We start from the raw sequence: 72089 nt of genomic DNA, 5'->3' as shown, positions 1-72089 counted from the left end.
TAATGGTGGCACAGAAAGCTAATTGTGGCACAAGGAAGGCTAAGGGGGCTCTGGGGAGTGTCAGGTGGGGGTAAGGCTAATCATCACTGAGAACAATCAACCCCCACCCCCAGAATGAGGGGGGACACCCTGGTGCCCCATCATGTACAGCAGCATCACCCCATGCACTACTGACCACTGTGCATTTTGCAGCTCCGACGCTAGGGATGAGCCGAGACCACCTCCAAGCAGTACCATCGGCATCACTAGCTTCTCCTCAGGCTGCAATCCAACTCCGCTCACTTGCTATCAGGGCTCGGGTTGCGCTGCCGGAACCTCCCCCATCCTCCCTGCACGCCAATGAGCAACTGCTAGTCCTAGAGACAGTGCTTGCTGGGGGAGGGGGCGGAGTTACGAAAAAGTAAGCCTGTAGGAGAAACCCAGCGGCAACGCGCTGCAGCAGTAATGTGAGGTCCACAGTCACAGACGGAGCCCACAGACGGAGCGGGGCGGCACGCACAATAGACGGCCGCGGGCTGGGTAACACACACACACGGAACTATACAGCTTACAGTTGGGATGCGGCTGGGCTCTGGGGCCCCAGTAATGCACACAGATGGAGCCCACAGATGGGGCGGGCAGCACGCACAATAGATGGCTGTGGGCTGGGTAACACACACACACAAAGCTATACAGCTTACAAATGGGCCGCGGCTGGGCTCTGGGGCCCTTCAGATCGCCGGGGCCCGTCACACATGTCCCCCTTGACCCCCCCTGTCGCCGGCTCTGCGCATCGCACCCGATTTTTAGTACATTCAATGCCCGCGATGCCCTCGATTTTTTTACCTGCGATGACCACGATCAAAATCGTGGGCGCCGTGCTAGGTAAAGAGTACCAAAAGATTATACACTGCTCAAAAAAATAAAGGGAACACTCAAAATTAAAGTGGAAAAACACACTACAAGCTGATCCAACTTTAATGTAATGTCCTTAAAACAAGTCAAAATGAGGCTCAGTAGTGTGTGTGGCCTCCACGTGCCTGTATGACCTCCCTACAACGCCTGGGCATGCTCCTGATGAGGTGACGGATGGTCTCCTGAGGGATCTCCTCCCAGACCTGGACTAAAGCATCGGCCAACTCCTGGACATTCTGTGGTGCAACGTGGCGTTAGTGGATGGAGCGAGATGTGCTTAATTGGATTCAGGTCTGGGGAACGGGTGGGCCAGTCCATAGCATCAATGCCTTCGTCTTGCAGGAACTGCTGACACATTCCAGCCACATGAGGTCTAGCATTGTCTTGGATTAGGAGGAACCCAGGGCCAACCACACCAGTTTATGGTCTCAAAAGGGGTCTGAGGATCTCATCTTGGTACCTATTGGCAGTCAGACTGCCTGTGCGGCCCCCCAAAGAAATTCCACCACACACCATTACTGACCCACTGCCAAACTGGTCATGCTGGAGGATGTTGCAGGCAGCAGAACGTTCTCCTTGGCGTCTCTAGACTCTGTCAGGTCTGTCTCATGTGCTCAGTGTGAACCTGCTTTTATCTGTGAGGAGCACAGGGCGCCAGTGGCGAATTTGCCAATCTTGGTGTTGTCTGGCAAAGGTCAAACGTCCTGCACGGTGTTGGGCTGTAAGCACAACCACCACTTGTGGATGTTTGGCCCTTAAACAACCCTCATGGAGTCTGTTTCTGACCGTTTGAGTAGACACTTGCACATTTGTGGCCTGCTGGAGGTCATTATGCAGGGCTCTGGCAGTGCTCCTCCTGTTCCTCCTTGCACAAAGGAGGACGTAGCGGTCTCCTGGTAGCACCTCCATGCTCTGCACACTACGCTGACAGACACAGCAAACCTTCTTGCCACAGCTCGCATTGATGTGCCATCCTGGATGAGCTGCACTACCTGAGCCACTTGTGTGGGTTGTAGACTCCGTCTCATGCTACCACTAGAGTGAAAGCACCGCCAGCTTTCAAAAGTGACCAAAACATCAGCCAGAATGTTATGTTGCGCAAAGTTACACCACTAGTTTCAAGAAGATTATACTTGGTCGTGGAATTTTGCACAGTGTCCCATTGAGGGGGCGTGTCATGCTCCACCCAAAGGGCGTGTCTAGTTCCATATATGGAGAGATTGTGAAAAGAGACTGTGAATGTGGCACCTAGAAGCGTGGGTGTGTACTGCTACATCTGAGAGGAATCTTTTATTATGACTTATATCCTAATGTAGATGAGCCCCAAAGCAGTTAGTAAGAGCTACTGTACTTGGTAAACAAAAGTCACTGATACATGTCAGGGATTGTTCATCTATTGTGTTTTACACATCGTTCCATATAAATGGCCACACGACATGCATGTAGCCATAGGGATCACTGTGTTTTATGAATGCAGGAGGGTAGGCAACTATGCCACAAATCTGCGCAAATCTGCATGTCTATATTGGGTGCAAGGTGTGTGGAGCAAATGCACTAATGTGTGTGGCTGCTGGAAGAGTATCTACCTCCTAAGTCACTGCCGGCCAGCAGTGATTGGCCAGCCCAGCAGCACTCACTCTGACCAGCATCAGTGCAGATGAGCGCACCAGGAGCGCTGCAGTCGCAAAAGTGCTAATTTTCACTGCAACAAAAGTAGTTGTGAAAGGTTCCGCTGATTTTTGGATCAGCTGGCTCCGGTGCTTGCGACAAGTTAAAGTGTCAATTATTGGGGGCTGCCGAAAATGGGTGTTTTCAGGGATTTAGCCACAAATATTAAATGATACATGTGTCCATTAAGCTGTGTACACACGGGGGCGATAGGGGCTGAAATCGCTGGAAATAAGGTCGCTGGCGACCATATTGCCAGTGATGGGAGTGTGCCCCGGTGATAAATCGCCAGGTGCGCACTCACGTTTTCAGCTCCCTTCTAATCGCTGGTCGTAGGAGTTTGCTCCTGCGACCAGCTGATTACCTCTGCGGCACCGCCCGGCAGAGGTTCCCTTTCAACAGCGACCATCGCTGGTCGCTGATGAAAAGGAGAAACTGAGCAATATATCTCCCCCCTATGTACGGGGCATTAGGCTCACACCCCTTAATTGTAATCCAGACAAGGGTATACCTTCTCCCAAGTAGGGCTCCCTATTTAACCAGTGAAAGGATGGGATACCACAACCCCAAGCCAAGACTAATCACTCCCACCGAGTCCCTGCGTTACATAAACAGTAACAAATGATTACAACAACCATAGTCCTAATAATTATCCCATAGCTATATGCTCATAAATTACATGACACAGCATATTATAAAATGAAATGGCTGTGAATATGCCATGATGAACAAGGCAATGCCTACACATATGTAAATATACCATTTGTATAACGTATTACCAACTTATAAATAACATTTTAAATGACATCCAAAATTATGAAGAAAAAAAGACTAGCTGTAATCAGCCCACCACATCTGCGTCCAATTTCCCAGCATTCACCCAAGCTCGCTGCCCCCCGTTACTGGCCTGTAAACTGAAGCCCAGAGCTGTGAGTGCATTTTGCTATTAATGTCGGATAATTGCCTATAAGAGGTTCTCTGAGCAATTTTCCAGAACGTTTTCAAGAGAGTTTCGGCTTGCAGCATGTGATGACATATGGATTATATACATAGACAAGGAGACTCCGAAGGTCCGATGTTCTGCTGATAAAGTCTGTGTTAGCAGGAAACAAATGACAGCTCCGTGTGAGTGCAATGAGCCAGCGCTGGGGGTTTATAAGGTGGTTAGTTATACTGCCTGTCTCCTGTAAGACAGGCGGCGCTTCAGCTGTTGTGGAACTACAAATCCCAGCACACATCTGCTTTTACTCCAGTCCCACTTCTCCCTTCATGAAGCACAGACAGATTTGCCTTATTGGTTAGGTCCCATACTCATTTAGCCCATCTCAGTAAATTAATTAAGAAATATGTGCTTTAATAAATATGAAATAATAGCAAACATTAATAAAAGTCAACAGGAAAAGCAGAATCAGACAAATGTCGGTACTCTTTACTTAGAAGGGCGCCCACGATTTTGATCGTGGGCATCGTTAGTAAAAAATCTCGGGCATCTCGGGCATTGAATGCACTAAAAAATCGGGTGCGATCAACCGACGAGATGCCCGAGATTTCCCATAGGGAACAATGTTAAATGTCTCAATTGACCCAATTTTCCTGTTCAATGCCTCAATTGACCCGATTTTTCCATAGGAAACAATGTTAAATGGGCCACAGAGGCCAAATAGGCACCCTGAAGTGTATAATGGCCACCCGAATTGTTAACGCCACCCCACGATCAACGTCAACCCGATGCGTGGCGAGCGCAGCGAGCCCGCGAGGGGCGGTGGTACGCGTCCTACGACCTTTTCATACCCCCACTATCCACGTCGGCGTGGAGTTGAGAATAGAAAGTGTGGCGAGCGCAGCGAGCCACCGAGCCCGAAGCGTGGCGAGCGCAGCGAGCCCCGCGAGGGTACGCGGACAGCTGTGAAGCCCGCGAGGGGACGCGGATACCTGTGAAGGTATCCGCGTCCCCTCGCGGGGCTCGCTGCGCTCGCCACGCTTCGGGCTCGGTGGCTCGCTGCGCTCGCCACACTTTCTATTCTCAACTCCACGCCGACGTGGATAGTGGGGGTATGAAAAGGTCGTAGGATGCGTACCGCGGGCTCGCTGCGCTCGCCATGCTTCGGGTTGACTTTGATCGTGGGGTGGCGTTAACAATTCGGGTGGCCATTATTCACTTCAGGGTGCCTATTTGGCCTCTGTGGCCCATTTAACATTGTTTCCTATGGAAAAATTGGGTCAATTGAGGCATTGAACAGGAAAATCGGGTCAATTGAGACATTTAACATTGTTCCCTGTGGGAAATCTCGGGCATCTCGTCTGTCGCATCGCACCTGATTTTTTAGTGCATTCAATGCCTGAGATGGCCGAGATGGGCGCCCTTCTAAGTAAAGAGTACCCAAATTGTCTCTGTCCTGGCGTAGGTAGCGATGGATTCCTATCTTCTTGCTGCAACACAAGACCGTACAGGATGTAACGCTGAGCAGTGTACAGCACAGATTTGGACATTAATGTAAATGTTTGTGTGTCAGATTACTTGTATAAGATTACTATTTGCTTCAACCCTCTCATGCTTGAATTATGATAATCTAATGAAATGCCGGTACTTGTTTCCTAGCACGGCGCCACAGATTTTAATTGGGTTGCAAAAATCGGACCAATCGCATGCAACCAAATCGAACCGATTTTTTACATTGGAACCAATGTTGAATGGTCCCTGAGACCCGATTTTACATTGGCCCCAATGTTAAATGCCCCCCAAGACCCCATTTTTGACATTGTATGCCCCTCCATTTAACGATCAACGTGAACACGCAGCATGGCGAGCACAGCGATCCGGCGAGGGGCGGCGGTACACGTCCTCCGACCTTTTCATACCCCCACTATCCACGTCGGCGTGGATTGATTTTGTATAGTGTGGCGAACGCAGCGAGCCACCGAGCCTGAAGCGTGGCGAGCGCAGCGTGCCCCGCGAGGGGACGCGCATTACTTCACAGGTATTACGCTTCCCTTTGCGGGGCTTACTGCGCTCGCCATGCATCATGGGGTGGCATTAAAATGGGGGGGCATTTGACATACAAATTACCCATCAGGGTGGGTATACAATAAAAAATTGGGTATGGGGGGCAATTTAACATTGGTTCCTATGTAAAATCGGGTCCATCGCATTGGTCGCATTGTATGCCATTATAATGGCATACAATGGACCCGATTTTACATAGGAATTTAACATTACATACAATGCTTACAATGTAAAATAGGGTCGGTCGCATCGGTCGCATCGCATGCCATTATAATGGCATGTGATGGACCCGATTTTACATTTGTCGGGAAACCTAAAAAAAAAAAAAGCCCGAAATCGGGTCGGTCGGGTCGGGTATGCGATGGGACCCGATGGGCGCCGTGCTAGGAAACAAGTACTGAAATGCCTTTATATAGTCTTCAGAACTTTTAAAAACACAAAAAGTTTTAATGTTTATAAAACTAAAGAAGTTACATACGTGTCCACTTGAGTTGGACACACTGGAAATGCGATGGCTGCTTTTCGCAGTACATCACATCCAGATGTTTTCACATGAAAAAGTATACAAATGTCTATAATTCGCCCAAAAATCAGACCAGGTTCTGATGGGCGAATTAGCCTGAACCCTGCACAGATCGCAATGTTCTGTGCAGGGTTCTGCTGTAAAAATAAAAATTAAACAGTTAAAATAAAAAAAAAACAAGCGCGGGGTCCCCCGCCCGAGCATAACCAGCCCCGGGCTCATTGAGCCGGTGCTGGTGACATAAAATCAGGGTCCCCGACAAATAGGGGTCCCCTTGATTTAATGAAACCAGCACCAGGCTCAAGGTCCAGCGCTGGTTCCCAAAGGAAATCCTACTCACCTGGTCCCCGGCGACGACATCGGCATCCTCTCCGGCAGACGCGCTGCTCCCGGCTGGTACCCGCTCTCGGACTGAAGAGGCGCAGAGATTTTCATCTTCCGCGCCTCTCCTCCGGATGATTCTATTGGCCGCCTAGCGGCCAATCAGGAGCCGACTTTCTCGGCTCCTGATTGGCCGCTAGGCGGCCAATGGAATCATTCTGAGAAGAGGCGCGGAAGATGAAACATCTCTGTGCCTCTTCAGTCCGAGAGCGGGTACCAGCCGGGAGCAGCGCATCTGCCGGAGAGGATGCCGATGTCGTCGCCGGGGACTAGGTGAGTAGGATTTCCTTCCTCAGGTACCCCTGTGGACTACTTCGGATCCTGGACCCCGGATTCTTCAGCCCAGGAGCCCCGGAACCCCGGACCAGCCCCGGAACCAGGACCAAGGCCCCGGAACCGGACTCTTCTGCCCTGGAGCCCCGGAGCCCGGAGCCAGGATCCAGGGACCGACCTACAGGCTCAAGGTAGGTAAGTATCAGTATGTGTGTGTTATGTGTGTATTAAACTTTTATTTTTCAGGGTGTCAGTGTGTTTTATTTAACTATTTTTTGTACTGTAGAACTACAAGTGCCAGCGGGCCCTTTAATGCCCCTCATGCTGGGACTTGTGGTTCTCCAAGTCCCAGCATGCGGGGTAGGCTTGCTGGGACTCATAGTTCTACAGTAGAAAACAATAGTTTATATTCTTTTTTTTACACTTTCCATCAGCCCGATGCCCACCGCCCAGGGGCATCGGGGACAGCCCCGGACTTTCAGCATGGGCTGATAAGTCCTGGAGGGGGGGGGACCCCTTCTTTGGGGGGGTTCCCACTTCCCCAGGACCCCTGCCCATGCTGACCAGCCAGGGGGTTCATGCTTTGGCCGCGGGACCTTATATAATAAGTGACCCCCGGCTGTGGCATTACCCTGCTGGCTGGTTGGGTCTGGTGCTGGTTCTTAACCCCTTCCTGACAGAGCTAGTTTTTGCGTTCCTGACAGAGCCATTTTTTTCAAATCTGACATGTCTCACTTAAGTGGGGATAACTTTTTTTTGCTTTTACTTATCCCAGTGATTTTGAGATTGTTTTTTCGTGACACATTGTACTTCAAATTAGTGGTAAATTTGGGTCGATACAGTCTGTGTTTTTTTGTGAAAAATACCAAAATGTCGTAAAAAAATGGAAAATTTAGCAATTTGCAAAATGTTAAATTTTCTGCTTGTGAGACAAATAATCATACCACTCAAAATAGTTAATAACTAACATAGACCATATGTCTACTTTATGTTGACATCATTATTTCAACTTCCTTTTCATTTTTTTGGACACTAGGAGGCTTACAATATGAATAGCAAATTCTCAAATTTTCAAGAAAATTTCAAACACTGATTTTTTTAGGGACCAGTTCAGTTCTGATGTGACTTTGAGGGACTTGTATGTGAGACACCCCCATAAATGATACCATTTCAAAAACTGCACCCCTCACAGTATTCAAAACAGCATTTTGGAAGTTTGTTAACCCTTTAGGTGTTTCACAGGAATTAAAACAAAGTGTAGGTGAAATTTCAAAATTTCATTTTTTTTGCAGATTTGCAATTTTAATACATTTTTCTAAGGAACACAGTACATTTTACTAGAGAAATGTGACTAAAAATTGATTCCCCCAATTCTTTTGTTTTCATAAATATCCTATATGTGGCCCTAGTGTGCACGTTGACCAAACCACAGGCTTCATAATAGAAGGAGCACCTACTTGATTTTGGAGCCTCCTTTTTATGAGATTATTTTTTAGGCACCATGTAGGTTTCTAGGCACCATAAGATGCTAAAAGTTAGGAACCCCCCCACAAGTGACCCCATTTTGCAAACTACACCCCTCAGGGAATTCATCTAGGGCTATAGTGTACATTTCAAACCCCCCGGGGTTTCACCAATTGTGGTACAACTGGGCAGTGAAAATGAAAAATTATTTTTTTTTACACAAAAATGCTGTTCTGGCTCCAAATTTGTCATTTTCAGAAGGTATGAAGGAGACAAAGCACCCCAAAATCTGTGCCCCAATTTCTCCCGAGTACGGCAATGCCTCACATGTGACCAAAAAATACCATTTGGGTGCATGGCAGGACTCAGAAGGGAAGGAGTGATTTTTGGATTTTGCAGCTCAGATTCTGGTGGAATTTTGGTGGGTGCTATGTCGCATTAGCAAGACCCCCCAAGCACCAATACAGTAGAACCCCCCCACAAGTGACCCCATTTTGCAAACTACACCCCTCAGGGAATTAATCTAGGGGTATAGTGTACATTTCAAACCCCCAGGGGTTTCACCAATTTTGATACAAGTGGGCAGTGAAAATGAAAAATTACATTTTTTTACACAAAAATGCAGTTCTGGCTCAAAATTTTTCATTTTCAGAAGGTGTGAAGGAGAAAAAGCACCCCAAAATCTGTGCCCCAATTTCTCCCGAGTACGGCAATGCCTCACATGTGACCAAAAAATACCAGTTGGGTGCATGGCAGGACTCAGAAGGGAAGGAGTGATTTTTGGATTTTGCAGCTCAGATTCTGGTAGAATTTTGGTGGGTGCTATGTCGCATTAGCAAGACCCCCCAAGCACCAATACAGTAGAACCCCCCCACAAGTGACCCCATTTTGCAAACTACACCCCTCAGGGAATTCATCTAGGGGTATAGTGTACATTTCAAACCCCCAGGGGTTTCACCAATTTTGATACAAGTGGGCAGTGAAAATGAAAAATTACATTTTTTTACACAAAAATGCAGTTCTGGCTCAAAATTTTTCATTTTCAGAAGGTATGAAGGAGAAAAAGCACCCCAAAACATGTGCCCCAATTTCTCCCGAGTACGGCAATGCCTCACATGTGACCAAAAAATACCAGTTGGGTGCATGGCAGGACTCAGAAGGGAAGGAGTGATTTTTGGATTTTGCAGCTCAGATTCTGGTGGAATTTTGGTGGGTGCTATGTCGCATTAGCAAGACCCCCCAAGCACCAATACAGTAGAACCCCCCCACAAGTGACCCCATTTTGCAAACTACACCCCTCAGGGAATTCATCTAGGGGTATAGTGTACATTTCAAACCCCCAGGGGTTTCACCAATTTTGATACAAGTGGGCAGTGAACATGAAAAATTACATTTTTTTACACAAAAATGCAGTTCTGGCTCAAAATTTTTCATTTTCAGAAGGTATGAAGGAGACAAAGCACCCCAAAATCTGTGCCCCAATTTCTCCCGAGTACGGCAATGCCTCACATGTGACCAAAAAATACCAGTTGGGTGCATGGCAGGACTCAGAAGGGAAGGAGTGATTTTTGGATTTTGCAGCTCAGATTCTGGTGGAATTTTGGTGGGTGCTATGTCGCATTAGCAAGACCCCCCAAGCACCAATACAGTGGAAACCCCCCACAAGTGACCCCATTTTGCAAACTACACCCCTCAGGGAATTCATCTAGGGGTATAGTGTACATTTCAAACCCCCAGGGGTTTCACCAATTTTGATACAAGTGGGCAGTGAACATGAAAAATTACATTTTTTTACACAAAAATGCAGTTCTGGCTCAAAATTTTTCATTTTCAGAAGGTATGAAGGAGACAAAGCACCCCAAAATCTGTGCCCCAATTTCTCCCGAGTACGGCAATGCCTCACATGTGACCAAAAAATACCAGTTGGGTGCATGGCAGGACTCAGAAGGGAAGGAGTGATTTTTGGATTTTGCAGCTCAGATTCTGGTGGAATTTTGGTGGGTGCTATGTCGCATTAGCAAGACCCCCCAAGCACCAATACAGTGGAACCCCCCCACAAGTCACCCCATTTTGCAAAGTACACCCCTCAGGGAATTCATCTAGGGGTATAGTGTACATTTCAAACCCCCAGGGGTTTCACCAATTTTGATACAAGTGGGCAGTGAAAATGAAAAATTACATTTTTTTACACAAAAATGCAGTTCTGGCTCAAAATTTTTCATTTTCAGAAGGTATGAAGGAGAAAAAGCACCCCAAAATCTGTGCCCCAATTTCTCCCGAGTACGGCAATGCCTCACATGTGAACAAAAAATACCAGTTGGGTGCATGGCAGGACTCAGAAGGGAAGGAGTGATTTTTGGATTTTGCAGCACAGATTTTGGTGGAATGAATGGTGGGTGCTATGTTGCACCAATACAGTGGAACCCCCCCACAAGTCACCCCATTTTGCAAAGTACACCCCTCAGGGAATTCATCTAGGGGTATAGTGTACATTTCAAACCCCCTGGGGTTTCACCAATTTTGATACAAGTGGGCAGTGAAAATGAAAAATTACATTTTTTTACACAAAAATGCAGTTCTGGCTCAAAATTTTTCATTTTCAGAAGGAATGAAGGAGACAAAGCACCCCAAAATCTGTGCCCCAATTTCTCCCGAGTACGGCAATGCCTCATGTGTGACCAAAAAGTGGCAGGACTCAGAAGGGAAGGAGTGATATTTGGATTTTGCAGCACAAATTCTGGTGGAATGATGGTGGGTGCTATGTCGCATTAGCAAGACCCCCCAAGCACCAATACAGTGGAACCCCCTCACAAGTGACCCCATTTTGCAAACTACACCCCTCAGGGAATTCATCTAGGGGTATAGTGTACATTTCAAACCCCCAGGGGTTTCACCAATTTTGATACAAGTGGGCAGTGAAAATGAAAAATTACATTTTTTTACACAAAAATGCAGTTCTGGCTCAAAATTTTTCATTTTCAGAAGGTATGAAGGAGACAAAGCACCCCAAAATCTGTGCCCCAATTTCTCCCAAGTACGGCAATGCCTCACATGTGACCAAAAAATACCAGTTGGGTGCATGGCAGGACTCAGAAGGGAAGGAGTGATTTTTGGATTTTGCGGCTCAGATTCTGGTGGAATGAATGGTGGGTGCTATGTGGCATTAGCAAGACCCCCGAAGCACGGTGAAATTATGAACCTAGTATTCCATAGATGTGTGGTATATTTTAAAACACTCCTTTATACATAGGCCGGGTTTGTCGGGGCAAGTGTCACACTGGAAAATAGTTTGCTTTCTTATTCCCTTTTTATAGCAAACTTTGCACCTTTTTTGTGTCCTGCCCTTTTTTCCAGTGGAGGGGATTTCATCAGGAAAATGCTGCCCTGGTACAATACGGGGGCCAGTACTAGAAGTACTGGGGCCCTCTGCCTGCTGGTTCCCAAATATTAGGCCCTTTATGACTTCCTCTTGAAAGTGCATAAATGTCCCCCTCTGGCCGGTAGAACGGAATAGCACGTAAGCGTTATACAGTGCCATCTGGATGATATACACGGCCACCTTCTTGTACCAGATTTTTGTTTTCCGCAGGGCACTGTACGGCTTCAGTACCTGATCTGAAAGATCCACTCCGCCCATGTACCTATTGTAATCCAGGATACAATTAGGTTTTGAGGTGTGGGTACTGGTACCTCGTACAGGGACAGAGGTGGTACTGTCTCCGTGAATTGTTGTCAGTATAAGGACATCCCTCTTGTCCTTATATTTGACCAACAACATATTTTCGTTGCATATTCCCCTGCTTTCACCCCTTCTCATTACTTGGGCAATGTGCGTTTTTGGGAGGCCTCTTTGGTTCTTGCGCACAGTACCGCAAGCTGCTGTACCTCTTGAACCAAGGGCCTTAAACAGGGGGATGCTGGTGTAAAAGTTATCCACATAGAGGTGATAACCTTTATCCAGGAAGGGGTGCACTAAATCCCAGACAATTTTCCCACTAACACCTACGAGGGAGGGGGGGCATTCTGGCGGTTCAATTCTTGAATCCTTCCCTTCATAAACCCTAAACCTGTGGGTGTACCCTGAGGTGCTTTCACACAGTTTATACATTTTTATGCCATACCTTGCCCTCTTACTGGGAAGGTACTGGCGGAATTTAACCCTTCCTTTAAAATGTATAAGGGACTCGTCGATACAAATACATTTTTCAGGGATGTACACCTCTTCAAATTTGGCACTGAAATGATCAATGACCGGCCTGACTTTGAATAGCCGGTCAAAGGTGGGATCATCTCTGGGTGGGCACTGTGCATTATCGGTGTAATGTATAAATTTAAGAATCGTCTCAAATCGAGCCCGGGGCATGGCCATACGGTAAAATGGGGTGCTATACAGAACATCTGTACTCCAATATTGCCTAATTTCTGGCTTTTTTACTATGCCCATATGAAACACCAGACCCCAAAACGTCATCATCTCTACTGCATCTACAGGGGTCCACCTAGCAAATGATGACGTGGGGTTTTGAGCAATAAACTGCTGGGCATATAAATTAGTTTGGTCCACCATTAAATTTATAAAATCATCAGAGAAAAATAATTTGAAAAAGTCAATTTCTCTGAGACCGGTGGAATCAAATTGGATTCCTGGCATGGCCAAAAACTCAGGAACCTGGGGCTCAAAATTGTCTGGTGGTGGGGTCCATACGAGATCAATTATTGGGGGGGGGGTCTCAGCTGCTCTACGGGGGCGTCTTTGAGGGGGTCCCTCATCATCAGAGGAGGAAGAGGAGCTTAAGACGAATCCTTCAAATTCCCCGCTTGCCTCACTGGCTGTGTCAGAGTCAGAGGCAAGCATGGCATATGCCTCCTCCACTGAATACATTCTCCTGGATGACTGGGATGACATTTGGGATGACATTTGGGATGACATTTGGGATGCCATTTTTATTTTTGTGTTACTGGTAGTGAAATGTTTCAACACGTGTATAGTGTAGGGGGGGGGTACAAACTTTATTTCAACCCGGGGGGTATGTAGTGTGTAGTGTGTATGTAGTGCAGAAAAAAAAAATACTTTATACAAAAAAAAAAAAAAATTGAAGGGGTTAAAAAAAAAAAATTGAAGGGGTTAAAAAAAAAAAATGGAAGGGGTTAAACAAAAAAAAAAAAAAAAGGTCCTGCGCCAAAAATTGAGCACAGATGTTGGTCAGTAACGTCCGTCACTGAACAGCGCTAAAAGGCAACAGGAATTTGATAAAAAAAAAAAAAAAAAAATAGATCAACCCTGTGCCGAAAAAGATGATCAGTGATGTACGTCACTGATCAGCGCACAGCGGCCACAGGACACCCACAAAATCACAGTGTGTGTAAAAAAAAAATTAAAAAAAGACCCCACAGCACACACACAAAAAAAAAAAGGTGATCAGTGATGCGACACTGATTACCAGTGAGGGGCAGCAGGTGCACAACCTTTGGTGCAACTGACAGTGCAACTGGCAGGTATATATAAAAAAAAAAAAACCTCTGCACCCCCAAAAAGTTGCTGATCACCTCAGATATAGTGATCAGCACAAAAGGCGGGGGCAGCAGACACAAAATTTAGCACTCTCTATCACTCTCTGTCACTATCTCTCTCTATCTCTCTATCTCTCACTATCTAACACTCTATGACACTGCAGCAGCAGCAGTGACAGGTATATATATATATATAAAAAAAACCTGCGCCCCCAAAAAGTTGCTGATCAGTTAATTTATACTGATCAGCACAAAAGGGGGGGCAGCAGTCAGTTATATAAAAAAGATATAGCACAATCTGTCACTATCTCTATCTCTCTCTCTCTATCTCTCTCTATCTCTCTATCTATAACTATTACACTGCAGCAGCACAAAATATAGCACTCTCAGTCACTAGGCCTCTCTATCTCTCTCTCTCTATCTCTCTTTATCTCTCTCTATCTCTCTCTATCTCTCTCTATCTCTCTCTATCTCTCTCTCTATAACTATATCACACTGCAGCAGCACAAAATATAGCACTCTCTGACACTATCTCTCTCTATCTCTCTCTCTATCTCTCTCTATCTAACTAACGCTATTACACTGCAGCACAGGAAGTCACAAGTAACAGGATCCAGGAAGCATCCAGCACACACAAGCAGTGATGAAGCAGGCAAGATATTTGCAGTGATCAGGTAAGTATTTTGGGAGGTTCTGGTCAGTAAATGGCGACAGCTCGGCACGGTGACCGCACTGCACGCTATTCCAGACCGGAATGGCGTCTGCAGTGCAGTCACCGTTAGTTTAAACCCCCCTCCATGGCTGTGATTGGTCCGTCGGTCCGACGGACCAATCACGGCCTTTGGGGGCGGGCGGGGTGAGGTGGGGTGACACCAGTGTCACCCTTACACCCCGCGGTGATTGGTGCTGTACTTTACAGCACCAATCACCTCCGATCCCGTGTCACCGGCGAACGTTATTCGCCGGTGACACAGGAAAACGCTGTAATTGGCTGTTCACACTGAACAGCCAATTACAGCGATCGCCGACGGGGGGGCGGCATCGCAGCCCCCCCTGGGCATGCACGGACATGTCTGCTGTCAGGGACAGCAGACATGTTGAAACTGTCACCGCGTCTATAGACGCGGTGACAGTTAAATGCCATGACGTACATTTACGCCATGTGTCGGGAAGTACTTCCCGACCATGACGTAAATGTACGTCAATTGTCGGGAAGGGGTTAAAATACGGGGGACCCCTAGTCATTTTGTCCCCCGTATTTTGGGAACCAGCGCCGGACCTTGAGCCTGGTGCTGGTTTCATTAAATCAAGGGGACCCCTATTTTTCGGGGACCCTGATTTTATGTCACCAGCACCGGCTCAATGAGCCCGGGGCTGGTTATGCTCTGGCGGGGAACCCCGCGCTCGTTTTTTTTTTATTTTAATTTGCGCTTTCCTGCAAACGTGCGATTTTCAGACATGAAAATCGCACATTTTCAGGACTAAAGACACCGCACCACCTCGCACCTATTCGGCCCGTTTTTCGCATCTCATTAAATATGCGAAAAACGTCCTAATCTTGCGATTTTAAAAAGGGCGAAGTGGTGCGATAAAAAAAATGCGCATTTATCTCATCCCATAGAATGTCACCCCATGTATCTGCAATATAAAAGATTGCCCTATTATCATGGAACAGTGTTTTAATCATGTTAGATATTTGTTTTGCTTTTTTCTTGCAAAAAAATAAGGTACAATGAAAAACAAATGTCTGGTATAGTTTCAGTTTGTTCTTATCATGTTGCTTACGTATCCTTTTCTCCAAAAAAACTAAAAATCCTCTATGTGACAACAATGCATTTTTATTCCTATTTCTGGATATATTCATCCAGAAACAAAAATCTCCTCAGTATTTATAATACAAATATTTTCATTTACTTCTGAATTCTGCTTCAGACCTAGAACGTTAGCCTTTCTCACAAATTGAATTTGACTAATGTATGGGGGCATAGGTAAAAGGCTACAAGCTTGCCAGAGGGGCTGGATGCTGGCCCATCTCAGGTGTTTTTTTTAAAGCGGTAATCATTTATGAGGCAAAACAGGTTGGTTTTGCCTTTTAAATGATTGCTGTTTTAAAAACTGTCCGATTTTGCACAGTGTCAGTCAGTGGCGTAGCTTTGTTTGGGGTGCCCCCCCCCCCGCCGTTAATGGGGGGGCGGCCCACCTCCCCCCCTCCCGGCTGCCCCCCCCCCTCGGCTGCCCGTGCCCCCTCCCACCATTGCCGCAGGCTTACCTGTCCGCCGCGCGCCCCGGCTCCCCTCCTCCCCTCCTGGCTTCAATTATGCAGACGGACCACGATAAAATGGCCGCCCCCATACCGCAGACAGTTTCAGAGAACAGTCTGCTTTATGGGGCGGCCATTTTATCGTGGTTCGTCTCCATAGCATTGATTGAAGCCAGGAGGGGAGCCGGGATGCGCGGACACTGGACAGGTAAGCCTGCGGGGGATGGGGGGCGGGGGGATTACTATAGCACCGCAGCCCCCCGGCGCCCCCATATGCACAGCGCCCCCCCGCGACCGCGGGGGCTGCGGTGCTATAGCTACGCCACTGGTGTCAGTGTCAACCTGCTACTGCATGTCATCCTTGTTTGTGTGTTGACCTATTGCATGTCAACATTTTGGTGTCGGCCTATTAACTGTCTACCTACACGGCGTAGACCATTCATTCATACCCCTCTTCTCAGCCATTTCTTTTTTCACTTTTTTTTTTTTTTGGGGGGGGGGGGGGGATCAAAGGCTGCCACTAGGTGGCGAACCTTATATGATTTGTACAGGTCCCAAAGAGGATATTATGCACTAGCAATGTCCAAAGAGAGTTTATATAACTGATAATGACTTAAAAACTAGGGATGGCTATCGTTGCCATTGCCATCGATGGGCCAATCAAAACATGGGGGCGGGGCTTCGCGGTTGTCAGGGGGCGGGGCTTTGCTCCGTGTCCCGGTACTTTGGGGGGGGGGGGGGGGACACACATTGTTTTGCTATTCCCATTGATGGAGGGAAACCATCTGGTTCTCCCCCTTCGATGGCAAAAGTATTCAACATCGGCCATGCACCATCGATGATTTCGATCAATGGTCATCCCTATTAAAAACTGCTGTCCAGTGAAGTGGCCTTCATGCATGAAAGAGTTCCTGGCACGAGAAATACTAAGGCAAAATGTGCATATGTTACTGTAGCTGTTAAGTACTCTCTGCATTCTGTAAAGGTCAGTAGAATGCTTATTATATTCTATAGTCCTGGGATACATTATGTATAGGTCCCTAGAGCAGTGGTCCTCAACCTCGGTCCTCAGGACCCCCCAACAGTGCACGTTTTCCAGTTCTCCACACAGAATCACACGTGAAATAATTAGCTCCACCTGTAATCTTTTAAAATGTGTCAGTGAATAATGAGTGCACCTGCGCAACTGCCAGGAGACCTGGAAAACGTGCACTGTTGGGGGGTCGACCGAGGTTGAGAACCACTGGCCTAGAGCATACTTACGACTTGGCAGGCTGGTCAGCACATAGAGGTGTGGCTGGAGCGGAGGTAGGCTGTTTGGGAGAGGGGCATCTCTATCTTATCATTATGGCTTTGACTCTATACAGTGCAGAGAAAATGATGCATAACAAAGAAGCAGTGGATCCTACATTGACACATGAATTGTGTAATCATCCGCTCGCTTGTGCTCTGTTGTGGGGGGCCGAGGGGGGCTGGAGGGGGATAGGGGACACTTGCTCAGCTTTCTGGGGGCTGGGAGCACCACCAGGTTATTCAAGTATGCCCAAGAGTGCTCTCTGCATTTTAAAGATGAATATAAAGTAATTTTTGCATTCTGTAGCAGTCCCTAGAATACTCAGTGTTTATTTGGAGGTCCCTAGAGTACTTTATGTCACTCAAGTGCTCGCTGTTCTCTACAGAGGTCCGCAGAGGGCTTTCTGCACTCTGTAGAGGTTAGTAGAGTGCTCGCTCGCTCGCTGTACTCTACAGAGTTTCCTGGGTTGCTCTTTGCATTATATAGAGATCCCTAGAGAGCCTGGACAGCCTTCAGCTGTGAATATTCCCCTCTTGCAAGTGATATGCCCTCTTAGTAGCCAGGGCTTATGGTACTTCCAGTGGACCCAGATGTTGAGGGTTGATGGCAGCAATAGGAGACACAGCACTGGAGTATGTGGTCCCACTTTACTCCAACTCTACATAAATAGATAAAATTCATAGATAAAATTCATTTTATCTATATTTTTTCCAACATTGTATTTCATTTTACTCTTCACGCCTGCTCACATTTGCCTCACTCCTGACCTTCTCTGTTCCCTTCATCCTCTCACTTGTTGTTTCATACTAAATTGGATTACTCAATCAACCTGATTTTACCCACTTGTCTCCTCTCTGACAGTAGTTCCTTTCCTGTTACCTTCTCTCTCACTCTGTTTTCTACCACATCCTCGCAAATCTACTACAGACGCTGCCTGTCCTCCCAAATCCCTCTGTCTGCTTTCAGTAACCTACCCTCTCACCTTCGGTTCCTCATGGCTGTTAATCTCTCAACTTCACTTTCTCCAATTGCTCCTCCCCCCTCCCATCCTATACCTATCCTGACCACTCGCCCCCGCACCCCCACCCTCCCAACGACCACCCCTCGCTTCTGCAATCCCAAAAACCTTATCCACATAAATACACAACCCACCCCCCCCTCTTTCCTGTGCACTATGGAACTCCAGATCCATCTGCAACAAACTCCCTGCCATCCATGACCTATTCATCTCTAGAGCATTCCACCTCCTTGCTATCACCGAGACCTGGCTCTCCACCTCTGATTCTGTCTCTCCAGCTGCTCTCTCCCACGGTGGCCTCTCTTTCTCTCACACTCCCAGACCTGACGGTCGCCAAGGTGGCGGTGTGGGTTTTCTCCTCTCAGCCTCATGCACCCACAGTGTCATTCACCCTGAACCCTCTCTCCTTTTCTCCTCCTTTGAGTCTCACTCTATCCGTCTATACTACCCCTACCACCTCCGTGTCGCTGCAATCTACCGCCTCCCTGGCCCTATCTCCCAATTTCTTGACAACTTCGCCGCCTGGCTTCCACACTTCCTCTCCTCTGACCTGCCATCTGTCATTCTTGGTGACTTTAACATCCCCTTGGATAACCCCGCTGATCCTGGCACCTCAAAACTCCTCTCTCTCTGCTCCTCACTTGGCCTATCTCAGTGGACTACCTCTCCCACCCACATCCAAGGACACTCCCTCGATCTCGTCTTCTCTCGCTCTTGTTCCCTTACTGACTACACTATCTCGGCTTTTCCTCTTTCTGACCATCACCTCATCTCCTTCTCCCTCACTGCTTCCCCCTCTCCCACCCCCCCCTCCCAAGCGCATTGTCTCACGGCATAACGTCAACACACTTGATCTTGCTGCCTTCTCAAACACGCTGTGTCCTCTTCTCGCCCCAATCGCCCTCATGTCCTGCCCGAACCTTGCCGCCTCCCTCTATAATGACACCCTATCTTCGGCATTGGACTCTGCCTGCCCTCCCTCCTCTATCCCCCTTCGATGCTCCAACCCCCAACCGTGGCACTCGCCTATCACCCGATTCCTTAAAAAGTGCTCTCGCACTGCTGAGCGCTTCTGGAAGAAATCACGCTCCCTTGCGGATTATCTCCATTTCAAATTCATTCTTTCCTCCTTCAGCTCTGCCCTTGCTCTGGCCAAGGAATCCTACTTTAAGTCCCTCATCCTTTCGCAATCATCCAATCCCCACAGGCTCTCCCCCCCTCCTCCAGCTCTTCCGTCCTCCATCGTAGCCGCTGATTTTGCTACCTACTTTTCAACCAAAATCTCCTCTCTCAGGACTGCCATCACTGCTGCCATGACCTCACCCTCTCCCTCCTCCCCTCCTACATCTCCACTCCCCTCCTTCCAACCCCTGTCCTCATTTTACCCCACCACTGCTGCGGAAGTCCACTCTATCCTTCAATCCGCTTCTCCCTCCACCTGCCCGCTCGATCCTATCCCCTCCAATATTATCCGTCGTCTCAGTCCGTCAGTCTGCTCTCACCTGGCTCACCTCTTTAATCTTTCCCTATCCTCTGGGATCTTCCCTTCCTCCTTCAAACACGCTCTTGTCTCCCCAATTCTCAAAAAAACAAATCTGGACCCCAACTCTCCATCCAACTACAGGCCCATCTCCCTCCTCCCTTTTGCCTCCAAGCTCCTAGAACATCTGACCTATAATCGTCTCCTAAGCCACCTTACTGCTAACTCCATTCTAGACCCCCTCCATTCCGGGTTCCACCCTTTACATTCCACTGAAACTGCCCTGACCAAAGTCACTAACGATCTACTATTGGCTAAATCCAAAGGCCTCTTCTCTATCCTCATCCAGCTTGATCTGTCGGCTGCCTTTGACACTGTTGACCACCCTCTCCTGCTCAACACCCTCCGCTCCTTTGGCATCACTGGCACGGTCTTCTCCTGGTTCACCTCATACCTCTCCGATCGCTCCTTCTCCATCTTCACTCCGAGCTCCTCCTCTCCTACTACCCCACAGCCAGTCGGTGTTCCCCAAGAGTCAGTCCTTGGCCCTCTCCTCTTCTCCCTCTACACCACCTCTCTGGGCACCCTCATCAGCTCCTATGGTTTTCATTACCACCTTTATGCTGATGATACCCTAATCTATCTCTCCTCCCCCAACTTATCCCCATCACTCCTGTCCAAGGTCTCCGAATGCCTCACGGCTATCTCAGCCTGGATGACCCAACGCTTCCTGAAACTAAACATGGTTAAAACTGAACTTCTAATCTTCCATCCCCCGAACATCCCCTCTTCTCCCACTATCTCCATCAGCATTGGTGAAACCGAGATCACCTCCACCGACCAAACGCGCTGCCTCGGTGTCATCATTGACTCCTCCCTCTCTTTCACCCCCCACATTCGTGCTCTCTCACAGTCTTGCCGCTTTCACCTACGCAACATCTCACGCATCAGACCATTCCTCTCCACTGACGCGACCAAAATTCTCATTCACTCTCTTGTCATCTCCCGCCTTGACTACTGCAACATCCTTCTTTCTGGGCTACCTCTCACCCGCCTCGCACCTCTCCAATCCATTCTTAACGCTGCTGCTAGGCTCATCTTCCTCTCCCGCCGCTCTTCCTCCGCCTCCCCCCTCTGTCTATCTCTTCACTGGCTCCCCATTCCTTTCCGAGTTCTCTTTAAACTCCTCACCACCACCTACAAGGCTCTGTCCTCCTCCACAGCTCCCTACCTCTCTTCACTGATCTCTATCCACACTCCCTCCCGTCCTCTTCGCTCCATCGCTGACCGCCGACTGACCTCTCACCTAATCACCTCCTCCCACTCCCGGGTCCAAGACTTCTCTCGCGCTGCCCCCCTGCACTGGAACAACCTCCCACCACCCATCAGGCTATCTGATTCCCTTACCTCCTTCAAGCGCTCCCTCAAAACCCACTTTTTTCGACTAGCCTATCCCTCCTCCTAACCTCTTTTGATCCTCCTATCCTGCCTCCGTTCCCCTCCGTTCCTTCTTATCCTATTGTATTTCGTTCGTCCACCCACCTATTTTTAGTATGTTAACTCTTATAAGTAGGGTCCTCCTTCCTCACGTACTCACCCTACCTCATTACCTCACCTGTGCTCCTGTCCTGTTCTTCCCTTCCTCTACTTCATCTTCAGTCTCCTCGACAATTTCCACACCTACTTCTGAACTGATGCTGATTTTAGTTCTACCAGCTATACCCCTATTTATACTGTATTTTTCAACACACCCTGTACGTTACCTTGTAATTTGTTTTTTTTGTTTGCTATGTACGGCGCTGCGGACACTTTGCGGCGCCTTATAAATAAACGTACTACTACTACTACTACACCCCTCTTAGTACCTATTGTCTGGTGATCACCAGCTACGGACAGGGCAGCTTTAGGCATTTGCCTAGGGCTCTGGCCACTGGAGAGCGGAAGATGGAGCAGGTGTCGTCCCCGCCGACGCATCGCCCATCCCCCCGCCCCCTGTGGAGTGACCAGGGCCGCAGCAGTACGGCCTCCGGTAGGAGGTGACCGGACACTCTCTCTCTCTCTTGCTGGTCAGTGACTGAACTGTACAAATGAAATGGATGGTGCCTATGACACCGGATATATAATAGGCTGCTAAGGGGTCACACGTGCTTTTACTTGCACTTAATACCCTACAAACAGAATCTGCTGAAATAATGATATACTGTAATACCCAAATTATACCCATAGGTTGTAATACCTGCCAGAGGTGTCACTAGCGTTGGTGTCACCCAGTGTATTGACTCATGGTGGCACATTACAGAGGTCTGCTTTTATAGGGATAGCTGCCCTTTGCGTTACTAATCGCATTGCATGATAAAATGGAAGCGGATTGGTTGACACTTTATCTCTTTCCACTTTATTCATTCCTTCCAACATTGGTGTCAGTTAAAGTCATACTCGCCTACCCTCCCGGAATGGCCGGTAGGCTCCCTAAAATTGGGTCTGAAATAAATTCAGGAACTTCGCTGGTCCGTGGGGAGGGGGCTTAACTAAAATTGCATAATTTTGCAACATTTTAGCCCCACCCCTCCCCGCCAAGTTTTGTGACATCAGTCTTGGCCCCGCGCCCCCGACATGCAGCATTGGATCTCCTCTACGGGCTTCTCACGGTAACTTTAAAAGTCAGTAAGTATGGTTAAAGTGGGACCATGGCATATAGTGACGGTGTTGAGACATTTGGTGATGGGGCTTTGTGACAACCCCCTCCCATCAGCCTCTCCGTTGGAGCGTGCCCAGTACTCTCTGAAATACTGGCCTGCACCCAGGCTCTCCCTACACTATGAATAAATGCTGCTTGGCCCACCAGTAGTACAGCAGGACAGAGCCAGAAAAGCAAGAGTTGAGAAGTATGCTTTATCTCTCTCAATGCTTCGATAAATACCCCCCCCAATATTCTGTATAAATCTGGCAGATGAACACCATTATTTACAAACTGTACCAAAATAAGGAAATTATAACACAAACAGTTTTTAGTATCCGGGAAGCGGGAACTTTGCCCACATTCCTGTTCAGTGGGAGGGCCATCGCAAGCCTCCAGCCATTCAGGGAGAGTAGTCAAGAATGATGTGAACCTGTTATTGTAATTACTGTACAACCATGGCCATTGCTTAAATCACATAAGTCCAAACTTTTATGCACTGAACACAGGCTTATATAGCCATATCATATGTACAGTAAGGGCAGAACATGCATGAATATAACTAAACAGCAATGTCACGGAAGGCTGGTTTCTGTTTCCCGGATAGGATGCATACAGTACATTACTTCATACAGTAAATACACCATCAATGTTACGACAAGCGTTGTATGCAGTAGCGACTGTCAACATTTTCCAGACGTCTAAACATGTCAATCAGTTCAACAGGAGCCGGTGTGTTCCGCTTGTTTGTTTGTTGTCTGTTTAGATGAATTGCCGGTTCCAGCCACGTCTTCCATGTTTCCAATGTCGTCAACAGTTGTGCACAAGCCCGCCTCGGTAAACAGCTCGTTTCCACAAACACATTCAGCCACTCCGGACACGTTTGTTTATAGTATTATATCACAGGCCGCCCCCTGTCCGTGCTCTTGCTGTTAAAATGAATTGGAATTCCTTTTTTTTTTAAAAAGAAGAAAAAAAAACCTGTGTCTTGGAGAAAACATATAAAGACATTCTTTCCCAGAAATGTTCATCTTGGCAATGAAATGAAAGGCTAAATTAAAGTGAAATATACTTGCCACATACCAATTAATAAAAGTGGGGAAAACAACTAGAAATTCAACTTGAACATGTATCCAGTATTACAGTGAACTCAGAAGGAATTATGCAACACGTTTATAGTTGTGTTTAAAATTTAAGGCCAAGAATTTTTTTTTTATACTGGCTGGTCCCAGTTTGAAAGGCACCGTGGGCCTGATTCAGAACAGGTATATGCTGTCTGCCGCCAGACAGTGGAATTTGGCAGGTAGTATACCCTGTGGCTCACTTCTCTAGTACAGGTTGTCAATACACTGTTGCCCCATCTGAGTCAGGTTAACCACAGCTTAACAGGAACAGCAGCCTAAACTAAAGTCTAACCCTACCCACTTCTTAGAACTAGCCGCTACCTAATTCTAACAACAGCCTAGCACTAACCACAGCCTAACCCTACCCACTGCCTAATCCTAACCACAGCCTAGAGCTACCCACAGACTAAACATAACCATGGTCTAGCTCTAACTGAAGCCTAACCCTAACCACAGCCTAATCCTAACCAGATCTTAGTAGTAACCACAGTCTAACCCGAACCATAGCCTAGCATTAACTACTGCCTAGCCCCAACCGCAGCCTTAAGCTGGCCATACATCTACAGATTGATTGTCAGATTGGGCTGGTTGGCACAAACACCTGGTAGTATCTGAATGGCAGTTTTTGGCAGTTTTCCAGCATTTCAAAGCAAATGGTCAACTGTCATTTGCTCTTATCCATTACCAGTATTTTGTTACAACCAGCCCAATCTGACAATAGATCTGTAGATCAAAATGCAAACACACAAAATGTTGACATTTTGAACATGTTGATATCGCTGGACTTGTCAATATAGTAAATACATATCATAGATATACATTTTTTTGTAAATTATATAATAGGTAGAAACTAATAGGTTGCGAAGTGCAACTGGTTTCTTCTTAGCAGGCTGGTCGCTGACAGATCATGTATATTACTGTTCTTATACAAGATCCTGTTTTATTTGACCACATCCAGGTAATCGTGTCCTCAGGACTCTCTGTTGCTGGGAGATAGGCTCAGGCTGTGCATGTGCTGGGAATCACAATGCTGAATTAACATGCATTTAAAAAGGAAAATATGAAGCACTTTGCTATTCCTCTGTCGGTGCTGTCAGTGTGAATGGGGTCGTACATAGATTGCAGCGGTCAGATTCATTATTGCAGATTACAGGTATTATGTGCCCATGGAGCAGCACAGTACAGCATACTGAACGTTATACAGAGGAGACCCTGGTGGTCTATAATTATACGTAAGGGGATAACAGAGTAAACGCTTGGCCTTTCTCAGATGCTTTGGGCAAATATTCACACGGATATGAAAAATAGCCATATCAGCCCAGTTGTACTGGCGCAGCGGTTCTCCCTGCCGCACGGTATGTGGCGGGATCCGGTCAGTTTGCAGGAGCTGGGTTATCCGCAGATGACCCCAGCGTGATGGTAGGGCTGTAATTAGAGCCACCGTCACGCCGTAGCCCTTTATTCACTGCAGGCGGGTGATGGATGGGGCAGAGTTTGCACATGTTAGTCCCTTATAGTGCCACAGGGCAAGCTGATCCATATGGAAAACACGTTTCACCACACACGGGCGGTTTTATCAATTCAGAATGGATCTGTGCTGTCTGCTGGAGTGTTTATATCCACAGCTGTGTTAGGCAGGCAAACTGGATAATTGAAAAAGGTAGCTGGGATTGGGAAAAGTCTAATCACACAGCTGTGTGGCACTGTGGGGGCATAAGGGACTAACACCTGCAAACTGTACTGGTCTCTACCGAACGACCAGCATTTTATGGGCGTTCCCATAGTTACGTGGGAGGGCCGATGCCTGCCGGGGGCAGGCGGCTGACCTCACGAGGCCAGCCACCCGCCCCGTATTTGTCCCGGTGGCTGCAAATATAAGTCAGTCAGTCTCAACTGACTTAAAGGGATTTTTGTAAGAACTTACCGTTCGAATCCCTTTCTCTGATATGGTCCTGGTGACACAGCTCAACACTGGGATGTAGGAGGGTCCGAAGGAGCCAGGCACCTATCCTAAAGTTTTAGAGGGTAGGCTCCTCCCCTACTGCATCCCTGGACTCTTCAGTTCAATCTTTCAAAGCCACTGGAATACATTAACTCAGTACAAACGCCTGCACATATTATATGCACATTTTATAACAGAAAACTGTTAACTTTTAACCATTTTAACATGAACATCATGAAACTTCTGGCATACTTACTGAGCGTAAGGGAGGGATCGCTGTGTCACCAGGACCATATCAGAGAAAGGGATTCGAACGGTAAGTTCTTACAAAAATCCCTTTTTCTCTTTCAATGGTCCTGGTGACACAGCTCAACACTGGGACGTTCCAGAGCCGGTCCTTTGGGAGGGTACGCTCAGGTCTGCAGCTCTCAGCACTGCTCGCCCGAATGATGCGTCCTCCGACGCGAACTCATGGAATCTATAGAATTTGGCAAATGTGTGAACAGATGACCAAGTGGCAGCTCTGCAAACCTGCTCGGCTGTGGCCCCATGTCGAACCGCCCAAGAGGTGGCAACTGACCTGGTGGTATGCGCATTTATTTTGGCCGGTACTGGTCTACCCACTTTGGTGTATGCAAAGGCTATCACAGACCGCAACCACCTAGCAATAGTCTGCTTAGATGCAGGCCAACCAATTTTGTGTACGTCATACAATACCAACAATGTGTCAGTCTTCCTGACACTCTTCACTCTGTCCACATATATGCGTAAGGCACGCACAACATCCAAAGTTCTCAACTTGTCCCTTCTCTTAGAACCCTCTGGGGGTTGAAACACAGGTAGAACTATCTCCTGATTTAAATGGAAGGTAGATACCACCTTCGGTAAAAACTGAGGCACTGTTCTTAAAACAGCCCTGTCATCATGAAAAATTAAGAAGGGAGATTTACATGACAAAGCTCCCAATTCTGAAACTCCTTTAGCAGATGCTACTGCTAACAAAAACACTAGCTTCCACGTGAGAAACTTAAAGTCAGCCGACCTTAAAGGTTCAAAAGGTGCCTTTTGAAGGCATTCCAAAACCAGTGATAGATCCCAAGGTGCTACTGGTTGCTTGTATGGAGGTTTCAACCTGGATACTCCTTGTAAAAAGGTTTGAACTTCCGGCAAAATGGCTATCTTTTTCTGGAAATAGATGGACAAGGCCGAAATCTGCACCTTCAGTGACTGAAGGCTTAGGCCCGATGAAAAACCATCTTGTAAGAATTCCATCATTCTTGATAGCTTAAAATGAGATGTATGAGCCTTTCTTCTCTCACACCATCGAATGTAAGTCTTCCAGACTCTATAATAATTTGCCGAAGATACAGCTTTTCTGGCTTTTATCATCGTCTGTACTACTGCCTCAGAAAACCCTTTTCTTTTCAAAATGGTGGTTTCAATAGCCAGGCCGTCAAAATCAATCGATCTGAATCCAGGGTTGAATGGGCCTTTGTCTTAGAAGGTCTGGTCTCAGAGGTAGACGCCATGAGTCCACAGACAACCTCTGAAGCCTCGAGTACCAGGACCTCCTTGGCCAATCTGGGGCCACTAAGATCACTGGAACCTTCTGCCCCTGTATTTTCTTCAGAAGTCTCGGTAACATTGGGACTGGTGGGAATGCATAAAGGAGATCTCCCTGCCAGTGAATAGTCATGGCATCCACTGCCTCCGCTAGTGGATCCCTTGTTCTGGCATAAAACCTGGGCACTTGACGGTTGACCCTGGATGCCATCAGGTCCACATCCGGAGTTCCCCACATCGAAGTGATTTGGTGAAACACTTGAGGGTGTAAGCTCCATTCCCCTTCCTTGAGCTCCTCCCTGCTCAGGAAGTCGGCTTCTATATTCTCTATTCCTGGAATGAATATAGCCGATACAGCTGGAACATTCTGTTCCGCCCATAGGAAGATTCTGGACACCTCCCACATGGCCAATCTGCTGCGTGTACCTCCCTGGTGATTCAGATACGCCACAGCTGTGGCATTGTCGGTCTGAATCCTCAAAGGGAGGTTCTGTAACCTGTCTCCCGCCAAGGAAATCACTTTCCAGACAGCTCTCAGCTCCAAGATGTTGATTGGTAACGCTGATTCCTCTGCCGTCCACAGGCCCTGAAGCCTGAGATCCAGGACTATTGCCCCCCAGCCCCTGAGACTGGCGTCGGTAGTTACTATCAACCAGTCCCAGGTCTGTAATGACCGACCCCACTGAAGGGAATCTACTTCTGTCCACCATTTCAAGGATTCTCGGGTGTCCGAAGACAGCACTATCATCTCGGATTTCATGGTCAAAGTGTTTCCTGACCAGGCTGACAAAATGTTCCATTGGAACCTCCGAGAGTGGAACCTGGCAAATTGAAGCGTCTCGAATGACGCCACCATCTTCCCCAGGAGCTTGAGGCACCTCCATACTGAAATGCTCTGAGCCCTGAGAATCTCCTGGACTAGGGTGACCAGATCCCTGGCCTTTACCTCTGGGAGGAATACCCGATGAAGATGGGTGTCCAGTATGACTCCCAAGAATTGGAGCCTTTGTGACGGTACCAACTGAGATTTTTGCAAATTTAAAATCCAGCCGTGAGCCTGCAAAAAACTGATTGCCTCTGCCAAGTGACTCTGCAGCATGGCTGCCGACTCTGCTCTGAACAGGAGATCGTCCAAATAGGGTATTACTGTGATTCCCCTGAGCCTCAGCACCGCCGCCATTACTGACATTATCTTTGTGAATACCCTTGGCGCGGTTGCTAGCCCAAAGGGTAACGCCCGGAATTGTAAATGCAGGTCTCCTATGGCAAACCTCAACAAGGTCTGATGCTCCGGGTGTATAGGAACGTGCAAATATGCGTCCTGGACATCCATGGACGCCAAAAATTCTCCCTGGTCCAGACTCAGGAGTACTGACCGTAGGGACTCCATTTTGAAATGGTCTACCCATAAATGAGCATTTAGGGACTTCAAATTTAGTATTGGTCTGAAAGACCCGTCTGGTTTGGGCACCAGGAACAGCGTGGAGTAAAAGCCTTTCTTCCACTCTGCCCTGGGGACTGGTGTAACCACCCCTTTTTCCAGAAGGGAGTGAGCTGCTCTCACAAGAGCTGTACGAAGCCGTGCCTCCTTTGGTAAGGATGTGGGGATGAACCTCTTCGGAGGCGGCCCTCTGCAAGGGATTTTGTAACCCTGTGTTATAATATCTAACACCCAGGCATCCTGGCCTAGAGAAGCCCAAGCGTCCCTGAAGAGTGTGAGACGCCCCCCCACTTTTGTCACTGTCGGGCGAAGCCCCTGACAGTCATGCAGAGGGTTTATCCTCTCCCTTTGTGGCAGGCTTCTTGTGAAAAGAGCCAAATTTTGACTTTTGAGTCTTGCCTCTAGAGGACTGAAACCTTCCCCTGAAAGACTGTCCTCGAAAGGACGCACCACCTCTAGGGGAGGGCCGAAAGGACGGCTTAAAAGCAGAAAATCTGGACGTCTGCTTTGCTGAGGAGGCCGGCAGGAATGTACTTTTGCCGCCCGTGGCCTGTTTTATAATCTCCTCTAATTCGGTACCAAAAAGCACCTTTCCTTTGAAGGCTAATGTTTCCAGAGCCTTCTTGGACTCATTGTCTGCTTCCCAGGCTTTAAGCCAAAGCACTCTCCTGGCATTAATGGAGACTGTGGACACTCTGGTTGCCATTTTAATAGCTTCCTCCTCTGCTTCCACTGCATATTCCGCAGCTGCCTTAATCTTTTCTGCAAGCAGTAACGCACCAGGGTCAGCCTGCAGCATGGTGCATAATTCACCAGCCCACTCTATCATGGCCTTAGAGACCCAGGCTGAAGCAATAAGGGGCCGTAAGGTAAACCCCACCCCTTCAAAGATAGCCTTGAGGTTACCCTCCAGCTTTTTATCCACAGAATCTTTGAAAGCTGCACCGCCCTGTACTGGTAATACAGTAGCCTTGGACAAACGTGCCACTGAAGCGTCCACAACTGGGACCTTTTCCCAGAGCTCCGCATGAGACTCTGGCATGGGGTACAGACTAAGGAATCGCTTAGGCATCTGTAGCCTCTTATCAGGAGTTTTCCAAGCCCCTTCTAACAATTCCTGTAACCCCTCATCTGAAGGAAAAGTAACAGCCTCCTTCCGCTGTCGCTTAAAAACACCTTTAACAGGAGTCTTATCCTCCACAGACAGCTTTAAAGCCTGCTTCACAGCTACAATGAGATCCTCTATACCAGCAGCAGAGTTCTCTTCCACATCATCACCCTGATCCCAGGGGATGTCAGTATACTCTCCTTCCTCCTCATCTACCACAGTAGTTAAAGCATAAGACCTTCTAGGGGTCCCTGCCACATCATCCATTTTGTCCAGCATTTCACTGAACCTGTTGATCCCTTTAGCAGTATCCTGCATCACCTGAATCAGCGCAGGATCTGCCTGGGTAAGAGGAAAGGAGCCAGACGACTGCTGAGATGATGGCATAGGTCTCTGTGATTCTACCAGCCCATCACTCTGCCTGTCCAAAAGCTGCACCAAAGCGTTAACTGACCTGCCTAGGGCCCTGGCCCACGCAGGTTCCATCTGCTCTGCCCTATGGGGTTCACTGCCCATGGGTCTCACATCAGCGCAAGTAATACATAAGCCCCCCTTGGCCATCTGCTCAGGGACAAACTTTTGTGTGCAAACATTGCACGCGCTCAGTGCACTAAGGGCTCCCTCCCCCAAAACCACAGCCTGATGCTCAGACATGATGCAAGTGATAAATGTATATCTATCAGTATACACAGTGCAAACAATGTACAAGCGTTTATACAGAGGCAATGCACCCAATCACTTATCTGTCTGTTGGTTTCAACTGCGGGGAAGCGATGCCCAGGAAATCCAAGTCACTCTGCCAGGATCAGTAAGCCAGCTCAGCTCCGCTGCAAGCGTTCTGAAAGGCGCCAAAGTCAGAGTGAAGGAAGAGACCACAGGTCCCTGCTGCTGCGGGGTCCGTGACCTTTTGGCGCCAACCACCCCCAGTCAGCCGCTCCTCAGGTAGGATTTCCTAGTTCCAGTGTCTCCCCCTCAACTGGGGATCACTTGGAACATGCCTGTCACGACGCTGCTGTCCTCTCATCTAGGAGCTCAGCGTGTAAGCTCCGCATAAAATGGCCGCCGCCATCACGGAGCGCCTGTCCCCCATGATCCCCACCTAAATGTGGAGCCGGTTTCAGGGTACTCCGGAGCCCAGGCAGCCTTTTAGAAAAGGCTATAAGCGCTGCACAGGGAGACCAGACAGTGTCTCCCCTGTGCACAGTGAGCTGACAGGACGCGCTTCTGTCAGCTCCTGCTGCGCTAGCAGTGTGAGGAATCACTATGAGAATCCTCACACTGTGCCTACCTAGCTAGGGTAAAAGTTAATAAAACAATAAAAATCCCCTAACTACTCTAATTCTTCGGCTGCTCCTGCAGCCCTTTAGAATAGCACCCACTCCAGTGGGCACCTAACACGAACTGAAGAGTCCAGGGATGCAGTAGGGGAGGAGCCTACCCTCTAAAACTTTAGGATAGGTGCCTTTGAAAGAGAAATTTGCAAGGCCGGAGAAATCATTTGATGGTTGGTGATGGGGACGTGTCTTCGTAACATATCCCCTTGCATGGTTGTGAAGGGAAACAATAGCAGCAGGGTTTGGAGGGGGGGGGGGGGGGGGGGGTGATTCGGCAGGGCAGGCTCTCTGGTGCTCGGTAAACTGCGAACTTCACAGCTTACCAAGTCAAACAGAATCCGGGCCCTTATTACCATGAAGCCAATGTAGGAGCGATAGTGTGGTCATCATTAGCCCAGTAATACGCTCCGCTTAATGAATACTATGCATTTCATCAATTACAGGACTTCCGCAGGGGCTAGATCAGGATGTTTCATCTTTTAGACGTGGTATCCTCCACTAAACTAATGGAGCAAGAAATATATGGACCAAGGCTTCCCATATGGATATAGGCTCACTCACTATTGTCAAGGGTTCGTTATACACACAGAGTGGCCAAGTGACCACAAAGCGATGTTACACAGATTAGTTACTTTGCATATAATGCGGACATAGGATACCTGAATCTGTGTAAGTACACTTTATGTATGGGCTAAAGAAGCATAAGGCAAATCTATATGCTATCTGCTGCATAGACAGTATAGGCCAATGTCTAGGGGCATTTGTGCAAACTGGACATCTGAAATCAGCGCAACAGAGCTTAGAAGTCCCGGATGACAGCAGCTGACTCATTCAGAAGTGTGGCCACATTTTCTTATGAGAAAAAGGAAAACAGGACAATTAGCTTATGTGGCACCTTGAAGCTGCACGGCTTATTTAAAAGGGAGCACAATTTAAATAAAAAATAAAGGTGTGTGCGTGTGGGGGGGGGGGTGTTGATCAGTGCAACCGCCCCACTCACACAGCCAGAGGAGACTTGCTGCTCCACCTGCCACAGCGCAGCACATGGCTGCGTATGCTAGTTTGACGGACACAAGCACTGCCAGGTAAGGGGTGCGGGATGAGTGACTTGGGTAATTAATACGTTTTCCCCCACCCTCGACTCTGATAGCACGGAGATAAAAAATACTAGCATATCAGCTTCTATGTTATTTTACAGGCTGCGTTTGAAAAATGACAGGAACTGATTGATACTTTATCTCTCTCCAAATATCACCCTAAATAAGCCCAAAGAGTAGATTAGATATTAAAGACCAGTTCAGCTTCTAGTTTGATTATCTGAATGCAACATCAGGTCATAAAATCTAAAAGGCCCCCCACATACACTAGGCGGAGGGATCACTGCCGCTTCACATGCAATACAAGGGCAACTCCCCGGCAATACATAATGTGCGGCCATTTTGCATGCCATGTATCACATGCAATTCCATGCACTGCCCGGGGATACAATATATCCTTTGTGTACCTCCCAACTATCAAATCCCACGGATCGAGACACCTCTGAAAAGGGGCATGGGCCATCTAGGAGGAACGTGGCCTCACAGGGATATTGCGGCTGCAAACCACAACCCCATTTTCAGTCGCTAAGAGGGCATGGCCAGCTCTCAAGGCACACCAACTATTCAGGTTTAAGGATACCCATGCTTAAGCACAGGTGAAATAGTCATCTCAGACAGTTTTAGTATAACATCTGCGTACAGCAGAGAAAACGGGACTGTTGGGGTGCCTTGAGGACCGCGTTTGCTAACCGCTGGTGTAAATTATCACGATAAGGTACAGTAGCCATCATGCCAAACCCACAATCATTTGTATTGAGAGCAGACAGTGCAATGTGCTGTTTCTCTATCATTTTAACTTTGAAGCTGCACATAATGCAGTGTAGCAGTGCCACCTGGTGGTTAGCGTGGAAAATTCATAAGACAGTCACTACCAAATACAGCCACAGTCATAAGGGGCAACCTGATACACTGCAAGGGACGCAACTCCAATCTTCAAAAGTAGCGGCAAACATTGAATACCAGTATTCAGATCTATTGCTTTGTAATAATTCCACCATTTGTGTCCCTACATGCACCCCCACTCTTCCTCTGCTAACGGCACCTTATCCTTATGTAAGATTGGAGCCAAATTTATGTTGACAGTGAGCTTGGTGAAAGATGCTTACTGTATACTTGTATGAGCCTAAGGAGCAGATATTACATAATATGTGGCCATTAAGGCTGGCTGCCTGTAGGAAAACATTTGGGACAAGACAAGGGCTGTGTGCAAATCAGAGTTTGAACCCTAGATACTGTTCACTGTACAGTCAGACCTGTTAGTGTGTCAGTGGGTAACCATGGGCAACAAACAGGGCCCAAACCTCCATCAGTGATCATCATCATCAATAGTTGTAACAAGCCCCAACACCCCACAGCAGGGGATTAGTGGCTGTCCAGTGATCTTCACAACACTGCAGAAATAGTAACATTCTAAAGACAAATTTGATCTCATACCGACAGATTCAATTTGTTTCCATTTTATCTGTATACTAGTGACCAATCACAGCTTCGCACGGGATTAATTTACATACTATTTGGTTGTACTACAACCTATATTTCTTTGCATAATAGTATTACACTATCTACTTCTGTACTGCAGGCCAAAGATGTTACACAAGACCCGCACAACAGTTTGTTTCTGGTCTCCTCTACATCTTTACCATCATGTGCCCTCCTCTTACAAGGATGGTGTCCAGTTTTTTGAATCACTTAGGTTACAGCTAGCGTGTGCATATTATTTTGCTGATTACATTTGGACCAGTGCTGCATGTGCAAGTATCCACGTTGTGCAAAGCACCATAGGAAGTGCTGAGATTCTCCTCACACTGATCAGTGGTCAGACAAAGCATTGCAGGAGTCTCACCTGCTAAAGGCCATGGTTGATGCAGACGTTCATAAGGCTGCCAGCATAAACTGCAGATCAGACAGAGCAAAAGAGTGCAACACAGATTACACTGCCGCTACAATGTCCACGCCAGCCATCTAATAAAGCTTTTTTTTTTTTTTAAACAGTTTCTACTACATAACGTGCCTGACCTCTAGTGGTGAAAGATAGTAAATGCACATTCTACAATAGGGCAGTGGTGTAACAATAGCACTGCAGCCCAAACTGGCTTGAGGGAGCCAGCACTGTGGGCAATGCATGGTCTCTGCAGATTCCAATAGGTTTGACAGTCTGTATGCCCACTGCCTTGGAGGTAACAAACACCAGAGGTCCTACTGGTCAGATGGATAGAGCTACTCAGCATGTGTAGGATCTCTAGCAACTATCTAGTTTGCCCCTGTCAACAAGTAGGTAACCCCTGGTAACGAAGCAAAAAGGTTTCCATGACCATGGTAAACACACTTATGGCCAATACAAGTTTGAGTTCCTCATTTTCTTAATCATCCTTTCCCCAATCGTAGTCTACTTGGATGGTAAAGCAACTGTCCTGGGGGCAGCAGAGCAAGCGTGTCTGTAAGGCAAGGGCGTCAACGACTTACCTGTGGACATCAACCTATCCATCCACACCTGAAAGGGGAAAGGATGAAGCCCAATGCACAGATTTCAAGCAGCAGTGGTATATTAACAGCAATAAACGGTGATAGATTGACAGACGGAAGCAGTCACCCCGTCAGATTAGGCTAGTGGAATATAAGGAGACTAGTCTATGGATTCTAGACAAAACTAAGATACAAGCGGGAATTCAAATTAACCCTTTGAGTGCCAACATCTGAGATCTGCAACATATCCACTAAAAATGACAGCATTGCTCAAAATATAAATAGAAAAAATATTTCCTATGTAAAGTAAACATTACAGGTGATTTTGATGAAAAAAAAACAAACAAAAAAAGACGGTAGGCTTGGCAGTTTTCACACCTCTTGACAAAATCACTTGGCACTCAAAGGGTTAAACCCCCAAATATTTTAAATCCCTCCAGCTTTCTGCGTTTTGCTACTTAATTGAAAGACCAAGAAAGTGACCGGTATTGTCATGCATCCGGAGCAGGTCTGAGGTGACCTAAAACCGTTACAGGGAAAACCACCAGGAGTTTCTGACAGACCACCAGAGCAATGATAACACAGTAATCTGTAACTGGGTTAAACCTTGCACCCAATTGACTTCTTTCATGACAGGTAGGGCTCTAAGATTGTTGAATATTCACTTATATTTCAGTGTATTGCCACGTATTTTAGAATTCCCTACCACTTGTACATTAGTAGTACAGCAGTACAATGGGGTACAGATCAGAAACAATATTCTTATGCTGCCCATATACGGAGCAATAAACTCTGGGTGTTTGGAACTAGATTGCATTGCATCTAGTTCAAAATGCATGCTAAAGCTCCCTGCGTTTTGAACTAGATGCGATGCTATCTAGTTCAAAACGTGCGGGCAGCACTGTCTGGTAGGGCAGTGATTGGAACTAACTCCAAACTATGGCCCTCCAGCTTTGGTGAAAATACAAGTTCTATCATGCTTTGCCACAGTATTGCTAAAACTATGACAAGGCATGCTGGGATGTGTAGTTTCACAACAGTGCCACTGTTTGGACACACATTTGCAGTCCAAATTTGGTTTCAATTAATTATAAAAAAAAATAATTTGTTTTTCAAAAATGGTCTACATTGAATGTTGAATGATATTAATGGATCTTATTTTAAAGTGGCTCACCATTGGATTTGCTCCTAGCGCTAGGGCTGTAGAGCCTGACTAGACGTTGGACCTGAAAGGGTTAATAGTTACATAATGGCCACAGGTACTAAGAACAACATTAGCAATAAATTAAAATGTTCTATTTATTAGTTGTTAACATATAAAAGACACACACAAGACTCAACATAACGGGGGAGACCACATGTATAAAGTGCTGTACACAGGAGGAGGCTCAATATTTCTCCATCTTTAAGATCAAGTCATCGCAGATTTTTGTCAGTTCGTCATTTTCTTTTCCCTGAAATGAGAAATAGGAGGTTTATATTGTGGTGTTCAGGCCGGCTGCACTCATTACACCCCATAACCTGAGCCGCCCAGCATGAAGGCCGCTGTAGAGGTGACTGCCATATTTAGAGGCCAAGTGTGCACCAATCCCATACATATGGTAGCATAGAGTACATTGCGCTACATGAATGACAATGCAGGGGAGATTTACCATTACAGGTGTTCAAATGCTGACAGCTTATAAACACATTACCCCCATAGCCCTGTGACTAACATGCTAGTCACAGAGTATGGGATATGGAACAGGCACAACTGGGAGCACCAATGATCACTTATCCCCTGAGCATAGAACAAGTGCACTGCGTGGTAACCCCACAGAGCAGTAACTATTATAATAGGGAACACTCACTTTTTGCTCCAGGGAGCGTTCCAGTGACTGCGTCTTCATTTGCTCCTTACGGAGAGAGGCCTGTAGGGCCCCCACCTCACCCTTGGCCTTACTTCTTACTTGGGCAATTTCTTCGTTTGCTCTGAGGAAAAAAATAAATAAAAAAATAAGGCATCACTGCAGGGAACAGTCAGTCGAATTTCATTTGTAGCGACTATCCACATTGCCCCCAAACCACACACTACATTCCCGGGACATTTGGGTCAGAATCTTTTTATCCCATGTGTTACCGATTGAGCTTCTCTTCCGCGTGAGCCTTCAGTGCTTGGTAGCGCTGTTCCTCCTTTTTAATCCGTGCAAGATAATCTTCCACGCACATCTTCAGGGCTTCCTCATTCTGGGAAGATCACAATGACATTTAGCCTTCAAGTTTACTCCATATTCTCTAATAAGCAAATTTATATCACTTAAAGTACATGGTGATCGCTTTACAAAAAAATAAAAAAATAATGGAATGCGCTTTTCTTTGAAGATGAACAGGTTTGCATGGAAATATGCCTGAAGGAACGACTTGCGTGCGCCGAAACTGTACCAACAGACACGAGCAGGTGCACCATACAGCCATTAGTATTTCATAATGATAGGAACCCATCGGATGGCTAATTTAGGCCAAAAACCTCATATATGATCTTTAATTACATTTATTAAAATGGATTTATGGTGCACCTACTTCATTTCTATGTTGTAGTACCAAGTCTCTGCTAGGTAGCACATCCCTTTATAAGTAGCTAGGCTGTGGCAGTACAGAGCCCCTCCCCTTATTATATAATTACCATAGAACCCTAGCATAGAGCATTGACAATAAGGGTGTATACACACTGGCCGATGTAAGCACCGAGAACTTCCCCAGTGTTCTGGATGAAATACGTGGTGCATACACATTGAGCAATTTGAAGAAAAACAAAAAGAGATCTAGCAAACAAAAAGGGCCAAAATGAACGATATTGGTCAATAAAAATCATTGCCCAAGAGCCAGCAATCCACATACTACACAAGTGCTATGTTCAGGTATAGCCACCCCCATGTACTTTTATTTATAACTTCCAATATCATACACCATATAGGGAGATGTATTAAGTGACACTTACCTTGCGGTACCCATCTAGAACATCTCTCTGCTTCTCGAACCTTTTGAAGAGCTCAGAGAAGGAGTTCTCCATGGAGTTTAGGTCTATCTGCACCTGCTGCTTCTCCTGTAGGACCTTCTGAACCTCTTGTTTGGCAGTTTCTTTGTGTTTTTGTGAATCCTCTGAAGAACAAAAAAAATGTAGCTGCATAAAATAAATTGCAGGACTCCTTACCACCGCTATGCAAACTGGATCATGTAAAGCATAAAAAAGAGACCGGAAGAGGGGACCAAGCTCCTGGTTAAGGACCAGCAAGTACAGTTAGTGTTGCAGTATAAGTACCATACTTCCCACTGTGGCTCCGTAGTATGAAGGTCCTAGTATTTATTTTATTGTACAAGAGATCTGCTTCTGGCAGCTTTTTCCCCAGCAACACCCCAGAGAATAATCACTTCCACCAGCTATTGGAGTTCCACGTGCAGACATCACATCAGCCTAACAATCTTTCACCACTATCTCCATCTAAGCGTTTCCATTCATAGCAACTAGCTCCCCCAACAAGGAGTATAATGTAAAGCACACAAGCCAGGTACACACTAATCAGTGCTCAGGGCGGCCAGACAGTAACTGGCTCAAGTAGATCATGTACAAGCAGGAGCACTTGAACTCAGATGAACTCCAACAATGGTCAGATGGTTTAGGTCAGTGGTTCTCAACCTCGGGCCTAAGGACCCCACACAGTGCATGTTTTGCAGGTCTCCTCACAGAGTCACAAGCGACATAAGCTCCACCTGTGGATCTTTTAAAATGTGTAATGGTGCATACACACTGTACAATTTTGTTGAAAGACATTTCCATTGAACCCAGGGTCCTGGACGAAAGATAGTGACCAATGAGGATGCGCATACCCACCAGTTCAACAAGATTGTTAGTCAACTGTGCATGCAGCTCAATTTGGATATCTTTCAAAAACATCTTTCGTCCAAGTCAAAGGAAATGTCTTTAAACAAAATTGGTCAAAAACATTGTACAGTGTGTATGCACCGTAAGTCAATAAGGAGTACATCCTGTGCACATGCTGGGTGACCTAGAAAAGGCACTACAGGGGGACATGATATGCAACAGGCACTACAGGGGGACATGATATGTAACAGGCACTACAGGGGGACATGATATGTAACAGGAACTACAGGGGGACGTGATATGTAACAGGAACTACAGGGGGACATGATATGTAACAGGCACTACAGGGGGACATGATATGTAACAGGCACTACAGGGGGACAGGATATGCAACAGGCACTACAGGGGGACAGGATATGCAACAGGCACTACAGGGGGACATGATATGCAACAGGCACTACAGGGGGACATGATATGCAACAGGCACTACAGGGGGACATGATATGCAACAGGCACTACAGGGGGACATGATATGCAACAGAATGCCAAGCAATCATTTTCTTGCACGTATTAGTGCCAAATTTAGTACCCGAGAGTACACAAACTTTGTTTCATGTTTTGAAACCTTGTTTTATGCACCAATAAAATATATTTGTGTTTGTACAACATAAAAATGTAAGATACATCATTGAAATATTAAAATATTCTGAAAGTCGGAATAATCAGTTATCCAAAATTCTTCTGGTCCCCAGCATTTTGGATAAGGGATACTCAACCCGTACCAGGAATTGCTCAGTGTGTACACGAGACTGAATTATTAATTTAAAATCAGCGTTTATTTGGTATGGTGTTCCAAGTTTAAGGTTATTGTAGATTTAAGAAGAAAAATCAGAATTTGTTTGCATGCATTTAAAAAAAAAAAAAAAAATCATAACACTAAAAAAGGTATTGGGTGAATTAGCTGCAAAGGGTGCACGTTGCCATTGCATTAAAATGCAGAAAAAGGCAGCGCATTTCACACCCTATTTGGTATCGAGCAGTTTTGAAGGAGTCCAGGCTTCTGTAAAAATGCAGCTGGTGCCGTGCTAACTGAACATTGGGGCCAATTGGAGGGGGGGGGGGGAGGAGAGAGACAACACAAGTTTTTGGTTCTTCTAATACGACAATATTGTAAAAGAAACTTTGTTTTACAGCCAACTCCCAACATGCAAATTTGGGTACTTGTTTCCTAGCACGGCGTCCATCGTATACCACTACTTAAAAAGGTATGCGATGGGAACCAATTTTAGGGTTTTAAGAGCTGCAATGTACAATTTTAATATTGCATGCTATTACAATGGCATGCGATGCGACCCAATTTTTAATTGTACAGCCACCCTGATGGGTGATTACTATGTTAAATGCACCCCCATTGTTAACGCCACCCCCACTATCAACGCCACCCTGTAGCGTGGCGAGGGGCAGCGGTACGCGTCCTCCGACCTTTTCGTACCCCCACTATCCACGTCGGCGTGGAGGTGATTTTATATAGTGTGGCGAGCCACCGAGCCCGAAGCGTGGAGAGCGCAGCGAGCCCCGCAGAATACATGTGAAGTAATCCGCGTCCCCTCGCCACGCTTTGGTTTGACGTTGATAGTGGGGGTGGCGTTAACAATGGGGGTGCATTTAAAATAGTAATCACCCATCAGGGTGGCTGTACAATTAAAAATCGGATCTGATCGCATGTGATGCGATCAGATCGATACGATGGCATGAGATAAAAATCGTGGGGCCGTGCTAGGAAACAAATACCCAAATTTGTATGTACATAGATCTGGGGAACTTATTTTGGAATTTGTGCATATACAGATAAAAAAAAAAATTCAACTCTTTTGATCCATTACTTAACCCCTTCACGACATTGCCTTTTAAGGTAATTTTTTTTTTTTTTTTCCTCCTTGTGTTCAAATAAGCGTAACTTTTTTAATTTTCCGGCTATATAGACACATGAGGGCTTTTTTTTTGCGGGACAAGTTGTACTTTCTAATGGTACCATTTACTATACCGTATAATATTCTGGGGAATCAGGAAATAATTCAATGTGGGGTAAAAAAAAAAAAAAACGCAATTTCACAATTTTGCGCTGGTTACGGTTTTTTTGGAGTTCATAGTTCGTTTAAAATGATGGGTTATCTTTATTCTATGGGTCGTTACGATTCCGGTAATACCAAACTTATATAGTTTTCGTTACATTTTACCACTAAAAAAAAAAATAGAAAATGTTACGGTTTTTCGAATTTGCGTCGCGTCGCCATGTTCTGCGGCTTATAACTTTTTTATTTTTCCACCTACGGACCTGGGTGAGGGCTCATTTTTTGCGGGCTGAAGTGTACTTTTTAATTAATACCATTATGGGATATGGGCGACTTTCTGATCTCTTTTAGCTATTTTTTTTTGGGTAGGCGATGCGACCAAAAAGCGTAGTTTTGGCGTTGGGGATTATTTTCCGTTTACGCCTTTAACCGTGCGGGATAACTAATGTTATATTTTAATAGATCGGACTTTTAGGAACGCGGCGATACCAAATATGTTTATTTTTTTTATTATTTATTTATTTTTATTTGGGAAATGGGGAAAGGGGGGTGATTTGAACTTTTAATATTTTATTATTTTTTTTTTATTTTTAAACTTTATTTTTTTTTTTTTTTTACTTTTACTACAAGGCCCCCTAGTGTACTTGACCACTAGGGGGCGCGATCGCCTGTACTAGGTTCAGCCATAGAGCTCTATGGCTGAACGTAGTGATTTTTTTCACTTCCTATTACATCCTGCCTGAGGCAGGATGTAATAGGTATGAATACACGGACAGCACAGGGGTCTACATTAGACCCCTGGCTACCATGGCAACCGATCGGCACCCTCCGATTGCGCTGCGGGGGGCCCCGATCGGCGCCGGAGGGGGGCGCCCCCCCTCCGATCAGCTATTTAAGCACTGCGGGCGCTTTGCCCGCGGTGCTTAAAGGGTTAAACGGCCGCGATCGGCGAACTCGCCGCTCGTGGCCGTGAGAGCAGGGACATGGCTGTAATATACAGCCATTACCTGCTCTCTATCAAGCCAGCTCACTCCGTGAGCTGGCTTGATTCACCCCCAACCGACATATGACGTATATATACGTCATATGTCGTGAAGGGGTTAAACGAGAGCCCGGCGACTTCTATAAAAACTAAAAGTGGTGCAGTATAACATTTGGGGGTAGCCTTAAAACACATTTGTAAGGCTACACTTTTGCATCTCTATTGGTACAAGATACGTCTGCAAGCATCTCTGGGACCCCATGCACCAACACTACCCGGGTCTCAAAAACAAGGCCCTTCTTTGATATTTGCAAGTAACATCCAAACATCCCAATTATACAAAACAAGCTTCACCTGGAACCCAAACAAATTCTTCAGGGGTGACCGTGGACAGATTATTCTGCCATTTAACACAGATGCCATACATGCTTGCAGAGGGACATTATAGACGGTTCTCTTCCTAGGAAAGATCTTTATCTCAACCAGACATTGTACCAGAATACATTTTAGGGAAAAACCAAATATTTACCCAGCAGTTGTGTGATTGTACTTTCATATTCAGAAACAATTTTCCTATAGAAGAAACAGACAGACAGTTAGCCAACAAGTCAGAAAAAAAAAAAAAAATCACAGGAGTGGGAGACAATGTATATTAAGAGAATGTATAGGAAAATATTTGAAACCGCCAACAGAGGCTAGTGACTGAGCAGGTGTAATGTAAGCACCAAAACTGCTGTGGGAGAGTCTCTGGTCCTTATATGACCCACAGGGGTGGGCCTACTGCTAAGAGAGTCTCTGCATCTCCAACAGTCACCGACAGGCTTTTAGAAGGCCTGAAATCACCTTAATAAAAGTGATACAACAAACCCGAACCCCTCTATGTAAACCAGGCGCCTCCACAACAATGTGTGTTTATAACTCACCCCATTTCAACATATTCTAGATAGAGACGTTCGTGCTTTTTCTTCCATTCCAAAACCTCAAATTCTTTTTGTTGAACCTTAAGGGAAAAAAAAAAAAATTATACATACACAGACACACACACACAAAATTTGTAAACCATTAATAGATCTACACACTGTTTTAAAAATGCATTATGAGCATCGGAGGCTGAAGGATGCAAGCAAAGGGGGTTTCTTTATACTCCCAGTAACAACCCATAAACTGATTGCTATGGGACAGATATGCTTTCTATGGAGGTTGTACATGCTCTGGGGACCAAGTACATTATAATAAAGACACCCAGTAATTGTTCACGGTGTGCTTCCAGGAATAAGATAATAGATTGTGCAGATGGAGATGTGCAGATGGAGACGTTAATAAGTATGGCTGATAGACAAATGGCAGGTAACGATAATGCGATAAGTTAACAACCACTAATGCAGGAGGTTGATGAGGCATGGAAGATTTAGGGGAGGAAAGCCATAACGGAGAAAGGGAAGAATGATGGCGGTACTATGTATAAGTAAATATGGAGAGGGATTATGGAAAGGAGGATAAGGTGATGGGAGGGAGAGAATAGGAGGATGGAGGCAGAGATGGGAGCAACAAATGGATGTAAGGAGTGCCAAGAGAGTGCAGGGTCTGTATGCACAATATATTTGTAAACATATGAAAGTGTTGCCACATTTGCCTGGCTCCTTATCTGTCCAATCTTTCAGGTTGGAAGGAGGACAAAAGGAATACATAAATGTTAACCAATTTACCCAAATGATTTTGGGAGCAGATGGTTGATGGTCATTGTTTCCCATGGGTTACGTATAGCAATATGCTTCTTGGAGGTTATCCAGGTAAGCGTTAATAAACCATTACTAGAAGTCAGTTTGACACGAAGACAGCGGAGCAGTCAGGGGATGGATGTGGTACACACAGCAGCTATATGCAGTGATACCAATGCTGCACTTCCCGCAGTCTTCTGTGATCCGCTGCTGCATCTGAGCAGGGCGCCTGGAGTTTTCACATGGCAGAGGTCAGGATACACGCATCAGAAGGTGCAGGGACTGGCCAAGACTTGCCATTGGTGCAACCGCATTCACAGAGAAGCAACCGTATTCCCAAAATGCTGACAATCCTAATGTTCTTCTGCTATTCCTACCTGTGGGTAGCCACAGCATCCCTTTACCCATTCTAAATCATACGTTAACTGAAACTACACTCTCCATAGGGTAACTGGTAAGGACTGACCTTTTTTTTTTGGTACATGTGTATTATCACGGCGCCCACGATTTCCATCGTAGGGCATTGGACAACCAAAAATCGCATGCGATATGATCGCATGCGATGCGACCCGATTTTTAATTGTAAAGGCACCCAGATGCCTGATTCCTATGTTAAATGCCCCCCCCAGACCCGATTTTTGATTGTACACCCACCCTGATGGTTTAAGACTATGTTTAAATGCCCCCCATTATTAACGCCACCCCACAAACAACGCCAACCCGAAGCGTGGCGAGCGCAGCGAGGCGGTGAGGGGTGGCGGTACGCGTCCTCCGACCTTTTCATACCCCCACTATCCACGTCGGTGTGGAGTTGATTTTTTTATATAGTGTTATGATTAACCCTTTAAGGAGCCAACATTTGAGAGATGTGCAAAACATCTGCTACAAAATGCCAGCGGCGCTCACATTTGTTATATAAATTCAAATAAAACAGATTATATTTTTCTATATAAAAAAGGTAAACATAGCCGGCCATTCTGAGGAATAAATGTTTGCATGGCAATTTTCACACCTATTTTGGCAAATTCACTTTGCACTCAGAGTTAACCGTTTTCCTTTAGAGCAGATCACATATCAGACAAGCAGCATCACACTGTAGTATCAGATCTGGCAGACCACCCGGCACTTACCTCTAACCGGACGTTCTCTATAGCCGCATCCATATCTTTCTGGCTGTACTTGAGGACTTCAACAATTGCTCCCACATCGGATGGCAGCAGGAAAGGATCGGCGGCTGGGACACTGGTTGTGATGTCTGGGATTAAGGTAACAGTGTCCTATGGAATAAGGAGGTGAATACTTAGACAGGTCGGGTGTGTTTGTAACTGAACACCGCAGCAGACAACCCGCTTTCTAAACACACAGCTACTATGGTAACAGAGTTAGGGAAAGTTACTGCAGCCAAGAGGAAAGTGACAGCCACTACCTGGAGGGACATCAGCTCACTGGCTGCTTTACAAGAGTATTGCAGTAGCTTCAAACACTTAACAAGTCACCTGGGTAAACATTACAAGACAGTAGCCACAACATAGACAACAGACGCTGCCACACCTGAGGGAGATGCGACTGGTCACATACTTACAGAAACTGTGAAAGTTCCCAGAAGGTCGAGACCTTCCGGTTTCTCTTCATTTTCAAGACATGGTCGCCTAGGGCAAGCAGCTTCGTTTAAGCGTCCAAAGAGATCTGAACTGAAGTGATAAGAATCAGTTAATTCAGAGCCTTCGGTTTCTGGTAAGTATGAGCACATGGTGTGACACCTACCTGCTCTGCAGGGGCACACGTTCCGCCAACACACTGTTGGCAACAGCAGACTTCTTCGGAGACTCGCGCAGCAAAGGATCAAATTTCAGATACAGAGACTGCTTCCTCAGGGCCGACTCTTTGAACTGAGACAAAAGAAGGAGCTGGGTAAATGCCAAAGGTCCATATGTCAAAGCAGCCAGACAAATATATGGGGCAGGAGTTAAAGGACAATGGAAGGAGGAATGCAATAGAATCATATGGCATGAGACCAAAAGCAAGAAGGGGAGGGGGGGGGGAGGGAATGTAATGAATAAAATACTACTTACTGAAGTGCCACCAAAATTCTCAAGATAGTCTATTTCTATTGGCTGGCCAAATCCCTCATCTGCAAAGTAAAGTAGCAGGGAAGCAGGATTAGTATCACATGTTCTCCACAACACCCCATCCTCTAACAGGCTTCATTCGCATGCAAATGTTACACCTCAATAACTCCCAAGAGATTGTGGTATAAAAGAGTTAACGTAATTAACTTTGAGTGCCAACATCTGGGAGAGATGTTCAAAATGACCGCTAAAAAAAAAAAAAAAAAAACAATTTCCAACAGAACATTACAGCTTATTATGATGAATAAAAAAAAGTTTGCTTGGCAATTTTCACACCTATTTTGACAAATTCACTTGGCACTCAAAAGGGTTAAATAAACCACAATTAGACCATCCCAATTTGGTCGACAGCCAAAAGGAATTGTTTTATGGATTATGGTTTTTATCATGTGACCAGAATTATTGTAAACAGAAGCCCACTACCCTTTGGGCAAGTTGCCTAGCAGTCTCAACACAATTTACTGTTCTTTAATGTAGTCCATGTGGATGGTAAATCAAGCAAAAGAGGAAGACCCCCTTCAGGTACGAATGGGGCACAGAGCCTGACCTAAAAGGTTCTGCAGAGAACACAAAGAACGTGCTTAATTAATGTTTGGAAGATTTTGAAGTATGTTCTATAAGGAACAAGAAACCCCCCCCTAGAGGCTGCTTTCAATATTAAGTGTGTCCTTGGGATGGACCTACCACCTTCCCTTGCTGGGACACCAGAGGAATAGAAACCTGAACTACAGCCTATGGAAGGTGTACCACCACTAACGTGGGTCTGAGGTGCCACCACCTGGCTGCAGTCCAGTCAGGAAACACTCTATATGCAGCACAGACTGGCGTGAACATTTGCGCAGTTTGTGAGGCTAAGAATGTCAGACATCGATTACAAACAGTGTTTCTATTCAGGATCTTTGTGCACCCTAATAATGACACCATGTGCAGGAAACGGTCATTGTACAGACTATTTCGAAGTAGGTCTCTGGCATAAAACACTAATAAACTTTTAGCTCATCTGTATGTGTGAGAAGGGGACACCAGTAGTAGTAGTAGTACGTTTATTTATAAGGCGCCGCAAAGTGTCCGCAGCGCCGTACATAGCAAACAAAAAAACAAATTACAAGGTAACGTACAGGGTGTGTTGAAAGATACAGTATAAATAGGGGTATAGCTGGTAGAACTAAAATCAGCATCAGTTCAGAAGTAGGTGTCAAAATTGTCAAGGAGACTGAAGATGAAGTAGAGGAAGGGAAGAACAGGAGCACAGGTGAGGTAATGAGGTAGGGTGAGTACGTGAGGAAGGAGGGCCCTGCTCATAAGAGTTAACATACTAAAAATAGGTGGGTGGACGAACGAAATACAATAGGATAAGTAGGAACGGAGGCAGGATAGGAGGATCAAGAGGTTAGGAGGAGGGATAGGCTAGTCGAAAAAAGTGGGTTTTGAGGGAGCACTTGAAGGAGGTAAGGGAATTAGATAGCCTGATGGGTGGCGGGAGGTTGTTCCAGTGCAGGGGGGCAGCGCCTTCAGATGGCTGTATGTTCTACATCCCTCTAGTGCAAGGATACACCAGACTCATCCAACCAGAGCCTATATAACAAACTGATGCTTCACGCACAGGAGAACATTCCCTTTAGACCAGGCATGTCCAACGTTGGCCCTCCAGATGTTGTGAAACTACACATCCCAGCATGCCTTGCCATAGTTTTAGCATTCTCTAATAGCAAAACTGTGGCAATGCATCATGGGATGTGTAGTTTCACAACAGCTGGAGGGCCATAGTTTGGACATGCCTGCTTTAGACTAATAAAAAGCCCCTGCTGCACACAGACATGTAACCATATGCACATGTCTCAAAGCAACAGAGAAACCCATCCAAACACCCAAAACATTCACCACTAAATAAGCCTCCCAATTCCCTCTTCGAAACTAAATGATATTTAAGCCTAAACCAATATTGCAAGGCAAAACAGAACCTTACAACTGGTGAGAAACAGTCCAGAGTACTATCAGGGTCTACCACATGACGCCCCAACAGTCGGTGTCCCAACTGCTGGTCCTCCAAGAGGGGGGATACCGAATCACAGGAGCTATTCTCTCTTGTGGGGGTCCATGACCCTCATAGAAGTAGAATAGAACCTGTGGCAAGCGAAGAGAGCCACCAAACCCACAACGTGGCAAGCCCAAAAGGGGCTCCTTTGCGCTCGCCCCCGTCAGAGCACTGGCAGTCGGGATTCCAACGTCAGGATACGGACCATCGGGATCCCCCGGAGAACCACACCCGTTCTACCATGGCATATATTACGTTCTGCCCTAGAGAGATCCCCCTACCACAGACATACGCCAACACAGTTACTCGGTTTCTATCATAGCAGGAAACCAGTCACATATATGTGGTGTGGTACGGGTCATTATAGCACCAGTAAAAAAATAAATATAAAAAAAACTGGTCAACTTGAGTTTGTAATTTTTTGGGGTGTCTGCTGACAGGTCAGCACGGGCATTATATAAGTGTGCCATTCTCGGGCACAGTACTTTGCTGCACTCAGCACACTATTATAGTCTCGCCATATGCCCACTGGGATTGTAAAAGTACAAACAAGTCGGTAACAAAAATTTTTTTATGAAAAACTCAAGTTGACCTTGTTCATATTTTGATCATTACACTGTTTAAAAAGGTCAGCCACTATTGGTACTGTCGACCTAATGACTGCATACCATGCGGAGTGACAGGGCTACAAGCACACAATCCACTAGAGCAGTGGTTCTCAAACTTGGTCCTCGGGACACCACACAGTTCGTGTTTTCCAGGTCACCCGATAGGTGCACTCAGTACTCCCTGACATTTTAAAAGTGCCTCAGGTGAATCTAATTATTTCACTTGTGATTCTGTGAGGAGACCTGCAAAACATGCACTGTGGGGGAGGGGGGGGGGGGGGGGGAGGGGGCGGGGAGGACACATCTGGCATCACAGCTAATACGGATATATGTTCTTACAATCAGTGGCAGACATGAAGTCACACTCCTCTGCCGGTCTGAAGTCATCGAATTCCGGTGCTCCAAGGATATCGATGGGCATCGCTTTAGGTGTTGGAAACTCCAAATAGTTTTCATTGGATTGGTCATTGGCATCCAAAGTTGGCTTTTCCTCGGTGGCCGAGATCACAGCAGCATCCACAACCTGGCAACAGAATGTGCATTACATTAAGGGACATGCATGAAAATACATCAGATACAACGCTTCCCCGTGCATGGCCTGTTACCGCATGAACAGTGTCACCAAGAGCAACGATTTACAGTTTGTAATTCCATTATGCGATTTGCAGCAATTTCAGATCACAACATTGCGAGACCACGCAGAGGCCCCCTATGGAGTTTGTTAGCCCCATCAGCAAAGATCACTTAGAGACACTTAGGGCAAAAATCAAATATTTTTATCCCACCTGTTAAAGTGGTCAGAATTGTTGGAAGAGTTTCTAATGGTGGCCATACACATGCAGATTTATCTTCAGTTCTGGCTGGTTGGAACAAAAACATGGTTATGGATTAAGCAAATGACAGTTGACCATTTGCTTGGAAATGCTGGAAAACTGCCAAACTGTCACTCATCCATAACCATGTTTTTGTTCCAACCAGCCAGATCTGAAGATAAATCTTACTAGTGTATGGGCACCTTTAGGCTTACCTGAGGAGTATGTATATGCAACTTTAGTCTCATTGTATAGAACATACTATGAACATTTTATATGTAGGATCCTGTAGGCGCAGGAATAGCGCACAAAGTCATTACATGTAGGAACATGGAGGTGTCTAAAATACATGTAAAAAGGGCATTTGGAGAGGACTTAAGTAGAGTTAACTTAAGGAATACTCAGAACCTATAAGTTATGATGGATCCCAAATATTAAGTGATGAGATCAGTAGCCATAATTGTAATCTTCGGCAATCTCATTGGCTGCCATCACAAGAAGACAGCAAAATGCAGCATTCAGCATAGAAGTCACTGCAAATATTAACCTTCCTAGGGTGTTCGGGTCTTTTCTGACCCATATCGAATGCCCAAGTCTCATCCAAGGAAAGTTACAGTAACACCCTAGGAAGGTTAAGATAGTGGATGTGTTTGTCTCTTTTGTAGATTCTAGAGTCAGAGCTAATCAAGTGTTTTGTATGAACACCTGAGACTGCATTTACCGCAGATTTCTGCACACACCGAGGTGGGAGCATAAGCCCATGTAAAGTAGGGCTTCAGAGCTGGCCGCGGGTGCTGTAAATGCAGTGTTCCCAGGACAGAGCAGGACAATCTGTTTAACTGTGCTAACCTCCTGCATTAGGAGGCAAGAAAAGGGCCAACAACGGATGAAGGAGGCGACTGCTAAATTCCCCCCAAAGGTAGCAGCTGCGATGGTTTTGCAGAAAGGAAGCTTGAAGTTTGTCCTGTGCAACGCCAGGTAACTGATGGTAAGGCAGACTGTCAAGCTACATCACCAGGGTAAGTGGACAATCCATTCAAAGTTCATGAAGACCAGAGGTACACAAATTATGTCCTCAAGTACAACTATGGCAAGGCATGCTGGGACTTGTAGTTTAACAGCTGGAGGGCCACCCTTTGGACATGCCTGAAAAGGCTTAGGGACAGGGTTACAGTAGGGTTTAGCTACCTGCCAATCTATAGCAAATCTGTTAGGCTTGGGCCATACAGAGTTGTGGCCGGATCCTGCAGTACAGGACCCAGCCACTGCCGACCGGATTTCAAGGGGAACACAGAGCGTCAGCCTCACTGTTTGGATACGTATGTATGTATCCTGAAGCCGGTAGTACCGACAGTCTGCCCAACTGCAGCATGCTGTGGTAGGACCCATCGTTTGCGGTCTCGCTTCGTATGTGTGGGCGGCCGCATAGGAGCCTCTGCGCAGGCCTCTTCCAACCAAGTGGGTCCAGCTGAATGGGACTCGGTTGGCCACTATGTGACCCCAGCCTTAGAATGCTGGTACACGTGGCACAAGTAATGTATCCCCGATAAGTAGAAGTGCCTGGGGGCTTAACATTCCCATATGATTAGAGTAAGTGCTTGCAGTTCCTCACCTTGTGTTCCTGTACGATCTCAGCCGGCTTCTGCTCCACGACATCAGCTTGTGGCACTTCCCTTTAGCAAAGCACAAGATGTAGAAATAAGAAGTTTGCCACTCATGGAGCATATAATACACTAGGCCAGAGGTTCTCAAAGCACCCGAACAGTTCAGGTTTCCAGTATATCCGTGGTTCAGCACAGACTGTTAAACCAGACTGACTGAGGTACTAATTATCCAAGCATGGATATACTTAAACCTGGACCGTTGGGGTGCCGTGAGGGCAGCGTATGATAACCTCTGCATTAGACAATAACTTTGTATCACAAATACATCAGTGGTTCCAACCTGGGGTACACCAGTTCCACTGACAGTTCAAGTTCTCCAGGTCACCCAACCGATGCACTGTGTATCACCAACGGTCATATTTTAAAAAAGGAGGACCCAAGAAGGGTGTGGGGGGGGGGGAATACAAGAACTGGTCCACATGCAATGCAGCGTGTGGATTAAATGTGCCGCCCGCACAGCCGCCTGAATAAATAAAAGGATTTGATTTGGAGGGTACACTCAAAACTAAGACAGACACTCTGGTGTCTTAGCTTTGTGTGTTCCCTGTAGGTGGAAGAGGGCGGGCAGCTGACATCCCGTGAAGTCAGCTGTCTTTCCGCACCCCGGCACTCTAGTTTCCATGGGAATGCCCATGAAACGCTCGCCATTGCCATGGGCACAGCCGTTCACCATCCCGCCCGCACCGGTGGATGCGAACGGGATGGTGAACTCCCCGTGGCCGCTTGCACCCAGCATTTGTACATGTGCAGAAATGCACACAAGGAAAAAATTGCTTCCCCGTGCGAACGCGCAGGGTAGCGTGTAAACCAGAAAAAGGCCCTTAAGGCTTCATACATCTGGCTTGGGGTGGGGGAATTGTCAAAATGGAGGGAGCCTTCTGCATAAATTGAATTTCAGCGGCTTCTAAGTGATTAAAGAGTGCACTCTTAAGGTGCCCATACACTAGTAAGATTTATCTTCAGATCTGGCTGGTTGGAACAAAAACATGGTTATGGATGAGTGACAGTTTGTCAGTTTTCCAGCATTTCCAAGCAAATGGTCATCTGTCATTTGCTCTCATCCATAACCATGTTTTTGCTCCAACCAAACAGATCTGCAGATAAATCTCCGTGTGTATGGCCACCTTTACAGAAACCCAAGATTAAGATCCCAGCAAAAATCAGCCTATGCGGATATAAAAGTAAATATTATACACTAGTGCTAACTACAGAAGAGAGAAGACACGACCTCACTGTCCCCTAAATGTATGGATCTATACAGGTGTTAAGGAGAGTTATGGTAGACCTACCTTAGGTTAACTCTTTCTTCTGGTTCCATGGTAACCACAGGGTGACATTGGGGTCCTCTGGATCCACCTACAACCCCGATGTCACCCTGTGGGAACCATGGAACCTGAAGAAGAAATTTTATTTTTGAGCTGACCTCTATTACTAAAAATCGGTAGAGATAATATACTGTTTCTGACTGGAATCAAGTGGATCACCATCAGGAATCATGAGCTCTTGAAAATAGAGACCCCGGGGATCTCTGGGAGACAGCTATGCAACTTTTGGGACAACAGCATCATCCCTAATTGTTCAATGAGATACATACCAGACTGTTCTTGAAGTACCACAGCAGAGAGTGACACCACTGGCAGGAAGTGGGAACTACAAGGATTTTACAAGAAGCAGGGAGCTAGAATGAACACTAGGTGATGGATTACAATCAGTCACCTCAGCCAGAACTCCGATCTGAGCCATTACCAGCACATATTTTTGGGGAGATTTACAACCTCTAAAGTTTAGAGAAGTGGTCAAGCCATCAGTAACAAATCCACTTTTAGCATATATCAAGTACATTCTATAAAATTATAGGTAGAAGTTGATTGGGTGCTGCGGACAACTTGACCACTTTACAACTCTATACATATCCCCGTTGGCTCCATTAGCATGTTATCTGGAATGCAGCTTCAGCAAGAACCACAAAACCTGTTCCATATATAAGCAGAGAGGTAGTACTCACTTTTCGTGGAGCTCGGATTGTAATGCTTTTTCACCATCAGTCTCTGCGCCCGACATGCTTGCGGCATCTAGTTTAGGTGGATTGTCCTCTTTCGCCATACTTGGTGCCTCTCTGACAGGCTCTGAGACTGGAGTACCACCAAGCTTCGATCCACCGCTACCAAAGGGATTAAAACTGGGATCATCAAATTTATCCCAGTCAAAGTTGTAGGAAGCTTTGGGGACAAGGATCTCGTCTTCTGGGGCTTTTGGCGCCTCTTGCTCCATTGGTTTTGTTGCCGTAGGCTCCTGGGCCACAGGCTTCTTTTTTAGTACTGGTTTGACACCAAGTTTCTTTCCCAGTTTTCTAGGTGGTGGTTTTTGCACGGGAGCATCGCCATCAAAACCAAATTCCAGTTTCACTGGTTCAGCTTTAGCCACGTTCTCGTCAGAAACCGGTTTTATTGGAGAATTTTGTAGCTTTGACCCACCAGTAGTAAGTGGATCATTCACCTCCGTTTTACCAGAATCAAAATCCAACTTTGCTGGTTCAGCTGTAACCAATTTGTCAACTTCCAAAACCGGTTTTACTGGAGAGTTTTGCAGCTTTGACCCACCAGTAGTAAATGGATCAATCGCATCAAATTCCAGATTTGCTGGTTCTGGTTTAACCGCATTGGAGTCCTCTGCGCCAATGTTTTTGGGGGAGTTTTGAAGCTTTGAGCCGCCGGTATTAAATGGATCAATCGTATCAAATTGATCAGGATCAAATTTGTAGGATCCTGTTTTAATTGGGGGAGAAAGCGGAACTTGTGAGTGCAAGACTTCAGCCTCTCCACTGGTGGAGTCCACAACCTCATCTGTGGTATTGCCATTTGTGGTACAAGCCTCCGCCAAGGCTGGAACAAGCTTCTCTTCTAGATCATTACCTGCTGGCAGGTCTGATGTTTTTTCTAGGACGACATTGGATTCTGCAGTCATAGGAATAGTGTCATCTAAAGCAGATTTATTGGAAATATTGGAAGTATCACTCCCTGTGTAAAACTGTACGGTAACTGGAGAATCTATAGAGGGTGGGTGAGCCTTCATCAACGCCACATCCTCACATGCAGGTACAGTAACAGGTTCTTCCTCCAATAAGTTCTGACCTTCCAAGTCAGCCAGTGGCTCAGGGGAGTTTGTTGGGACAGTGTCCAGTTTTACTGGAGAATTCTGCATTTTATTAGTGCTTTTAAATGGATTGATCTCGTTAATTTGATCAAAGTCTATAGTATACGCGCCCGTGCTCTGCTCTGTGGTGTCATCACCAGGGACGGTTGTGGGTTCACATGTGACAACGTTTGTTGTCCCCTCTGGATTAAGACTGATCAATAAAAAGGGAAAGGAAGAGCAGAAATAGTATTATTAAGTCTACAACATGGAGGTAGAGTGACAAATCCACTAAAAATTTAACATTTGCCAGCTAATACCCCTTTCCCACTGCAGCTCTTAAACTGTAAATTAGTTTTTAGTTTTTTAGCCTTTTTAAGCGGGTAGAGTTGCAGTGGGAAAGCTTCAGGGTGCTTTACCCGTTTAACAAATACCTGTATTTGTTAAACGGGTAAAAAGCAGGGTCCTACACTTTTTTTGGCAATGGGAAAGTGTCTTAAACAGTATTTAAGATCCCACACTAGTCTTCTCCCTCCCCTAGTACACCGCAGCTGGTGGCCCTTACCAGGGGAGGGGGGTACCAGCTTCAAGGTACCAGGGAAGGGGGGGTTCCCTGGTACCCCCCTCCCCTGGTACCTGTCAGATCTATCCGGGGCAGCATGGTAGGCAGCGGGCGTGCCAGGGGTCCTAGTCCGCAGGTCCGGGTCTGATGCATGAAAGCATGATGCAGGAGGAGGCTGCAGCTCGTGCACAGACAGCGGGGGAACTGGGGATCCGGGCAGGTCCATGCTCAAGAGGAGCAAGCGGAGGAAGCGGGTCTATTAGGAGATTGTCATTTCATTGGCGGGGTCCCTGCCGCGAATGGTAAGTAGTGGAGCCGCTCATTAAATATGCACAAATTTAATTTGCGGTGCATTACATATGTAGTGATCGTAACCCACTAGTTCCCATTTGCGGCAGGGAACCCCCCACCGATGAAATGACAATCTCCTAATGGACCAGCTTCCTCCTCCTGAGCACGGACCTGCCCAGATCCCCAGTGCCCCCGCTGTCTGTGCACCAGCTGCAGCCTCCTCCTGCATGAGGCTTTCATGCATCAGTGGGGGACCTGCTGACTAGGAGCCCTGGCACACCGCTGGATTGCTGCCAGGTACCAGGGGAGGGGGGCAGGACAGATACCAGGGGACAGGTGGTATATTACTGGCGAATTACCATTTTTGTACCTTTCAAAATGGGTTCAATGTGAATGGTACAAAAACAGTAATTAACCAGTAATATACAGTTTACAACATGCAGTGGGAAAGGAGTTGCAGGCTCAGACCTGTTTTAAAGTCCCATTTAACAATACCGCGTCTTTACCCGTTTCTGCAGTGGAAAAGCAGCATTACAGTATGGAATGAGCTAATTACAAATAGATCTGTTACATTCAACATGTCCTACACCCCCAAAGAGGGTATACGCATGTAGTACAGGTTAAAGATTCCTTATCCAAAACGCTCATGAGCAGAAGTATTTTGGATAAAGGATTATTCCGTATTTTATATTTTAATTAGGTACCTTGCATTTAAGTTGTATAAAAAACTTAATACACAAATATATTTTATTTGTGCATGAAACAAGGTTTCAAATCATGAAACAAAGGGTCTGATTCAGACAGGTTCGCTAGGCTGCGTATACAGTATGTGTACTATCCCAGGCACTGAATTTGAAGCAATAATTATTTTGCACATGTTTAGCAAAAACATATCACGCCCCCAGCAGCGCCAGTTACATATCACGCCCCCAGCAGCGCCAGTTACATATCACGCCCCCAGCAGCGCCAGTTACATATCACGCCCCCAGCAGCGCCAGTTACATATCACGCCCCCAGCAGCGCCAGTTACATATCACGCCCCCAGCAGCGCCAGTTACATATCACGCCCCCAGCAGCGCCAGTTACATATCACGCCCCCTAATGGTTTATGGATAAGGGATAGTCAACCTGTATATTCTAAGCAAGACCATGAGAGAAACACAGTAACAAACCCAAATGCCCAGTAAAAGTAATGGTCCATCCATTAAAGCAGCGTCTTACCAAGAAGTGTCAGACAGCGTGAGGTGAAGCTGCTCCAGCGCCAGGGCACAGTCATCCAGAGTGAAGCCGCTCTGTGGTTTTCCAGTAATGCTGGGAGTTACAATCTTGCGAGTCTGAGGATCCCTCATTGGGGTCTGGAAACTTACCTAGAAGGCAGAGTTACAAGTTCACTCCCGGAAACTCATGCATGCACGCCAGATAATAGTTTCCTGTCAGCCTGGAATAGCTACACAGTGCAGACCCTTGTCAAATACACTGTGTTTCTACTACACACTAACAAACAGAACTTGGATGACAATATAGGAACCTGGCAGGACACAAAAGTACCTTGGAGCTCTTCACAAGAGCTTTGGGCGGCAGATTGTCTTTCTGAGACGGACGTAGTATGGAGGGTCTGCCGGTGGGCTGAGGAGTAGTAAACAGGAAGTCACACGACTCAGCTGCTATGTCATTGCGGAGATTCTCATCAATAAAGACTTGCAGACTCATTCTAAAAAGCCGAGAACAAGTATTGTGTGTAAGCCAGGGCTGCTGTGTGACACATCATGGAAATCCAGCAGGATGTACACAACAGAAAGAGAAATGCATGGAAAGTTACACTATAAGCAGATAATAAACATCCACACAAAGATTTTCAGTTATATGGAAGTTGTTTCAATTACTGATTAAAGAAAATAAATAAAATCCCCCATTATGTGCGTTACAATTTCGTCATGCACGTCTATTATTACTGCTAGGCCTTTTAGCACTTCCGCAGTTCACATTCCAACATCAGTAATAATGTAAACTGAACACAAATTATACCTCTTTCCTGAAGTCTAAATTTCAGAAGATAAACTTTACCTTACATAAGCGGTGTAGAAATTAGATGACATTTTAAACAATATGGAAAAACAACCAGTCCTAATATCACTGTCGTGTTTCTCATCTAGTGAGTATGAACTATATTGTTATTATCGATGTGGGCTACCCCAAGTCGTTAGCAATGTCCTCCTTATACGCAGCTCAGGCTGAGGATATAGTCCACCATACAGCTGGATTTGGCCACAGATATCTTTTGTAAAAAGGCTCAGTGTGTATGCACTGATCAGGAGGTCAATGAAAATGTATTTATTACCAGTCATTTATATAGCGCACACACACACACACACACACATTCCACAGCACTTTACAGAGAATATTTTTGAGCACGCACATCAGCCCTTGTCCCAGTGGAACTTACTATCTATATTCCCTACCACAGGTACATGCACACATTCTAGGGTTAATTTTGTTAGCAGCCAATTAACCTACCAGTATATCATTTTTGGGATTGTGGGAGGAAACCCACACAAGCAATGGGGGGGGGGGGAATAGACAAACTCTGCACAGTTAGGGCATAGTGGCAATTAAACACACATGTCCTCAGTGCTGAGGCAGCAATGCTAACCATTACACCATACATGCTGCCCCAAATCCTGAATGACATTGTATTGTTTGCAGTGTCATCTAATGTGTACCCAGCTTTACTTCTAATTGCATAGTTTTTGTATTTTTTTTTTAAAGCACCACAAAACAAAAAACAAATGTGCATAAAGCCACAGCACACCTGTGTTTACATTACAAAGTAAGTACACAGAAAGCCATTCTGTGGACAGCAACAGACATAAAACCAAGGTGCCACTGACCACCATTTATTGTAATGAGGGTGGCCACATGCAGCATATGGTGGGGAAGGTGGGTAGCACAACCACAGAAACACCAGAATGGAAGGGAGGAAGGGGGGGGGGGGGTCAGGCCCACGGAAGGAGTACTTGGGACCCAACCACGGGGGGGGGGGGGGGGGGGGTGTTAGCCACAGGCACTAGAAAACCTTAAGTGGGGCAGGTATGGGCAGAATATTCCTGCCACTGTGTGACTACAGATCCCACCACACACTTCAGTATAGCGGCTGATAGGACGTGTAGCCTGTATCTGCCCCCTGACGCTATCAAGCCGGATACTCACAGGCAGCACACGGGTGACCGGCCTGGCCTTACCTTACTGGCGAGCTCGGGCTTCCCGTACGCGCTATATATACTGTACACACACCGCCGCCGCCTCACACTGCGACCGCTCCGCTTCTACTGTTTGAATCACGACAGCTCGCGGCAGAGAGCCAATCGCAGGCTAGAGCGGCTGGCAACGTCACCACGCTGATATACGAACCGACCAATCGCAAAGTGGGACAGAGGGAGGGCGAGCCCGTGTTTGGCACCACTGACTCGGGGACGCGCCCGGTGGTAGTTATGCGCATGCGCAATCGGAGTCGATGTCTCCTCTTCTTTCTCAGATGGCTATCGGTGTGTTCAATACCAGTGGCTGCCACATTGATGTCGTAGCTGTCAGTACCATCGATGGTCATCAAATCACTGTATAACAGGACACCATCGATTGACACCCCTGTAATCTTTCTGGGAACGGCTCGTTTATTCTGTGCCATCGATGTATCATTCTGCATCGGACATAAACCAACGGTGATTGAGCGTTAACGATGTTCGATGGTCTTCCCTACTCTTGTCTTTCCCCCTATTTTGTGATCAGTATTCAGTAGTAGTACTACTAGTAGTAGAGCATGTTGTGTGACACTGAAGCAAGAAATACATTGCAGACGTTTCCCTATCTTAAGGAATTCATTCAGATTTTTCCCCTGGAACTTTATTATTAAATATTGATGTAATATATATTTTATTATAGCGCTCAGTGTTAACAGTTTGCAATAACAAGGAATCGCTGATCTCTAAACTGTATCATATCTGAGTCTCAGGGTCTGACTGTTGTTTTATGAAAAGGTATCTTTAGAATCAGCATCAGCTTTATTGGCCAGGTACACTTGCATATACTAGGAATAGATTTGGATTGTTGTGCAACAGCCAGGAAGGTAACAAGTAACAGTACAGGTATGTATATACACAGTGCCAGATTAAGCCTTCGGGGGGCCCGGGGCACCTTAGACAGGGGGGCCCCCTTGCACTTGTCATTACTGGCCGCAAACTGCATGGGGGAATATTACACTGTCAAAACACAGAGTAAAGGCAGTATAAACTTGGTCAATGGGTAACTTCAGGGGATATATATATATATACATACATACATAAATACATACATACATACATACATACATACATACATACATACATACATACATACATACCACATGAAAAGCCTGTGTTTGTCCCTCTGTACCTTACTCTGTAGGAGACCTCACAGTCCCAGAGCTGCCTCTGATTAAAAACCCTCCCATGACTAGGCTGCTGTTATCCATGGGCCTGAGAAGCATGTAATGAGCTCCACCAATCAGAGCTCAGCACAAACGTCTCAGCCTCTGCCCTCTGGTACAAACTGTCATGGGACTTAGTCAACTCTCAGTAATGCACTGCACACTTGGCTCCCAATGCTCAGCACCATTAATCATTGTCACATTGGCAGATAGGTGAAGCTGCTGCACTACCCCACTCCCATGCCCAAAACCTTTAGCAAAAAAAAAAATGTATATTTTTTTTGAAAAATACATGCCAACCACAGGGGGCCCCTAGCTACAGGGGGGCCCAGGGGCACTGACCCCTTGTGCCCCCATTATAATCCGGCCCTGTATATACATACATACACATACTCTCCAACATGACCCATTCCCATACCTCCCAACTGTCACGATTTTAGAGGGACAGTCCCGATTTTCGGGTCCTGTCCCGCTGTCCCACCCGCGGCAGGCATTGTCCCGCTGCGGGGGGTGGCAGTTGGGAGACCCCCAATCTAGTAGAATAGACGCTGTGCGCACAGCGTCTATTCTCGTATGAAAATGAGGTTGCGGCTAATTAGCATAAGCCGCGCCCTCATTTGCATACGTCCCTATTTCATGCGGACAGAAGTTGGGAGGTATGCATTCCATTAGGTACAAAATGCTCTGTTCCTGGACTTCCCTGTCAGTGGCAGTTACAGAGGTTGGACTCCAGCACAGTCTAATATTTAAAGAGGGGGGTTAACTGGCAGTGATGTTTGAGGTGGCAGTAGGTGTGGCTCCCCTTTTTGAATATTGGACTGTGCTGCAGGCTCACAGCTGCAACTGCCACTGGCTGGGAAGTCCATGGAACAGAGCATTTTGTACCTAATGGAATGGGTCATGTTGGAGGGTATGCATACATAGGTGCCAATTCTGTAGATGCTCAAGGGCCCGAGCACCCACGGAAATTGATGAGCACCAACGGCATACCTCCCAACACTCACGATTTCAGCGGGACAGTCCCGATTACCGGGTCCTGTCCCGCTGTCCCACCCGCGGCCGGAGGTTTCCCGCTGCGGGGGGGCAGTTGAGAGCCCCCCCCCCCCCCCCCAATTTGACAGAATAGACGCTTTGCGCATGCGCACAGCGTCTATTCCCGGCCGAAAACGGGGACGCGGCTCATTTGCATAAGCTGTGCCCCTCATTTACATAAGCCGGACGCGTCCCTATTTCTGCAGCTACAAAGTTGGGAGGTATGCCAACGGGCCCGAGTCGCGCTGCTGGGCCACCATATTAACTTGCAAATTTGCAGCTGCAGCACCCACATCGCCAGCCCTGCCGCCTGGCAAACAGTATGCCGGGAAGAGTGTATTCCGTCCGCTCTTTAGTGACCCGGCGGCTGCCGCATAAAAGATGCTGCCCGGCGCCATTAACAGAGCTGACAAGCATCTTCCTGGCATTCCTGTGCATGGGGGTACGTATGGTTATCATAGAGAAACAGCTGCAGGTCCACAAGTTATGTGTAAAAAGGGGAACACTGTTGCCGTAATTTGAATATTGGAGACAACTCTGCTGCGTATTAGTATTATTTTGTGGCCACGCCCCTTCCCTTTGAAGCCACTCCCCTATATTTTTGGCTTGAGCACCCACCAGCAAAAACATAAATCGGCACCTATGCATACATATAACACATTATACACAGTGTAGAGGGCACAGTATATGTGCCCTGGAGAGGGTTAGGACACGGACATGGGGAACATATATTTGCTGAGCCGGGCAGCACCTAGGCAGCCATCAGCAGCGCCGCTTGGTCACTGCAACAACCAGATAGGTAAAAACAAGACAGATAAGGACACGACAGGGTGGACAAGAGGCACATAAAAATGTTGGCTGGGTGACACAGATTCTAGGCAGCCATCGGCGGGGTCAAAATCCCGACCGCCGAAATCCCGACAAGCGTGGATCACCCCCCTTGTGGGCTCGCTGCGCTCGCCACGCAGCGGGCCCGGCGCCTCGCTATTCTCGGCACACTAATTTATTCTCCCTATGTGGGTGTTATGGACACCCACACAGGGACAAAGTGCCGGGATTTCGGCGATCTGGATTCCGGCATCGCAATTTCGACCGCCGGAATTCCAACCGCCGCGATTTCAACTGCATCCCATCAGCGGCGCCATCTTGATCGTTACTACTCACAGGGCAACAGTGGAAGGGCTCAACAGGTCATCTCCCCTTCAGCAAAAACAGGAGTCAGCCAGCTTGTATAAATCCTGAGCCTGTCCTGCCTTGGGGCTAGTGGGGGGGGGGGCAGTGTGTCAAGGGTCCTGGCTGGAGGGAGAGCCAGCGTGTGCAGGGAGTGGGAAGAGTCAGTGGCACCAGGGGGAGAGTCAGTGAGACCTGGGGCCAGAGTTGGGCCCTCTCCGGCCTGATGTCCAACCCCGCTGCCCCCCCAGTGCAGGCACCATACCTCCTTTGTAGGCGCTCCTCTTGAGGGTAGGGGGGGGCTGTGGGCCGCTGGGTTCACCTGGAGCTAGGACATGGGGGGGGCAAATGGACACTCACAGTCCACAGATCTTCAGCAGGGAGCCTGCAAGCTGGAAATTCCTCCACTGGTCCGCAGCCGAGGATCCTGCTGGCCGGGATGTACCCAGGATCCTCAGGCCGATGGATGAATTTGCTCTGTCAGGGTGGTCCTGCTCGGGCCATGATGCCACCTGTCCACAGCCAGAGGTCACTGCGCTCGGCACTCTGTCTCCCTCTCCTTCTCCGTCCTCCCCCTGCCATGCTCCTATGGGGCCTGAGGTTGTTGTACATACACACTGAACGATAGGCACCTAGGCCCTCATTCCGATCTGATCGGAACGGGCGAATTCGGCCCCGTTACGATGGTCTATTATGCATAGTCGCCGAGCCATTCACATACACCGGGTGCGTTGGGGGCCAACGGCGGTGTTAATGGGGCTCGCCCATGGGAAGGCCCAGCGTTTTATGGGCGTTTCCATGGGTACGTGGGCGGGCTGACGGCACATGACGGCAGCCACTCACCCCATAGTCACAAACAACATCGGCAAAACTGAACTGCATGTACAGAGAAGAAAGGAAGTAGATAACGGCCCACGGGAGCGGGCATCATTCTCTGTAGGCACGATAACATCGCTAACGATATGGTTATCCTGCACATGATTGGCATTTATCGCATACTGTACGGAGGTTTAGGGCCAAGGTGGGAATCAAACCCAAACCATTGAACTATTTATTGATAGTTTGACAGCAATTTCTCAGTTACTGATTATCCCCATAAGGTCCTAATTCAGATCTGATCGCGATCATATAGCCACCGCTCCGTACAGGTCTGCGAATGGCTTGCGAATGGATCGCTGGTCTACAAATCAATTTGCAATTCACTGACCAAGGAATGACTTTCCCAGCCTGTGCGAGTGTGCGTAACTGACCCTTCCACAACTCTGCGACATAGATAGGCTGATCGGGGCCGGAGCTAACGTTACATGCCCTCACTCAAAACACTAGGGCACGCCTGCGTTTTTCCTGACACTCCAAGAAAACAACAGATTACCACACCCAAAAGCCGACTTCCTGTCAGTGAAACTGCGAGGGATTGCGAATAGATTCCTAGCTGTTTTTATCGCAGTTGGTGTTTAGCTTGCACACTACTATCCATACACATGTGCAGGTGTTCGATAATTGTTTGGGTTGTGAATTCACACAACAGCGACCGGGTCTGAATAAGTTACCCACGGTATCAAATTGCATAATAAAGATTTAGGGGTTTATTCTAGTTGATTAGTCCACCAAACCCCCCCTTGCGAATGGTGGCCTGGCTGCCACCCATTCACACGGGTGATTCTCTTCACAAAAACCTCTGAACATTCAAAAAAAAAAACTAAATATACACAAACACAATAAGAACAATGAAAATGGATGCGGGGGCTATTGATTAAAATAGTATTCATCCATACCTCCCAACTTTGGAGGAGGCGGAGGCGGGACGACTTGCTGAGCGCCGCAAATCGGGGGCGTGGCCTAATTTCGGGTGCGTGGCCTATACTCGCGGCTCTTCCGCGAGGCCACGCCCCCATTTTGATGCTATGGGGTCATGACCCAGAGGCTCTGTGAGCCTCTAGGCATTCCCCCAGCCCCCTGGCTGCGGGAATAGACGCTGTGCGCATGCGCACAGCGTTTATTCCCCGCTGTTTAGCAGCCGACAGCCCCCTCATCGCGGGACACTGCCGGCCGCAGGAGGGACAGTGGGACAGGCCCTGATAATCGGGACTGTCCCGCTAAAATCGGGACTGTTGGGAGGTATGTTCATCTCCAGGCAGTCAATAAAAATATTTATATATTTTGGCATCTGGTTGAGAGAGTATTGATGATACACACCTATGTTAGTATTAATCTTCCCTACCTACCATCGGTAAAATCAACATTTACTAATAATTTTTAGTAAAAGATGTCCAAATCACTCCAATTGCCTATATTAAAATCACTTTGTATTTTCAAAAAGTTTATATATATTGTTTTTGTAATTTTTAGGTAAATGTGAGATTATAATATTCCCATTTGTTATGTATTAGTCTGCTACAGAGAGCAGTATTCAATGCTCAGCATGTGCAGCGAATCCTGTTTAGGATTACAATCCTGATTGTACGTAGGGGGGAGGAGGGCTCCCCAGGACCCTGGCAGCACAAGCTGCCCCCAGGAGAGCTAGCAGGGGACTGGGTAGGGAGCCACTAGCAATGCTCCCGATCGTGCATATGTAATGATCGGCAGCAGTGAATATATGAATATGTAATGAGCGTCTCTCGGCTCCCGGCCCCCTGCTGGCTGTTATGTGTAAAAAAAAAATAATAATATTTTTTTTATTAAATATATATTCATGTGATGTAAGCACATGAATAGAAATAGCATGCCCCTTCACATAATAAAATTCCTGATTTTTTTACACCAAATTTAAAAAAAAAAAACTTTATTTTAAAAGTTCACATTCCAGTTCACCATAAAAAGATGGCAATTGCTACACGGTGACACACGGCGAAAATCACTCATACTACTTTCAGACCGCAAATGCCGTGTCGCACACGGGATTAGGACACGGGTCCCATCCCCAGAGCAACACGGCAATGCGGTCTGAAAGTTCCGCACACCGACGCGGCATATTGCCGAGTCGGTGACGTCACATGGGGCGGTGCTGGGCTGCGGCGCGTCATCGGGGGCTCGGGAGGAGGCAGTACTTGGAGCTGACAGTGCTGCCTCCTCCATACTGTGAACGGGACACGGGTCGTTCGACCCAGGCACCCGTTCACACCGCAGTTGACACGGGTCATAGCCGTGTTCAACCCTGGTCATTACCAGGGTTGAATAGCCGTGTTGCTCGACCCGTGGTGCCCTTTTCAGACCGCACCGTGACCCGTGTTTAGGCCCCGCGAACACGACAATATGCCGTGTTCGGAGTGCGGTCTGAAAGCGGTATTAGAAAGCAATTCGCCATCTTCTCATTGAATACACTCACGGCGAATCACATTGAAAAACCCTTTAAAAAACCACAGCAAATTGCGGAGACTATCAGACGGCGAATTGTCCATCATTCACTGTTCACCATCGGCGAATATTGCACGTTGAATAGGGCGATTCACTTTTTTAGTAAAAAGATTCACCTTAAAGCATGAAAATAGCACACATTCGCCATAGAACATGGCGAATCAGCCTCATTAAATACTGCCCAATGAGTTGGCTTCTTCAGTGTCTGACCAATATACTGTAGGTGCTTGGGTACCCCTGAGCAATTTCATCAGCAATTTGCCTGTTTTGTTACCATGGACATGAAATTTATAACTACGAAGATAGGCATCACAGTCCTGAATTTGTGAAAAGACAGTCTCAATCTCTGTTTTTTTTTCAAGAGATAAAGGACCTACCATATTTGCCAGCGTATAAGACGACTTTTTCCCCCTGGAAAACATGCCTCCAAGTGGGGGGTTGTCTTATACGCCGGGTGCACTTCGTGGTCAGTACATATAGCCCCAAGGTTTACACCTTTATTCATGTCATACACTCTCCTCGGCCCCCCCCCCCCCTGCCCTTCTTATGCATACCTTGATACTTGAAATGTCGTCCTTGCCTAACCGCCTGTAACATTCTGCATTGACGTCGGCGGCAGGCTCGGGGATGTTCGCGGCAGTTCGGGGGAGACTCGGGAGTGCTCAGGCAAGGAGGACAGCGGCGGCACTGACATGTCTCTAAAAAGACATTTCAAGTATCAAGGTATGCATTAGAAGGGGGGGGGGGGGCGCCGAGGAGAGTGTATGACATGTATAAAGGTGTAAACCTTGTGGCTTAGGAAAGGACGACAGCGGCTCGGCGGCACTGACATGTCTCTAAAAAGACATTTGAAGTATCAAGGTATGCATAAGAAGGGGGGGGGCAGAGGAGAGTGTATGACATGTATAAAAGTGTAACCCTTGGGGCTTAGACAGGGGGGACAGCGGCAGCACTGCAGGGAAGCTGCAGGTGAGGGGGGCTTACAACTTTATGTGGTGGGTTTTGCTGGGTCAGTCCTGCCCCAGCAAAACCCACCACTCAAGGGGTTAATACTGGTACTACTGCTGCTAGTGACATGGTGTGTGGAAGGTGTGCGGAAGAGGGGGTAGTCTTATATGGCGAGTATATAACAAACTCTAGATTTTGAGTGGAAATGTTGGGGGTCGTCTTATACGCCAAGTCGTCTTATACGCCAGCAAATACGGTATTTCTGGTTGTTTCGCAAGGCTGCGAGTTCACAAGATGCTGCCCTGCGAATGCCGGGCGCCTGCCCCCCCTTCAGGTTGGCATCATTTGGTCTACAGCAGGCATGTCCAACGTTGGCCCTCCAGATGTTGTGAAACTACACATCCCAGTATGCTTTGCAATAGTTTTAGCATTCTCTAATAGCAAAACTGTGGCAAAGCATGCTGGGATGTGTAGTTTCAAAACATCTGGAGGGTCAACGTTGGACATGCCTGGTCTACAGCATGATGGTCGACAGTCATTAGGTCGACACCATTAGGTCGACATGGGAAAAGGTCAACATGGTTCTAGGTCAAAAGGTCATTAGTTCGATGGGTCATTAGTTCGACAATGCCTAGGTCAACAGTCAAAAGGTCGACATGGGGTTGACTGTTTTTACCCGAATGTCAACACAGTCGACATGGACACAGTGTAAAGTGCACCGCATCCCCTCGCATGGCTCGCTGCACTCGCAATGCTTCGGGCACAGTGCCTCACTACACTCGGCACACTATTTTATTCTCCCACCACGCCCTAGTGCAGGCTTTCCCAACCACGGTCCTCAAGGCACACCAACATTGCAGGTTTTAGTGATATCCAGGCTTCAGCACAGATGGTTAAATGAAAATATCCCCAGTACTAATTGAGTCACCTGTGCTCAAGAGAAAAACAGAAAAAGTCCTGCGCCACACCAAGTCGATTTTATATTCAATAGTAATTACTATAATTACTTTAATAGTAATTTAGGTCGGCCAGACCTCACTCGTTGTTAGGTGCTGCTGCTCTAATTGGTATTGCTCGTAGTCCCAAACGAAGAAGGAAAGAAAATGGACAAATAGAGCTGCGCACCCAACTGGAGTTACGATTACAATTTAATAATACACAAATAAAATACACAGATAAAAATACATAAAAAAATCAAAAAAATAAATTAAAAACACAAATGTATAAAAATAAGGAATATACAACCGGGTGTATTTATACTATATTTTTATCCTGGTGATGTTGATTAATGTCAGGCTGATATTGTTGTATGCATATTATTGAGGGTAGCCACTGTACATTCCCAGGTTTGGTGTTAAAATTATAAAGCACACTATATTGCACTATTCATTAGTGGTTTAGGGTATTTTATAGTCTCTTTTCTCGTCTGACAGTTTAGATATTGGTACCTTACAGACGACCTTGTGCTGTATCCTGTTCTCCCAGTTGATGGCGCTGGTTAGCCAAATTTACAACTTTATCCGGAGTAGTTTTTCAGGTAAGCTGGTCACAACAGATTTAGAGGTATCAATCCTCTTAGATGTATTGCCAATAGAATAGTCCGCTAACGCGTTTCCCCGCCTGTTAGTGGTTATCAGCGGCTTCTTCAGAGAGCGTGTGAGTGGCAAGAAGAGCATGCTGCTGTATCGGTGGTATAAATAGCATATGCGGAGTTAGTAGTTCCGATTGCGGCCAATGCAGTTACCGCACTTCCGGTATTGCGTTCCACCTGCGTCATGCATTCCAGTGATGTCATTTCCGTCGTCTAGTATATGCGCAATATACTGCGCTCTCTCCTCTTATGCACGGAGGTCTCGGCTTTTTTACAGTCATGTGCCTCGGATGTGTGTTTATCCGGCAGCCATTTTGGTTATGGGAAGTGTGCCTCACATGCACTTAACATTACTGATAGATTTAACGGCAAGTTATATCACTGTTAGCTATAGCTTACTACGTGGCAAGGGGATGCGGTCATCTATTGAATGAACTTAGGTCTACAGTCATTAGGTCGACCCCACTAGGTCGACTGGCAGGAAGGTCGACCTGACTTAAGGTCGACATGGACCAAGGTCGACATGACTTAAGGTCGAATTTGCATAAAGGTCGACATGAGGAAGGTCGACTGATCATAAGGTCGACATGGGGTTTTTCACTGTTTTTTGAGCCGACATGTGCCGACAGGCGGTATTTCATGCCCTACCATCTATTAGGGCGTGGAGGAGGTTATTAAAGCTGTGGCGAGCGATGCGAGGGTCCGATTCTCATTGCCAACTGTGTCCATGTAGACTGTGTCGACATTCGAATAAAAAAAACAGTGAAAAACCCACGTCGACCTTATGACCAGTCGACCTTCCTCATGTTGACCTTTATGCAAATTCGACCTTAAGTCATGTCAACCTTGGCCCATGTCGACTTGAAGTCAGGTCGACCTTCCTGCCAGTCGACCTAGTGGGGTCGACCTAATGACTGTAGACCTAAGTTCATTCTGACAGAAGTACCGATTCCTTTTTTATTATGAAAAAATAGAAATCAATCATGAGCTTAATTGGGACAAATTAAGTAATTGACACAATTAAGCTTGAAAGGCAAGATTTGCAGGCCCATATATGTGAAGGGTACGCCACCGTGCACGGACGTACGCTTCCTCTCACGATCGGTGGCACACTCTGAGATTTCCATTGAAAAAGGCAAGAGATCCGTCCGTGCACTGTGGCGTACGCTCAGATGTACGCCAGGTATCAGTGGCAAAGAGGGAGATCCGTCCGTGCACGGTGGCGTACGCTCAAGTGTGCGCCACTCCCCATTGTCGGTGTCTGTGACCGTCCGTGTGCGGCTGTTTTGTGGGCGGACTTGCGCTCACTGTGAGTGTACAAAAAACGCATGGTGTGACGGACCGTACGCACGTTTCACCGATCCGATCAGAATAAGGCTCTATATGTAATGCTAAAGCCAGAATTGGCAGCATCATATGGAATGGTCTAAATAGGAGATTATATAATGATATAAAATGTCAAACCATTTTTACAGTTATAGGTAAACTTTTCCCTAGTTGGTAGACACAAAGGGATTTGTTATTCGCACAGGACCCTCATTTAATTTGGAGGATGACAGGTGGACCCCCTAATGAAAAGTGAGGACCAAGTATGTTCCTTATTTTAGTTCTACAGAGGGTGTGCTACCACTGGACATAATAAATTGTACATAGAAAGAAAAATAGAAAAGTATGTCCTGGCGTGGTGCACCTAAATGGACTCACACGAGTAAAAGTTAACTTTTATTAATGTAATTTAAGATAGCGAAATATAAAAACACACAAACGAGACAACATAAATATAATGGGCGGTATTCAATGAGAATACCTGCGAGGTGCAGCGAATCCTTTTTAGGATTCGCTGCACATTCGCCACGTTCCGGAGCCGGCGGGCTCCGGTATTCAACGTGTCAGGGGCTCGCTGCCCCTGACTGGTGAATATGAGCTCCTGCGGCGATTGCCGCAGGGAGCCTGAGGACGGTGCCAGGCAGAGAGATGGTAGTCTCTCTGCCTGCCCCAGAACTTTGTGGGGGGTAGGTGGGCTCCCCGGGTGCCAGGCAGCACAGGCTGCCCCCCGGGGGTGCCAGCAGGGGAGCGTATATTCACTACACACGATCGTAACGATCGGGTGCAGTGAATATATGAATATGTAATGAGCGGCTCGGCTCCGGCGCCCCCTGCTGGATGCTGTGTAAAAAAAAAATATATATATATATTTTTTTTAAAATTAAATATATATTCATGTGCTTACAGCACATGAATAAAAATAGCATGCCCCTCCTCAGAATAAAATTCCTGATTTTTTGACTCCAAATGTAAAAAACAAAACACTTTATTTTAAAAGTTCACATTCCACTTCACCATAAAAAGATAGCGATTGCTACTCGGTGAATCATGGTGAAAAAAACCTTGAAATGTATTCGCCACGTGGTCATTGAATAGGGTGATTCACCGTTTTAGTCAGAAATTCGCCAAACAGCACAAATTCGCCATAAAAACATGGCGAATCAGGCTCATTGAATACCGCCCAATGTGTTTAAAAACGGTGGCTCACTGACTTCACACAAATTTCGACTACAGTATTCAGTATATATATATTTCTTGGCTAGGTCCCCCAGTGTAAAAGTGCACGGGGCTGTATAGTGCGATATCTGAATATCTGCTGGCCTTATTCAGTATGATAGTGCAGTGGGAAATGCCCACTGATGATTCCTTAAATTGGTGTAGCACAATAATTATGATTCGATTGCTGCAGTTGTGTCACTGCATGGATTTCTGCTTATTTGTGCAGAAAACCAAGTGTTTTAAAAAAAGTCAACACAAGTGTCGACCCATGTCGATTATTTCATGCAATGAGAAAATATACATTCTGCCCCTTTAAATTAAGTTACTTTCAGAAGTCACAGAGTATCAGTAGGTTGCTCAAATCATTTCCCTAATAGGAATGTGACAATATAGTTTTGCAACAATGTGTAGGACTTCTCTTTTATATATCTGGAAGTATCAAAAGATGTACTGTGTCATACAGCACTAAAGGGACAGATTTGCAGGAAAAACCTGTATTTAGCACAACACTGAAAATGCGTTTTAATATAGTGTTTTAGCTACACCATGTGGGAGCAGCACTAAGTAACAAGTATCTGTCTGTAAGGGTCTGGCACCGGCGCAGCCGGCGCGCGCTTCGCTAGCGGTGACGCTCACTGATTCGCACATTGACTAGGAATGTATTTCGATCTGTACCTTTATTTACAGGAGTCCTACCAGTGTATTGCACGGCGACTGTAGGATTTGGCGCATTGAGAGACATATTTTGTGTAGCAAGTATCTTAGTCTGGTGACGCCATTGAGCTACCAAATATACCCTGGGGTGGGCGGACACAGTGCACTCAACCCCAGAGATCTGGCACTGCAATCCTTAATAGAAACAGGGCTTTACTTATAGGACTATACTAGTATAACCTAGGGAATATCAGCGTGTGACACCTCAATACGCCTATGTGAATTACCTGGCTATATTACTCTGTCATAGTTTGACAGAGATATACCTTCATACAATTATATGCTAACACGCTGATTCAACAAGCCCTGATACCCTGCGGGGAGACAATCACCGATCTATGCGGATGGTGGTATTCTTTTGCATGGTGTGTTCATAAAGTATTTCCCTGTTCCTTTGATATGATATCGACACACCAGTCGACATGAAAACCTGACAGGTGCCAGACCCTTACAGACAGATACTTGTTACTTAGGGCCTTATTCTGATCGGTGAAACGTACGTACGGTCCGTCACACCGTACGTTTTGCGTACGCTCGCGGTGAGCGAAAGTCCGCACACGGACGGTCACAGACACCAACAATGGGGAGTGGCGCACACTTGAGCGTACGCCACCGTGTATGGACAGATCTCCCTCTTAGCCACCGATACCTGGTGTACATCAGAGTGTACGCCACAGTGCACGTACGGATCTCGTCCGTTTTCACACCAACACCTTCCGTATATCTGAGCGTACGCCACAGTGCACGGACGGGTCTCGCCTTTTTTCAATGGAAAACTCAGCGTGTGTCCAAAAACATCCTTGTTGCTCTTAGATGTGGTTTATGTGTATTTTTCCATATAAAAAAACTGGGTACTTATGTAGTATCTGGGCTGCCGATTTTTTGATTGTATGCCTTAAGTTAAGGCATACAATCAGATGCGATGCGATGCGATATCGCATCGCATCGCATACGATGCGATGCGATGCGATGACCCGATTTTTCCATAGGATTCAATGTTAAAATGGACTGAGTCCATTTTAACATGGAATTCAATGGGAAAAAGGGGTCCTTTTCATACCCCTACTATCCAAGTGGGCATGGAGTTGGATATAAACCTGTGGCGAGCGTAGCGAGCCACCGAGCCCGAAGCGTGGCGAGCGAAGCGAGCCCCGCGAGGGGACGGTATTCTGCGTCCCCTCGCGGGGCTCGCTACGCTCGCCACGCTTCGGGCTCGGTGGCTCGCTACGCTCGCCACAGGTTTATATCCAACTCCATGCCCACTTGGATAGTAGGGGTATGAAAAGGACCCCTTTTTCCCATTGAATTCCATGTTAAAATGGACTCAGTCCATTTTAACATTGAATCCTATGGAAAAATCGGGTCATCGCATCGCATCGCATCGCATGCGATATGGTCGGGTGCGATGCGATGCGATGGACCCGATTTCAAAATCGGCAGCCCAGTTACTACATAAGTACCAAAAACTGTTATGTTTGTGTTACAGTGAAAAAGTTGACACATGTCGACTTCTGTGAATTGAGTGTCCTGCTTTTTAAAGTATACAAAAACACTTACTGAATGGGTGTAGATGGTTATAAAATAACTACCTTGACATATATAAGCAGGTCTTAGAATGAATCTTACCTAAAATTAAACCAACCTTTACATGTAGAGAAGTGTAGAAAGATAAGGTTCCACTAGGTGATTCATCGCGCCCTACGGGCGCTCTTCACACCGTCGTAAGGGGCTGCGCCCCCTTAATTTGTGAACGTTTGTATATGAGAAATATGGTTAGAATTGTATGAAAGATGCCCTGTATTGCAACTTAGGTGTCCGCGAATCGCGGGAGGGGGGGTCGCGGAATGTGCCGCGAATTGCAGGAGGGGGGGTCGCGGGGGGTGCAGCGAATTGC

General features: G+C 46.6%; 1 protein-coding gene across 2 annotated transcripts; it reads right to left on the bottom strand.

Moving 5' to 3' along the window:
• Nucleotides 1–35800: 35800 nt before the first annotated feature.
• Nucleotides 35801–57834, bottom strand: TACC3 (transforming acidic coiled-coil containing protein 3). Of its 2 annotated transcripts, none has more exons than XM_083150660.1 (16): nt 57591–57834; nt 55932–56094; nt 55605–55750; nt 52404–53744; nt 50347–50407; nt 48262–48445; nt 45223–45281; nt 44915–45039; nt 44733–44841; nt 44281–44427; nt 42356–42432; nt 41962–42005; nt 37497–37657; nt 36639–36745; nt 36370–36490; nt 35801–35973 (listed from the first exon to the last, which is right to left on the bottom strand). In XM_083150660.1, the coding sequence occupies exons 2-16, from the start codon at nt 56091–56093 to the stop codon at nt 35908–35910; spliced, it is 2910 nt and encodes a 969-aa protein (XP_083006786.1). In that variant the 5' UTR covers nt 56094; nt 57591–57834; the 3' UTR covers nt 35801–35907. The 2 variants fall into 2 exon arrangements, with proteins under 2 accessions (XP_083006786.1, XP_083006697.1); XM_083150571.1 differs by having other exon boundaries at nt 57623–57833.
• Nucleotides 57835–72089: the final 14255 nt, after the last annotated feature.

This window comes from Crinia signifera, chromosome 1, assembly GCF_055691185.1.
Source record: "Crinia signifera chromosome 1, ASM5569118v1, whole genome shotgun sequence".
In the NCBI taxonomy this organism is placed as follows: domain Eukaryota; kingdom Metazoa; phylum Chordata; class Amphibia; order Anura; family Myobatrachidae; genus Crinia; species Crinia signifera.
This window is presented reverse-complemented; position numbering and strand designations above follow the sequence as displayed.

Excerpts from the sequence above, each read along its gene's own strand:
- TACC3 (XM_083150660.1), bottom strand. The coding sequence starts at position 56,093 with ATGAGTCTGCAAGTCTTTATTGATGAGAATCTCCGCAATGACATAGCA. Across the intron at positions 45,040-45,222 it reads AGAATTTTGGTGGCACTTCA|TTCAAAGAGTCGGCCCTGAG; the intron begins GTAAGTAGTATT and ends CTTTTGTCTCAG. Across the intron at positions 42,433-44,280 it reads TAGAGAACGTCCGGTTAGAG|GTTCAACAAAAAGAATTTGA; the intron begins GTAAGTGCCGGG and ends TTTTCCCTTAAG.